Source organism: Gossypium hirsutum, chromosome A04 (genome assembly GCF_007990345.1).
Source record: "Gossypium hirsutum isolate 1008001.06 chromosome A04, Gossypium_hirsutum_v2.1, whole genome shotgun sequence".
NCBI classification, from domain to species: domain Eukaryota; kingdom Viridiplantae; phylum Streptophyta; class Magnoliopsida; order Malvales; family Malvaceae; genus Gossypium; species Gossypium hirsutum.
The window spans coordinates 50,270,275-50,342,363 of record NC_053427.1 but is presented as its reverse complement, the minus strand read 5'-3'; the positions used below and the strand labels follow the sequence as shown (position 1 = coordinate 50,342,363).

The 72,089-nt window shown below is 34.7% G+C and overlaps 1 protein-coding gene and 1 pseudogene across 1 annotated transcript; one reads left to right on the top strand and one right to left on the bottom strand.

Moving 5' to 3' along the window:
* The first annotated feature begins 34,582 nt into the window (after positions 1–34,582).
* On the top strand, positions 34,583–55,231 carry LOC107948293 (purple acid phosphatase 22-like; annotated as a pseudogene).
* Positions 55,232–68,682: 13,451 nt separating this feature from the next.
* Positions 68,683–69,084, bottom strand: LOC107947790 (uncharacterized). The gene has a single exon (XM_016882313.1). It carries the CDS (start codon positions 69,082–69,084, stop codon positions 68,683–68,685), a length of 402 nt encoding a protein of 133 aa, XP_016737802.1.
* Between the last annotated feature and the right edge of the window lie 3,005 nt (positions 69,085–72,089).

Genomic DNA, 72,089 nt, shown 5'->3' with positions numbered 1-72,089 from the left:
ATAAAAAGTAACACGTCTGCCCTCGCAGAAGGGACTGTGCTACCAGATAGTAATGAAAGGCCCATTACAGTTAGTCAGGGAGGAGGGGCTCGAGAAGCCTTCTTCCAAGCTATGAATGAATGGTTTGCTGAGTTCATTCGTACAAATCTGGCCGTTAGACCGCCACCCCCTCATGATCCTCAGACTACCCATGTAGTTTCCCCAGTCACAAAAACAGTCAGAAGAGAGAAGCCACTAGTTGATAAAATTAGAAAACAAGGGGCTGAAGAGTTTTGGGCTACTAAAGATGACGATGCAGAGAAAGCTGAATTTTGGCTCGAGAATACTATCAGGGTCTTTGATGAGTTATCCTGTACACCTGAAGAGTGCATGAAGTGTGTTGTATCATTTTTACGAGACTCAGCCTACCATTGATGGAAGACACTTGTGTCAGTAGTACCGAAAAAGAGGGTTACTTGGGATTTCTTTCAGGAGGAGTTTCGTAAGAAATAAATTAGTTAGAGGTTCATCGACCAGAAAAGAAAAGAATTCCTTGAACTAAAGCAGGGTAAGCTGACAGTGACTGAATATGAACGTGAATTTGTCAGACTCAGTAATTATGCTCGAGAGTGTGTGTCTACTGAAGCTATTATGTGCAAGAGATTTGAAGATGGGCTCAATGATGATATTCGACTGTCAGTCAGTGTTTTAGAAATAAAATAGTTTGTTATTTTAGTTGAAAGAGCTTGTAATGTAGAGGAGTTGCTGAAAGGAAAGGGTAAAGATGAAATTGAGATGCAAGACACAAAGAAAAGACAGATGAGCAAGTCGTTTCAGTCTATATCCAAGACGCATAGAGAGTTCTCTACGAGATCTAATTTTTCAGCAGGGTATTCTAGCCGAAATAGAGGTAGAAGATTTATGGGTTAGAAAGCTCAAACCACTTCAATTGCAAGCGTTGGAAGTATTCAGCCTGATAGACCCGAGTGTCCTCAATATGGTTGACGTCATCGATGCCAATGTCGAGCAACTGAGACTGGTTGTTTCCTATGTGGTGCATCGAATCATTTTATTCGGGAGTGTTCTGAGACGGTTAAAAGAGAGGTAATACCGAGTGTAAGATCAGGCAATGCTTCCGTTAGAGGTAGACCTCAGAGAAGTTCAAGAATAGGGACAGGTAGAGGTGCATCTAGAGATTCAGCAGTGAGACCAGATGTTAGAGCACCTGCAAGGACCTATGCTATCCGTGCTCGTGAAGAGGCATCCTTCCCCGATGTAATTACGGGTACATTTTCTTTTCATGATGTTAATGTTATTACTTTGATTGGTCCGGGTTCGACCCATTCCTATGTTTACATGAAATTGATGGCTAGTATGAACATGTTCATAGAGTCTACGAGATTTGTGATTAAAGTATTGAATCCATTGGGTCAGTATGTATTAGTAGACAAAGTATGTAAAAATTGCCCTTTGATGATTTGAGGTTATTGTTTTCCGGCCGATCTCATGCTATTGCCATTTGATGAGTTTGATATGATTCTTGGTATGGATTGGCTGACTGTGGATGACATGATAGTGAATTGTGGAAAGAAATTCATTGAGTTGAAATACGAAAATGGTGAAATTCTTCGGGTTAATTCAGATGAGTCAGATAGTTCAATTGCCATGATTTCTGTTATGTCTGCTCAGAAATGCTTGAGAAAAGGATATGAAGCTTATCTTGCTTTTGTGTTGAATACGAAAGATCCAAAGTTGAAAATTGAATCAGTGCCTATGGTATTTGAGTTTCCTGATGTGTTTCCGGAAGAACTACCAGGTTTGCCTCCTATCAGAGAAGTTGAGTTTGGTATTGAATTGGTTCTAGGTACAACACCCATTTCTATTACTCCTTATAGAATGGATCCAATGGAATTGAGAGAATTGAAAGTTTAGCTGCAGAAGCTAACAGAGTAAGGCTTTGCAAGACCTAGTTGTTCACCATGGGGCGCACCAGTGCTCTTTGTGAAAAAGAAAGATGGTTCGATGAGATTGTCCATAGGTTATCGATAGCTTAACAAGATGACTACTAAAAACAAGTATCCACTGCCTAAAATTGACGATTTGTTTGATCAATTGAAGGGAGCTACTGTGTTCTCCAAGATAAATTTGAGTTCTGGATATTATCAGTTGCGAGTTAAAGAGTCAGATGTTTCGAAGACTGCTTTTCGGACTAGGTAAGACCATTATGAGTTACTTGTGATGCCATTTGGCTTGACTAATGCTCCTGCCATTTTCATGGACTTAATGAATCGAATTTTCATACCTTACTTCGATAAATTTGTAGTTGTGTTCATTGATGATATCTTGATTTATTCTCATGATATAACTGAACATTCAGAGCATTTGAGAACAGTTTTACAGACTTTGAGAGATAATCAGCTTTATGCCAAGTTTAGCAAAAGTGAGTTCTGGTTACGGGAAGTTGGTTTTCTTGGACATATAGTCTTGGATAAAGGTATTAGAGTTGATCCGAGTAAGATTTTAACCATTTTTGATCGGAAGCCTCCCAGGAATGTATCAGAGGTCAGAAGTTTTCTTAGTCTCGCTAGTTATTATAGACGATTTGTAGAGGGATTTTCCATGATAGCTACTCCATTGACAAGGTTGCTACAGAAAGATGTCAAGTTTGAATGGACTGAAAAGTGTCAGCAGAGTTTCAACAAGTTAAAGGCATTTTTGACTGAAGCTCCTGTCTTAGTATAACCAGAACTGGGTAAAGAGTTTGTGATTTACAATGATGCGTCCTTGAATGGACTAGGCTATGTACTTATGCAGGAAGGAAAGGTAGTTGCATATGCCTCTAGACAGCTAAAGCTACATGAGAAAAATTATCTGGTACATGATTTAGAACTAGCTGCCATTGTATTTACATTGAAAATCTGGAGACATCACTTATATGGTAAAAAGTGTCGAATATTTATAGATCATAAAATTTTGAAATACTTGATGACTCAGAAAGATTTGAACTTGAGGCAAAGAAGATGGCTAGAGTTGATTAAAGATTATGAACTAATGATCGATTATCACCCGGGTAAGGAAAACATAGTTACTTATGCTTTGAGTAGAAAATCTTTATTTGCATTAAGAGCTTTGAACACTAGTTTAACCTTATCGGATGATGGTTCTATCTTAGCCGAATTAAGAGCTAAGCCAATGTTTCTTGAAGAAATTTGTGAAGTTCAGAAAGGTGATAGTGAATTGCAAGCCAAAAGAGCTCAGTGTGAGTCGAGTATAGAGTCAGATTTTCAGATCAGTTCTGACGGTTGTTTAATATTTAGAAACCAGATATGTGTACCAAAGAATGATGAGCTTATTCGAAAGATTGTAGAGGAAGCACATAGCAGTTCCTTGTCTATTCATCCAGGTAGTACAAAGATGTATAATGATTTGAAGAAAATGTATTGATGGGTAGGAATGAAGAGAGATATCTCAGAGTTTGTTTCTAGAAGCTTGATCTGTTAGCAGGTAAAAATCGAACATCAGGTACCTTCAGGTTTATTGCAGCCTGTGTTAGTTCCTGAGTGGAAATGGGACCGAGTTGCCATGGATTTTGTGACAGGATTGCCGTTGACACTGGGAAAGAAAGATGCAGTATGGGTTGTGATTGATAAGCTAATGAATTCGGCTCATTTTATTTCAGTTCGTATGGATTATTCACTTCACAAGTTGGCCGAGTTGTATGTTTCAGAGATAGTCAGACTACATGGAAGACCGTTATCAATTATTTCAGATAGAGACCCGAGATTCACTTTACGGTTTTGGAAGAAGTTACAGGAAGCTTTGGGCACAAAGTTGAGTTTTAGTACAGCTTTTCATCCTCAGACTAATGGTTAATCAGAGAGTTATTCAGATACTTAAGGATATGCTCAGATGTTGTGTCTTAGAATTTCAAGGTAGTTGGGAGAAATATTTTCCGTTGGTAGAATTTACTTATAATAATAGTTACCAGTCGAGTTTGAAAATGGCACCTTATGAAGCTTTGTATAGATGTAAATGTCACACACCTTTGTATTGGACAGAGCTTAAAGAAAATCAGATTTACGGGGTTAATTTAGTTAAAGAAATTGAAGAGAAAGTGAAAGTTATTAGAGATTGCTTGAAAGCAACTTCAGATAGACAAAAGTCTTATGCAGACTTGAAAAGAAAAGAGTTGGCCATTAGCATATCGGTTAGCTTTGCCACTAGAGTTAGAGAAGATTCATGATGTGTTCCATGTGTCCATGTTACGTCGTTACCGTTATGATCCTTCACATGTGATTTCACAGACAGAGGTTGAGATTCAGCAAGATATGACTTATGGTGAAGAACCGGTAAAGATTTTAGCTCGAGAGGTCGAGCAACTAAGGAACAAAATTATTGGACTTGTGAAAGTATTATGGAATAGGCATGGGGTAGACGAGACTACATGGGAGCTTGAAGAGGTTAGCGAAAACAATATCCAAATCTTTTCACAGGTAAGATTTATCGAGGACGAAAATCCCTAAAGGGGGGAGAAATGTAACATCCTAAAATAAGGCCTAAACGGAACAGTGGTTGTGAAACCACGAATCCGAGATAGAAAAGTTTATTCCGATTAATTTTTATAATTTACCAAGTGGTTAGATGCATGTGTTAGAGTATCAATGGAAAATTTCATAGATAGCATGCTTAATTTACCTACTAGGGCTTAATTCCAAAAGTTGATAAATATGAGTTTTAGATGCTAAAGGATTAAATTTTATAATAGTATAATTGAAGTAGAGGTCCTTAAATGATAATTAGACCATTAGGTTTTCATGGACAAAAATGGACATACATAGATAAAAATAACTAAAGTTTTAATGAAGGGTATTTTAGTCATTTGGTAATTAAAAGATTAAAAAAGGGAAAAAGATGGCAAAGTGTGCCCATCTTCTTCATTAGGCCAAAATTTCAAGGGTTCTTCATAGCTTGGGTTTTGTCAAGCTTCCAAGCTTCATAGTAAGTGATTTCAAGCCCCGTTTTTAATGTTCTTTACGTTTTTAAGTCCCGATAACTTGGTTTAGCTTATTCTAGCAATAATTTAACCTAGAGTTCATATTTGGAAAAATGCCCATGGGTGAAATGTTTTTATTTTGATGTTTTATGGTAGAATATGGAGCTTGAAATTATGTTAAACGACTTGAGCTAAGCGATTTTAAGCGAAAACGAGTAAAACGACATAATCGGTAAAATACCTAATGGTCATAAGTACGTGTTAGAGTAGTAATTTGATGTTGCCATAGGTAAATAAATGGTCAACATGTCATAAAACATAAGAATTAGGGATGAAGTTTCATTTCCAAGCCTTGGGGAAAAAGTGTAAATATATAAAAGTTTAGGGGTAAAATTGAAATTTTGTCAAAGTTTGAGTTAAGGATCGTTTTAATAAATGTGAATATTAAATAAGTTAAATTTGCTATTATAGATCAAGAAGAATGAAATTCGGGGTTAGATCGAGGAAAAAAAAAGTTGAGGGCTAAATAAAAATATTTGATCGTATTTTGTATCTAGGTAAGTTTGCGGTAAATAAATGCAATGTTTTATTACTTGTAATTAATGATGTTATTTTTCAGCATCTATATATTTATTTTGTAAATTTATTCCTTGATGATTCAAGCAAGAATTGACGGAGAAATGATACTTAAAAGTCCCGGTTGAACCTTAGGAATGTGTAGGATACAAATGTCATGACATTAGGGTTTAAGGATACTAAGAAAGACCATGCCAAGGCATGACATTGGTAAGTTTTACAAGGCAAGCAAATCATGTAAGACCATGTCAAGACATGGCATTGATAAACTACGATAAGGCAAAGATCCCATGTAAGACCTTGCCAAGGCATGGCAATGGTGAGTTCTTAAGGCAAGGATACCACGTAAGACCATGTCAAGACATGGCAATGGTAAGTTGAAAAAGGAAAGGTACTTGTGTATCCTTAGTATTCCAAGTGGTTCAACGAAAAATTTAAAGAGTGTACCAAAGGGAAAGTAAGATAAGTTTGGTAACACCTCGTGCTCGACTTCGGCGACGGTCTCGGGTAAGGGGTGTTACATTCCTTCCCTATTTCAATGGTGATAAACAATAAAGAAGATGATACAAAGTTTTACTTAATTTTAATTTATCTTAATAATTAAATTACTTATTTAACCTTGCCTATTAACATTAAAATATCTTAATTTTATACCCATAAATGTCCACTAGCTTTATGAATGGTATAATTACCATATAAGTCCTTTCATTTTAAAGTTTCATAGCCATTTGATGCTTTTAACAAGTAGAACTCCACTTTTACACTTTTTACGATTTAGTCCTTTTCACTTATTTAAGCATGCGAACATCGAAATTTATTAACAAAAGTTTAATAAGAGCCCTATGAAATCCCATAAAAATTATAATAATAAAATAATAATAATTTACTCGTCAGATTTGTGATCCCGAAACCACTATTTCGATTTCACTGAAAACAAGTTGTTACATATAGTAACCGTTATAGAGGTGAATAAAGGTTTTATGTTATTCTTATATTGTTATCTAGAGAAGGGTATATCAAGTGAAGTATAAGCTGGGTGATTTACCACCATATGCATAGTACGTCTAGTTGCCTGAGTATTATGTTAATTGGGTTTTGTAATGAGATCTGGTTAGGAGTCAACTAGATTAACTGGTCAATTATCAATTATACATGATTCTCATTTATGTTTTTCTTGGAACCTATAGGCCATTAAGAAAGACAAATTATGGATTCAAGCGACACTTGTTAATTTCCAATAAGAGAAGATTGGTTATATATATATGGGTAAGAAGGGTTTGTAAGGAAGTTTTCTTCTTCTTTCAACATTACTTTCTATTCCTTTTTCTTAAATTTAAATGTTATCTTTTCTCTATGAGCTGGAAGCTGAGATCTTTGACTTAATTAGTTGTTGTTCCATCTCCTAGTAAGTATTATAGCTTTGCATATTAAGTTTTTGAAGGCGTAAAGATGTTGAGGGTTATATGAACAGTAAGTTATGAATATAAGATCTTGCATGGGTGTTATCTATGATTGAGATGTTAGCAAGTTATGTGTAAATGGGTTTTAATGTTGAATCTGTATTCTTTGAGTAGTTGCTATTGCTGGGTCGAGATGGATGTCCGGGTTTGGAGTTTCGAGCTACAATTTAGGTGAGTATCATATGAGTCTCTGTTATGACTCCTACATGTTACTTGTTTAAGCAAATACATATATATAATGATAAAACCTCATATAATGGGCAAGTTTGTAAAGTATAGTAAAGATGTTATATGTGTAAAATGAAGCTATGTATGAAGCATTGTATGAATAAAAAGTGATTGGTAAGTATGCAGGTAAGGTCTGATATAAGGAATTGATGAATCGATCAGTTATACGTGAACAAATCTGGGTAAGTAAATTCTAGATAGAACGTCCCTTGTGATGCCTCTGGTTGGGTAGGCATATTTCTAACCAAACTGGTAGATCACAATACGAAAATATGTATAAAACCATGTGGTTGAGACCCATGGTAATGTATGATATGAAACACTAATGTTGTAGAATCCATCAAGATAAAAACTGGACTGACAGATCATGACATAAGAATGTGTAAGTCTATGTAGCTGAGACCCATGATAAGATATGACTGTATGGATGTTCATGGTGATGCTTTCGGTAATGTATAGATTGAATTGGCAGATTACAACATGAAGTTATATATAAGACCATAAGGGAGAAACTCATGAAACCTTCTGTGAAAGTTTGCCAAGACAATAAACATGTGGTTTTGTATGTTTGACTGTGTAGCATGATTTGTATGATTGTGTGAGGTTAAATGATAGATTGGTGAGTTTGGTTGTTAAATAAGACTATTTTATAAAGTAATTTTAGTTTAGTTTTGAATTTAGGGACTAAATTGATAAAATATTAAACTTAACTAAAGTTTTTTGTAAAATTTAATTACTGGGCTGATAAGGGACTATATTGAATTTAACATTAAGATTTTTGGTTTAATTGTGAAAAATATTTAAGTTTTGGTTTTAGAGAATAAATTGAATAAAAGGTAAAAGTTTAGGGTAATCATGTAAAATATTACTTAAGGGTCATGTGCATGTATTTTCACATTATAAGGTAACTAAAGTTGATAATTCAATTAAATTATATTATAGATCAAGAAACAGATCAAAAGTAGATAATAAAATTATTGAGTAGTCCTTGGTTTTGTGTTTGCTGCTCTTTGATTTAGGTAAGTTCATATAGTGTATAAGCTGATTTAATTATTGCCTTTTTGATTTAATATGTTTATGTATAATCGTGATTGAATTTCTTTATGCAATAATCTTGAATACTGGTTGGATCAAAACGTAAGGAATAATATAATTGGTGTTGGTGATTGGAAAAGGAAAATAATGTAATTGTGTTCATGCTATTATGTTTATGTTTGAATGACTGGAAGTTATGGATATAAAATGAGGCTCGTATGATCGTAGTGAATGACTAGGATATGAATGACATGACATTAGGGTTATTACCATTTCAGGTGCTGGTCTTAAATATTTTACTGATGGCTAAGGTCTTGCATTTGTTGCGGATTCTTCAGAGCTCATGTGAGCATCATCGTGTAATGTTATCAACCCGACCCACATCTCGTGTGAGCAAACCCATTTTCACAGTTCATGTGAGCATTATATTCATAGCTTGTGTGACCATTTCTATCTTGAGTATTCAATGTATTTCGCTATAGTTTATTGGGTAAAAATAGGACATATGGAATAGAAATGATAGTATAATTTTTTATAAGTGAATGGTGATGTATAATTTTTTATAATTGAATGGTGATGTATAATTTTTTATAAGTGAATGGTGATATATGTACCAAGTATGTTCATTTAGATATGATTCATAAGTGTGGAAATGTTACATGTTTATATTGTCAAAGAACTAACCTTGTTGGTTTGTGATTTGCATAGGCCATCAAAGAATACCACGTTTTTTAATTGTATAAATTTTATGTTTAGTGCTTAAGTTATGCTAGACTCAGCTAAGTTATCTTACATTTCATACGAACTTACTAAGCACTGTGCTGCTTATGTTTGCTTTGTTTGATTTCTTGTAGATCATCAAAAGTTTTACAGTCGGTTGGAATTAAGTCTGAGCTCACACTATCTATTCATCGACTTAGTAGACTTTTTTTTTTATGATTTTGGGATAGGTTACAAGTGGCATGTAATGTTAAGTTTATAGGTGCGTGTTATGTTTTGATATGAATTGGCAAATATGTTTTGGTCATATGGTGAACTTTGATTAATGTTGTATTGGTATTTGATGGTGATTATTTGGGAATGTTTAGATATGTGAAATGTGGCATGGATGGCAATGAATGTGTGAGTGTAAATGGTTGAGTTGAGGTGCCAATTGTGGCATATTGGTTGGACACTTAGGTTAGATGGTTCAAGTTGTGTTTTGGCATATTTTTAATGTGTTTGAATAGGTTGAAAGATGGTTCAATGCTTTCTTGCATGTTAAGTGAGCTTAGGGGTAGGTAACTTGTTTAAAAAGGTTCATGTAGGTACACACGGCCGTGTTCCATATATCGGCATATGGCACGACCGTGTGGTCTATTTGATTTAGGTAATATTTGGGATACACAATCACAGTTAGTTATACGGCTTGACGACACAACCGTATGACTTAATATCACACAGTAATAGTCTGTTACATGGTTTAAAAACACGACCATGTCACTTAGCTCTACACGACCTCAACCTGTCACACGGCCGTGTGACCCATATTTACTAATTTTTTTTGTATTTTTTGTATAGGTTACAATTAAGTCCTCGCATGTTTTCGGGTTGGTTTAAAGGCTTTCACAAGCCCGTTTAAGACTTGGATTGAGTATGAATGCTATGAAACTTGATTGTATGAGGTGTTTACATGAAATCTTGTATGTTTAAGTTTATATACGAATGTTATATGTTTTGTTTTCTAGAGTAGCAGCCTGTAGCTTGGGTCCGGTGATCAGGCTAGGTTAGGGGTGTTGCAATGTTTCCAACATAGTCATGGTGCCTAAGTCCGAAAATAGGTGGTAGATGTATGTGGACTTTGATCTGCCACAATTCTTTGTGGCAAATTAGAGTCTTTTCAACAATTAACGAGCTTGTTTTCTAGCCATTTTAGATTATTTTGTTACATTTTCCAATTCTATTAGCTTGTGTTTAATTTTAGTAAAAGCATTTTTACACATATTTTAGTAATGTAATGACCTAATGGGAAAACACGTGCTTAAGAAAGGACTAACAAGTTGATTTAGTGTGCAAAACACCATTTTCAGGTTAAGAATGCAAAGGACAACGACAACATCGCAACATCGGTATGTGGTGTCGTAACATCATAATTCAAAGCCAATAGAGTCACATTCGAAGTTCAGTGTCACGACACCGGTCCTATGGTGTCATGATACCAGAGTGAAAAAATGCAATTTTAAGTTAAGGGTGTTTTCGTTTACACAACACATTTTATTAAGCCCTATCGCTTGTAATTAGCCTAGTTGGGGCAAAACATATTGCTATAAATATTTATATTTAGTCTAAGTTTAGGAGGTTAGTCGAGAGAGCCGTTTTAGATTAGATTTTTAGGATTTTAATTTTAATTTCAGTTTTAGTTTTCTTTTAATTTAGTCCTTTATTTTAAAAAATAAAAATTTTCTTTTTGTTCTGACTTGGATTCGATTTGGATCCAAGCTCTCGTTTATTTAGTTTTTATAAATTTATTTTTGGTTTTCAATTGCAATTGACGTTATCTTTGCAAGTCAAAGGAATTTCAGCTTTCGTGCATAAATTAACATCGAAACAGATCAATTTCTCTATTCCATTTTTCTATTTAAATATTTGCTTTGCATGTTTAATATGAAATTAGGGGAAATTGCATCCAGATCCATGAGTAGCTAATTTCCTTAAGAAGATTAATGATCGGATGAGGGAATAATTAATAGAAGAATTAGGGTTTGTTTTCGAATTAGTTGGCTTAAATTATGCATGCTTAAACCCTAAGATTGACAACCCTAGGAAGTAATCTAGGTAAACGAGGTCGTAAGAATAGTTTACTAAGTAACTCGTAATTTATCCTAGTTTAAATGGTGAGATCGAAAGATAAGTTGTTTTTTTGATTAATTAATTAGTTAGAGGCTGAAAGTTAATAACTAATTAGTTAATAGCTAATTGAATAAAACTCGAATTCTAAAGTTAATTAGGAACACTGATGTGAGTTAATCTTCTGCTTGTTTATTGGAGTTAACTTTGTTTGTTAATTTGCCTTGCTTATTTTTATTGTTATTTAATTTATTTAATTTTAATTTGGTTTTTCGTACTATAATTTTAGATTATTACTATTTAGCTTTTGTTAGTGTAGAAAAGTAAATTTTGTTTAATTCAACCTCTCTTGGGTACGATCCTCAGAATACTTCTTAGAGTGTTTCGTCGTAACACCATGTATGGCTTTTCACAGTGGCTATAGTTTTCATGATTCTTTATGTAACAGCCTAATTTTGGGCCTAGCCGGAACAGTAGTTTCGAGAACAAAAATCCGAGGCTGAAAAATTATTTTTATTATTATTTTGGTGTCATAGTATGATTATATGAGTGCTTGAAAAATTTGGTGAGTGAATTTTAGCGATTGCATAATTGTGAAAAAGGACTAAATCGCATAAAGGACAAAAGTCTTGTTTTACTAGATAGATATACCAAATAGCTAGAGAACCAAAATTAGGGGTATTTAAAGTGCAAATAGGCCTTTTTATAGATGATGGCTGACTAAATTTTGACTAGAAATAAAATAAAATAAAGAAAGAAGGATATCATCTTTTCACCTTCTTTATCATCGAAATTTTCAGCTATTCCAAGGGTTTTGGAAGCTTGAAAACTTTCAGCCACTTATTTCTCTCTCAAGTAAGTGATTTTCTTAACTATTTTTGATAATTTTTGTACTTTTAGAACCCTTGTAGCATAAGCTAACTAATGAGGGGACCATTTTGCAAAATGGTTGTTAGTTTAGGGATTTGCCATGAAATAATTTATGATGTTTGCTGAGTTTTTATGAAAGAAAATGAACCTTGGTTGTTAAATAAACAACTTTTGTGTAAGGACTTCACATGAAATCCCTAATAGGACCATTTTGTAAAGTTTGTAAAATAGATGGTATTTTTGTGAAATAATGGAAATTTTGGGTTGCTATAAGAGTAAAAAGGGTTCAGCTAGACTTAAGACATGAAGAAATTCGATAAAATCGATTTTCAAGCTTAGGGGTAAAATGGTCATTTTGTGAAAGTCTAGGGGCAAAATGGTCATTTTGCCAAAAATGTGAAATTTTTATTGTCTAAATTTATTTATTGATTAAATGAGTGAATTTTTATTATGTTAGATCAAGAAATACGAAAATCGAATTTGGACGAGGAAAGGCCAAGTTTGTGGATTAGGCCGATTAGTTGCTCACCTTTTGTAAGCCAATGTGAATAATGCTAATTCAATATTATCATATATTGTATGATAGTATGATATGAATTGTTGATTTACGTTGTGAATGAGAATTTGTATAATGAAGACTTCCGGTTGAACATTAGGAATATATTTGGATATTCATGCCATGACATTGATTGATATGTGTACTAGTGTAAGACATGTCTGGGCGATGCATCAGCCACATATTGAGAGCCAGTGTAAGATATGTCTGGGACATGCATCAGCCTCAAGATATACGAGCCAGTGTAAGACATGTTTGGGACATGCATCGACATTAAGACGAGAACTAGTGTAAGACATGTTTGGGACATGCATCGACATTAAGACGAGAACTAATGTAAGACATGTTTGGGACATGCATCGGCCTCGAGATATACAAGCTAGAGTAAGACCTATCTGGGGCATGGCATCAACACCGATAGATGAGAGCCAGTGTAAGACCTGTTTGGGACACGGCATCGGCCTCAGTATATGAAAGTCAGTATAAGACCTGTCTGGAACATGGCATCGACTTTGATGTGCTAGCCACTGTAAGACCATGTCTGGGACATGGCGTCGGCTTATCCCATGTTTGGGGCTAATGAATATCCTGTAGTATTCCAAATGGTTCAACGAAGATTTATGATTTAATCAAAATGAGAGAACTTATGACCATGTGGTGAGTGGTACAGGTACCTAAATGAGAATTTCGAAATATGAGCTTCACTTACGTTGTATGTTTAGTAAGGAAGGAAATTGAGTAAGTTATGCTTATGACCATCTGTGTATTTTTCATGAAGTATGAATGTGAATTCAATCAATGTTGTATGCTTGGTGAGAGCTGAATATGAACAATTAATATTTATGAATCCTCACTTTCATGTGCAAATTGAGTTATATTGGGAGTATGATCCCTTATGGTAACTTGTAGTTATTTCATTATTTATATGCGACTTACTAAGCTTTATGCTTATCTCTTTTCCTTTCCATCTCCTTGTAGTACCGCCAAAGTAGCTCGTGGATCATCGCCTTACATCGGAGAAGCTAGTCACACTATCCCTGAAGCATTTGGTATAACTAGTTTTATTAGTTTGATTATGGCATGTATAGGAACTAGTCTTTTTGTAATGGTCACATTGTTTTGGGACAAACAAGGAGCTTGTCATAGTTATTGAGTCATTTTGTATAATGCCATGGATGGTGGCTAATATTGGTTATTGATAAATGCATATGATGATCTTTTTTTGGGAATGAGTAAACTGAATGATTTTGCATGTTGTTGAGTTGTCTGTGAATAAGTAGAGTGGCCTTAATGTGTGAAATATTCGGTTAGGGCCTGATTTAACTATGTGGTTGTGTATGAAATCAGTTTGTCTTGGTGCAGTATAGCTTGGTGCAAGTAAAGATGGCAAAAAGGCTTGGTAGATTGCCTACTTTTGTCCACATGGCTAGACACACGTGTGTGACACACGGTCAACCCCATGGCTTGTTGTTCGGTCATGTGTCCCCTGCACCTCGAAATTTGCAAGTTAGTGTGCATGGTAGTAAACACACGGGCAGAGACACGGCCGTGTGTCTCAGCCGTGTGGAGGACACGGCCTCTAGCCACGGGCGTGCGCCTTGCCTGTGTGCCCTTAATTAGTTGCTGACGTCAGAAATAGAATGTCAAGGTTTTTACACACGGGCTACGACACAAGCGTGTTTTGGCCGTGTGAGGGACACGGGCTATAGACATGGGCGTGTGCTCGATCGTGTGAAAACCCCTTAGGTTCGAATTTAGAATTAATTCTATGCGGGTTTTGGGTACAGGCGTGTCCCTTGTGCTTAGGCCGTGTGAACCACATGGGCCTTTAGCACGGCCATGTCAAAATATCCACACGGGCGTGTCACCTTTCCACACGGACGTGTGCCCCTGTTTCAAGTGACCTATTTCAAAGTTTTCATAGATGTTCAGATTAATCCCAGATTGTTTCCTAACTGTGATTTAGGCCTTGTAGGCCCATATTAAGAATTTCTAGATTAAGAGTAGAAAGTTTTAAATTTGATCTAGTTTTTATAACTCGGAAACGATTGAATGCATGCATTTAAGTCAGGTAATGTCTCATGCCCGGTCCTGGCCTCGAACTTGGGTAAGCGGTGTTACACTCTGAAACTTTTCAATCTTTCCTAACTCAGCTTTTTCCTTTTTTAATTTCAATTAACCCTTTGTAAGATTTGCTTATGATTTTTTAACAATAATCCCCTTTTCTCCTTCACTAGTCTACTATCAACTCTAATCTTTTGTATTTGTATCTTCAGTTTCCCCTTAATAGTTTTCATCCTTGTAAGGTTTTTCAGTCCAATTTCTTTATCCTTTTAAAATTAATTTGTAATAATTTTTCTTAGATTATGAAAACTGTATATGGCTTTAAGTTTGTATTTTTCTTTTGTAGCTGCACTCTTTTTTGTTGAGTTTGTTTGTGGTTATCTAAGTTTGTCTACATCCTCTTAGCATGTTTTGTAACACCTCTAACCCATATCCGTTACTGGAACAGGGTTATAGAGCATTACCAGACTTTACGTATTAATTATGAACATTTCATAATCTTTAATAAATATATCATAACTCGTTCATATAACACTCATATGGTCCTTATATGGGCCCTCGAAGCCCAAAATAGGCGTTAAAATTAAATCGGGACTCGACTGGTGACTTCAAGAATTTTTTGAAAAATGTTAAAAATTTTCTTAGAAATAGGGGACACACGCCCGTGTGGCCAGACCGTGTGGCTCACACGGCTGGGAGACACGCCCGTGTCTTAAGCCATGTGGGCGTTCGATGTGAGACACACAGCCATTTCCCGACCAATGTTCTTACTCGTGTAACTCTCTGACTTGTGCCACACGGCCAACTACACGCCCGTGTGCTAGGCCGTGTGCAAAGTGCAAGGTCACATGGCCAAGCCACATGCGCATGTGCTAGGCTGTGTGCAAAAACCTGGGCATTCTATTTTGAAATTTCAAGGTACAGAGGACACACGGCCAGACCACATGCCAATGTGTCGGGCTGTGTGTCACACACGGCTAAGACACACGCCCGTGTCTCTGTCCGTGTAGATGAAAATAGGTCATTTTAAGGCCATTTTTCTCACCCTTTTAAGATATCAACTTGCATACAACACTCTCATATACCAATATCTCAACCAAACAACCAAAACAAGCCAAAACACATTCTCAATATGACATAACATCACCAACACTTCATTTACTTATACTTAACTATTTAACTCCACACATAAATTTATCAAGTGCTATTACTATCTATTTACCATCAAACATTTAAGATTCATAACCACATTCAATCTATTTCATTGTTAAACCAACTCTATACATGCCATACAAAACCAAAAATTTACATTGCAAAAACTATCGGATTAATCTGGATAGTGTGGCTTGATGTGTTGATCCGATCTCCGATCTCACGTTAATCTATAAGAAACATTAAACAATACGAGTAGCTTAATGAAGCCTAGTAAGTTCATAGGCTTTAAATGTAAATCTTACCGAACAAACTAAATAATTCATTTATTTTAAGCATTTCACAACCCTATCAACCGCAACTTTGATTGATTAATTCACATAATTGAGCTCAATATCAATGACTATTTAATTTCTATCACATTAATCCATGTAATACTTACCAATCCTTGTCAAATTAGAGAACGTCTTCTAGATTTGAGGTCTTCATTTTCTTGATGCCATAGTCCAACTATGGTCTTACACAATTGCCATGGCCTTGCCATGGTCTTACACTTGTAATGTCATAATCCAGGTATGGTCTTATCATAGGATGCCGTAGCCCAACTATGGTCTTACACTCGTAATGTCATAACCCAGTTATGGTCTTATCATCAGGATGCCATAGCCCAGCTATGGTCTTACACGTATACATATACTGTCATGGTCCAACCATGGTCTTACGTTCAAGGTGCCATAACCCAGTTATGGTCTTTTCATTAAAATGCTATAGCTTAGCTATGGTCTTAAATTCAAACATTGCCATGTTCCAACCATGGTCTTATCCGTCAATTCATCTTATGTCATGGAACGATCGTATTCAATCCTGCATTCCACTTAATTTGAACTTTCAATTCAATTTTCATATATTTACAATAATCATAATTAAATAACTAAAATATGAACTAATACATTATATTATTCCTAAATTAACAATTAATCACGAAAGTTCAACCATATGAACTTACCTGGGGTAGTTTGTAGAAGTTGTAGAAATTCAGAAACTATTCTGTTAATTTCCCTTTTTTACGTTTGTCTTCGGGTTCTTGATCTATAATATAAAATTATTCATTCATCAGCATCAAATTCAATTCTAATTCACTTCACAATTTATGCCCTTAAATTTTTAAAATTACACATTTACCCTAACTTTAACTATTTTTACTATTTAGTCCATTATTAATTTTCCACCAATTGAGCTAATTTTTCTCAATTAACAATTTATTCCATTATTCAAAGCTATTTTATAGCCTTTGATTCATAGAAATCTAACAGAAAACCCTAATTCTTTTATTCGTCACAATTTAGTCCTAATAATCAATTTCTATCGAAATTACTTGATAAAATCATCATATAATAAAATTAGAACTCTAAATCCATGTTATTTCATCATAAACTTCCATCAATCATCAATGGTAACTTTCAAAATCACCTATGAAATAAAAAACTAATGAATTAAATAGTTGGACCTAATTGTAAAAGTCTAAAAAACACAAAAAATTCAAGAAAAGAGCAAGAATTGAACTCACATGTAGTAAAAATATAAAAAACCAGCTTTTGGAGGACTTCTTATGGATTTTTTTGGCTGAAGATTGATGAAGAAATGTCTAGATTCAATTTGGTCACTTATTTTTATTTTAACTTAATTTCTCAAATGACCATTTTGCCCCTAAGTCATAAAATTTCAAGATTTTTTCTCTGTACAAACCGTTTCAACCTTCTAAAATGTGTAATTGCATTTTTAGTCCTCCCTTATTTACCACTTAACCTATTTAATCCCTATTTCTTTAATTGGCAAGTTTTGTACCTTTTTCAATTTAGTCCTTTTTAATTAATTAATTGTCAAGACGTTAAAATTTTCTAGTGAAACTTTAACACTAACTCAATGACAGTCCATAAATATTTATAAAAATATTTATGACTTGATTTATTGAAATCAAGGTCTCGATACCTCGTTTTCGAGACTAACTAATCTAATAATTATTTCTAAAGCACAAATCACTATTTCATATCTTTCCTAAATTCATAACTGGCTCATAAACACTAAATATTAAAATTTTTGAACTCACTTGTCGGATTTTAGTGGTCTCAAACCACTGTTTCCGACACCACTAAAAATTGGGCTGTTAGATGTTTACATTCTTAATAATTTATTTTCTTCTAGTGTAAGATCCTATGGTTATTATACCTTTATGTTTAAACACTTGTAACTATAAATCTCTCTAAATCTAACTCTAAATCCTTGCTCCTTTTTTCTAACAAGACTTTGCATATATCTTCTTCGTCGCCTTTTGGTCTTTGTAATGTGTCTTTTGGGTCAAATCTAAGTTGATTAATGATAACATTTGTCTTATTTTGATTTGGTAGTTTAAAGTTTTGATAGTTCATTAATGTTTTGGTCTTTTTTGTCTTTATAGGAGGCTTTAGTTTTTAGGCCCTTCATCTTGCTTTTCTTTGCTCGTCCTTTGGTTTTCTTTTCATGCATATTTTTTTGTAGGTCTTTGACTCTTTAAGTAGTAATTGTGTCTTTTAGTTCTTTGTAATCCTAAAGTGTTGTTAAGACAAAGGAAGAGTATCCTAAATCCTTATTGGAAGGATAAAAAAAATAAAATAATACAAAACTCGTGTCTAGTTTTTTGAAATATCCTTGTAAACCATCTAAGTATATACCACCTCATGAATGTAACTCCTTCTCAAGTATGATTTGAAGGGAGGCTAGCTGGTTGAATAATGATGAAATATATTTATGAAGTGAAGATGAAGAAATAAAAGATGTGTTGCATCATTAAGTTAAAATGAAAGAATGAGAGAGAAGAGGACCCTTAATACACAATTGTATTATTGTGTATATTTTTATATAGAGTTTTCAGTTAGAAAAATTTGGAGGACGGTGAACACTTATTAACATTTGAGAGAAAAAGTTATTGTAACACCCCAAAATTTTTGATACCATAATTGGTATTGTTTTGAGAATGTGTACAAACCTGGAAAATGAGTCAGTTAAGGAATGATCTTTTGAAATTAATTTAATGATTAGATAGGAAATCAATGTGAAATTACAAATGTAAAAATGTGGTAAAAGACCAAATCAGAAATTTTGAGAAGAACAAGGACCAAGGTGTAATTTGAGCAAATAGAGAAAATTTGGATCAATAATGATTAATTTATATGGGAATGAATAAAATATGAATTAGTGCGATCAATAATGTATTAGCATGTACATCTTAAAAAATTCGAGAATGCTCTCTCTAGTGATTCAGAAAAACAGTAAGATACTGTGGCTGGGTTGAGTGTGAGTGGTGACTTTTTTTTAGGGAAGTATGGTGAAGGACAAGATCTCCCTTCTAGAGGAAGAACTCGTACAACTATCAGTGAAGAGTTCGTTGGTGGTCTTGATTTGAAATTTGTCTTTAATATGTTCTGTTTGGACAAAAAAGTCATATAATCTTGACAGTTTCAGGGTGCAAATAAAAAGTATCTGGAAAACGACAAAGAAATTTGAAATCCAAGTGGTGGGGAAAAATCTCTTCTTGATTTCATTCGATAGTGAAGAGGATTTGGATATGATTATGAAGGGTAGACCATGGTTTTTTGGGCGACAACTTATCATTTTTGACAGGCTAACAAAACCTATAAATCGAAATCAAATTAGACTGGTTTTGTCTCCTTTTTGGCTTAAGATTGGTCATTGTCCACCAAAATGTGATAAAAAGGATCTTATGCATGCCATTGGTTCGAATTTCAGAGGAGGTGATAAGATTGGAAATAAAAAAAGACTTTTGTTGGCTGAAGACAGAAATTGATGCACAAAAACCTCTGATGAGAGGCATTTTCATTTAAACGAAACTAAAGGAAAAAGTTTGGTGGCTTTCAAATATGAAAACTTACCGACTTTCTGTTTTGGCTGTGGCAAAATGGGACATGGAGTAAAGGATTGTGAGAAAATCTCAGTTAAAGACAGAGAGAAAGGGGTTGATGAATTTCCCTATTCTAAAACGTTAAGGGAAAAATCAGTACTCGTAGGAAAGGAATGCTTATAGTTTGGTTCCTCTTTGAAACGATTACTAAAATAGTGTAATTATACTGAGAGGAGAAATGATGTGATTCAGTAAATAGGGTGGACTGCCAATGTTGATTTTTCTAATCAGAGGGTGATAGAGGTTTCGTTGGTGGTTGAACTAATGGTTACAAGAGAGAATCCTCCAATTTTAGAAAATTCTTTTTATCACCAAAATTTAGGGGATTTGGTGGCTCCTTTTCTCCATGAAATTATAGAGGATACAATGAGAGGGGAGCTTTTCTAACAGCCTAATTTCGGTGAAATCAGAACACTGGTTTCAGAACCACAAATCTGAGTCGAAAATAAAATTTATTTTAATTTTATTTTATGGTTCGTAATATGATAGAAATGTCATGTGAAAATTTTGATAAGATAATTTTACCTATTATGTGTTTAATTATGGGAAGGACCAAATCGCATAAAATGAAAATGTTGAATTCTAGTAGCTAGAAGGATCAAATAGCTATGGAATTCAAAACTTGAGGTCCTTACATGGTAATTAGACCATTAATAAAAAGTTAGTAAATATTTTTGGATGATTCATCCATGGAAAATTAGAAAAATGTTAAGGACTAAATTGGAAATCAAAATTACTAAAGATGATAAATTAATTAAATAGAAATAAAAATCATTTTTATCATTTTCTTCCCCAAAATATTCCATGGAAACCCTGGGAGAGAGAGAAGAAACTTTCTTGGCCAAATTGGGTAAGTTTTCTTGTCCCATTTTTAGTAATTTTGATATTTTTGAAATCGAGATAGCTTAATCTATCTATTTGGGGGATCAATTTGAGAAGTTATCAAAGTATGGAAATTAGGTCATGGATGAATATTCTAAAAATATGAAATTTGTGGTAGAAAATGAAAGGCTGTTGATAGATAAACAACTTTTACAAAGTGATTTTTTGATGAAAACATGATTTAGGGACTAAAATGTAAATTTGTAAAAATTGAAGAAAAAATCTGAATTTTTTAGAATATATGTGCTGTAAATTTTAAGGTGAAATTTTGGTTAGGCTTGGAATAGGGAGTAAATTGCATAAATTTCATTTTCTGAGCCTAAGGACTAAATGAGAATTTATGGAAAAGTTAGGGGCAAAATGGTAATTTTGTCTAGGATGTAAATTGAGTTCACTTGAATATGAAATGTGATAAATTGATGTAAAATTTACTTGTATAGATCCAGATCGACCAAATGCGGAGCTAGAACGAGGAATAGAGGAAAATGTTGGATTAGTAGATTTTACGTACATGAACATTTGTCGAGGTAAGTTCGTGCAACTAATTTGTGTATGTTTATATCCTTGAATTTAATGTTGTGTTTGTGAATTGTATAAATATCATATATATATATGACATTGAAAACATATCTGACAGAGCCGATCAATGATAATTGCTGGTAAATGATAAATGATAAAAATGTTACTTTTTATGCCTGAAATGAGTGTGAAATGTGTTTATTTGAATTATATGAATGTTATAGATGTATGAAATAATTACATGCCTGCTAATGCCTAAAAAATGTTAAACCCCATTTGAATAAATGAAAATAGATGGATAAGTGTGATTTATCTTATTGAATGAAGTCCTGCATTTGTTGTTGACGGGATTTAGCTCAAACGAGTGATCCTATTGACCTCATTACAGAAAGGATTTAGCCTGGACTGGTAATTCTGATATAAGGCCTCTCGAGCATATGTTATAGATTGGATTTAGCCCAGATGGGTAATCCAGATCAAGCTCTTTAGAGCATATGTCATAAGAAGGATTTAGACTGGATTAGTAATCCTGACTAAGCTCTATTGAGTATATATACATTGGAGACAGGATTTAGCCTGGACTGGTAATCCTATTGTATACATGTGTGGCTCGAGAGTGTACTCTCTAAAATAGTACCTTATAAGTACCATTGGACATGAATTGACGGATCCTGATTTGTACACCTCGAGTGTACTATCTGCGATCCATCGATATTTAAGATAAATTCAACGGGTAACAATTCCAAACATGAGAAGATATGAATAATAAAATGAGTTATTACATGTATCTGTTTGAAATACAAGACAAGGATGATACATGACAAGTGATATATAAAAGTATGAGATGATGATATTTATACATGGAAATTATTTGATGAGAATGTTCATCTTGATTATAGACTTGTACACCTTGAGTGTACTACTACTCGTGTGACCTTGATGTTTCGAATGATATGAGTAAATTTCTGATATGAAATAATCTGAACTCGAGATAAACTATTATGAATTTATACTTGTAATATAAAGAGATGATTTATAAGTGTTGAATGAATATATGTTGTGGAAAACATATGTGCATGGAAACTTGATTATTGTTGAACCCATATATGTTTTGATGTTATTATGGAATATATGACTAACAAGGGCAATGAGGATATGTGTAGGGCTTGAGGTCAAATTTATTGAATATGCCTTATATAATTACCTCAAAATAGAATGAATGGTAAGTTAAGTACCATGTTATACGAACTTACTAAGCATTTTATGCTTATTAGTTTTATTTCCCTGTTTTAGAGTAAATCAGAAGCTTGTTGGATTGGAAACTTGGCAGAGATCACTCACACTATCCATCGGCCCATGTCGGTACAATATGGTAAATCAATTGTGGTTATAATGACATGTATAGGTTATATTGGCCATATTGACATGTAAATGTAAATGGTTATTGTAATCTAGCCATTGGAATGGCTAGTGATGATTTTGTTTTGGTACATGTATTTATGTATTTAAATTTATTTTAAGGATATAACATAAGTATTTATTATTGATTGATTGAGAAAGGTTAAATGAGTATGCTTATAAAAAGTAAGTTTAAAAGCATGAATGCATGTAACAATATATCATGTTAGATGTTATAAATTGCTTGAATGCTTGGATTGGTTGGTATTTGGATGTAAGTTTGGTGCAGGAATTTGGTATGATTTTGGGTGAGAAATGAAGTTAGGAATGACTTTATTTTGTCCACAGGGGTAGACATACGGGTGTGTGTCTAGACCGTGTGTGACACACAGCCTAGTACATGGGGGTGTGGTCAGGCTGTGTGTCTCTTGCATCTTAAATTTGAGAAAACAGAATGCTTAGAATTTTGCACACAGTTAGGGACATGGACGCGTGTCTTAGCTGTGTATGCTACACGGCCTAGAACATGGGCGTGTGTCCTGGCCGTGTGAAACCTACACCTAATTTTGAAAAGAATTAATTAACCACACGGCCTAACACACAGGCGTGTGGCATGGCCGTGTGCACAAGTCAAAGAGTTACACGGGGTCAAACATGGCCCGTAGTATGGGCGTGTCCCTCAGACCACTCGAGCGTGTGTGCCCTGTAACTTGGAAAATTTTTAAAATTTCACGAAAAATTATTAGAGTATTTGATTAAGTCTCGACTCGATTCTAATTCTCGTATTGGGCCTTGAAGGTCCATTTGAGGGGTGTTATGAATAATCTCAGAAAAAAGAGTAGTGATTGAGATGATTTATGTATAAATGTTCTGAAAGTTTTGGTAATGGTCTGTAACCCTGTTTCAGCGATAGATACGGGTTAGGGGTGTTACAGCTTTCTAAAGATATTATTGAGATTGATACGCAAGGGGAACAAAATAGGGTGAAATCATAGATTGGGCCTATTAGTCCATTCGTGGAAACTTGTCATAAAACAAAAATGGTCAATTGGAAACGTGTCACTAGAATAACAAAAGGAAAGTATCAAGAAGGAGCAAATGGCAAGGGAAGTCGAAAAGTGGGAATACAGGACCTTGAAGAGGTGGGAAAGCAAGATCCGAATGGGGTTAATAATAACAAATTGAAAATTATGGAAGAGAATCTTGACAATTTCAGTGTTTTGGAAAGCAAGTTGGATTTAGGGAGCAGATTGTTGCTTCTTTTCAATAGGGATCGTTGGCTGCCAATCGGCAAGTCGACCGGGAACAATAAAAATCTTATGTTGGAATGTTCGTGGATATGGGAGTCTATGGGCAGTATGAAGACTTTGACAAGTGGTGAAGTTTTATTATATTCGAATGTCTTCTTCATGGAGACTAAAATTGATGAAAATAGAAGGTGAGAAGGCGATATGGCTTTAATTAGGGGATTAAAGTGGGGGCCAATGGTTTAAGGGGTGACTATGTTTGGCTTGGAAGGAGGAGGTTAATGTGCATTTGAGGAGTTATTCAAAGAACCACATAGATGTTCTCATTAAAGAGAATGATAATGGTAAACTTTGGCATTTTACAAGTTTCTATGGTGCACCTTACGCGAGTTTTAGGAAAGAAACATGGAATCTCTTGAGAAGGTTATGGAATGAAATTTTTTTTTGATTGGTGTGCTGAGATGTCAATGAAGTTTTATACTCTTTCGAAAAGGTTAGTGGGGTACCAATAGAGGAATTTAGAATGGAGGCTTTTGGAAAGACTCTTGATGATTGTCCTACTCAAAGAATTGGTTCACTTGGGAACGGGGAAATCTACTCGAGACTAATATTAGGGAGCGGTTGGATAGAGGGGTTACTAATGACGATTGGTTGAGTATGTTCCCACATGCGACAATGAAACATTTACTGAATTCTTTCTTAGATCGTTGCCTAATCCTACTAAGCACTATTAGTAAAATAAGAAGAAATAAAACAACTAATTTTAAATTTGAGGTGTGGTAAACAATGGAGGATTCTTTAGAAGAAGAAATTAAGTGACTTTGGGATTTGACTAGAGGATTTATTTTCGAAAAATTAAAAGAATTGAGTTCTGGTTTGATAAAATGGGAAAAAAATGATTAAGGTGAACTGCAATGAATTGAAGTGTGCCCTTTCTAAAAATTTGGAAGATCTAATGGCTGAGGGTCGAGATGATGATAATTTGGTAGCGCTCATAGTTGTTAAGATCCAACTGAACTTTGAGCTTGATAAGGACGAAGCTTTTTGGGAACAAAGGGCGAGAGCTAATTGGCTTCGTTTGGGTGATAAAAACACAATATTTTTCCATAAGTACGCTTCGACTCGAAAAAATAAAAATACTATTGGCAGTGGTGTGTCGTTTAAAGCACCAAAAATAACTTATCCCTAAGAAATAACGAAAATAATAGTATAAGGGAAATAGGGTCAAATCCTCAGGGACTAGATCGCTACAACTTCTTGTTCCTCGAAATCCTGGGCATAAGGAAAACGTCTGACCTGGTAGAAAAAAAATAGAACTAAAAATATGAATGAGTTGAAATTGAATAAATTGAAATTGCAATTGTAAAAAGAAATAGAGTTGAGGGAATGGGTTTTTCGATTTGAGGGATTCCAACTTCTGGTTATCTCGATCCTCTTTTGGTTCAATCTTAGGCATTTAGGTGATCATTCTTATGACCGAATAAGCTAGTTATAGTGGAAGAGGATGCCTATAAACACCAGCTCCACTTAGGTTTTAGCTTTATGATTTAGAGGAACTTAACTCTAGCCAACCGTCACTTTTGTAGGACTGTCTTACACTAGATCATCATTTCTCAACCGCGAATGCCACGCCATTTTGTCTCTTAGGCTCGACAACCTCTGACACAGTAAGTTAACGAGCCGACTGTGCAGCTTTCCCAAAACATACAAAGCGGTCGCCTTTGCACAAGATGAAAAGATTACTTTTGGAAGGACATGGACGGAAGCGTCAATCCTGTAATGCGGAGAAACGATGAATACCTGTTGCGAAGGATTAAGTATGGGTTCTAAGCCTCATGAACTTTTTTTGGAGGAGCCTTGATAACCTTTGGCTAGATGTGTTTAGTGGCTCATACTTTTTGGGAAAAAAAAACATATGTTTAATGGAATGGAATTTTATTGGAAAATAAAAAGGAACAAAAAGGCTAAGAGCCTTAGAGGGAAAGAGTTCTTTACAGAAGTGATGAGTGAATATTCATGTAACTCTATCCCTTATTTATAGTACATAAAAAACATATTTTGTTCCTATTTAAACACTAAAAGATAATAAAAGATATAATTTGAAATTAAATCTAAACAATATCATAATAATCCTAAATCCTAAAAATAAAATTCAAATTTAAATAAAGTCTTATGTTCATAAATCTCTTCTTTGAATTTTTTTCCCAAGTCTTTCACACTTTGTATTTTTGGCACCACTTCTTTCCTATTTCGCATGTTGACTCGTTTTGTCTTTAAATTCATACTTTTTGCCCTCAAATTTCCTTTTGCCGTCAATTTAGTCCCTACAAGATAAAAAACCATAAACAACCCAAATTAGTAGGATTGTACTCAAAATACATATGTAATTAACACATAAAAGCATGTCATTTTAGAGTATTATCAGGAAGTTTGGAACGAGAAGATGGAACAGTAGCAAGCACAAAAGATGAAATTGGGGAGCTTGCTACGAAATATTTGCAAAATTTGATTTCTTCGAATGGAATTGGTGATCTGTCGCATATTTTATTAGGGATTAATACTAGCATATTTCATGAGAAGAATATTTTCCTTTTAGCAAAGTTTACTGAGGAAGATGTTAACACAACATTGACAGAAATGAGACCCACAAAAGCACTAGGTTTTGATGGTTTCTTAGCTCTGTTTTTTTAGAAGTACTGGCATATTGTCAAGAATGATGTTCTCTGCTACTGTTTGGGGGTTCTTAATGAAGGTAATGATCTTGATTATGAAAATGTTACAAAAATTGTTCTTATCCCTAAAATTCCAAATCCTAAAAACCTAAGGAATTTTAGACCCGTTAGTTTGTGTTCTATTTTATATAAAATTGTGGCAAAAGTTTTAGCAAACTGACTTCAGGGCATTATTGGAAACTGTGTCGATTGTGCTCAAAGTTCCTTTATGTCAGGGAGACTAATTTTTTTTAATGTTTTACTCGCTTATGAATTGTTACACACATTTCGCTACAAGGGCACTGAAAAGAAGGGCTACATGGCAATTAAGCTAGATATGAGTAAAGCCTATGACAGGGTTGAATAAGCTTTTCTAAAGGCAGTAATGTTAAAAATGGGTTTTGCTTCTGATTGGGTAAGTATCATATTGAGATGTATTTCATCGACTTCATATTCGGTAAAGGTTAATTTTTGCACAGGAAGAAGATTTCGACCTTCAAAGGGCCTTCGTCAAGGGGACCCTCTTAGTCCTTTTTATTTCTCATTTATCGTAAGGGTATATCAGCTTTGATGAGGTTGGCTATGGATAGAAGGCTTTTGAAAGGGGTAAAGGCTAGTAAATGAGGGCTTAAAATCTCATATCTCTTATTTGAGGATGACAGTATTCTCTTTGGGAAGGCAACAATAAGAGATGCTCTTTTATTGAAAGATATTCTTCAGGAATATCAGAATTGTTCTAGTTAATGTGTGAATTTCAGTAAATCAACAATTTTCTTTAGTTCAAATATTTTTGAGGGGGAGAAGATCTGGGTCTCAAATTTGATGAAGGTGTATTTTTCCAAAAATGTTGAAAAGTATTTGAGGCTAGTGAATATGGTGGGAAGAAAGAAGAAAGCATCTTTTCAAAGCTTAAAGGATAGGATTAATGAGAGAATCGAGAATTGGAGCATGAGGCTTTTGTCAAAAGGGGGAAATGAATTTTTTATTAAATAAGTTTTACAAGCAATCCCCACAAATGCAATACTGTGTTTTTTGTTGCCAAAGTCTTGTTATGGAGAAATTTAAAGCATTATAGTAAAATATTGATGGCAAAAAGGACAGGGAAGGCGAGGGATACATTAGTGAGACTAGAGACATATGTGTAGGTTGAAAGAGGATGGGGGGATGGGTATTGAAACATGAGAAAGTTTAATATTTCTTTGCTGGTCAAACAGGGGTGGAGGATTATAAATCGTCTAAATTCACTTATTGTGTGTGTGCTAAAAGTTAAATACTTTCCAAGATATGATTTTATGGATACTCTTTTAGGGAATAATCTGTCTTATACTTGGAAAAGTATTTGGGCGTCAAAAGGTGTTTTAAATGAGGGCTTATGCTAGCATGTGGGTTTGGGGAATAAAATTTCAATATACAATGATGCATAGATTCCCGGTAATGCAAATTTTAAAATATCTAGAAATAGTCGTAATATGCAGAATTTAATGGTGTCGGAGTTAATAGATTCCAATGAACGTATTCGGAAGTAGGGGTTAATAAATGATACCTTCTTGCAGTCGAACGTTGTTAATATCCTTTGAATTTCGCTTGCTCAAGAAGCCCATGAAGATTTTTTGGTATGGGATGGGGAGCCTTCGAAAGAGTTCTCGGTTTGTGGTGCTTACAAACTATTACAAAAAAATTTGAAGGATCCTATTGCTTATATATTACAGACTAGATTTAGTGTTTTCTACAAACTTTTACGGAACCTAGACATCCTGTAACAGTCTGTTTTTAGTCAAATCAGAAAGTGGTTTTAGAACCACAAATCTGAGGTAAAAATATTTATTTTATTATTAATTTAATATTTACAGCATGATAGTATGATTGTGTGAAAATTTCGTAAGAAATTTTATCGTTTAAGTGTTTAATTTGATAAAAAGGACTAAATAGCGTAAAGTGCAAAAGCGATGGTCTAATAGCTAAAAGTACTAAATGGCTATGAAATTGATTAGTTGAGGGAGTTATATGGTAATTATACCATTGCTTGCTCAAGTGGACTTTTATGGACATTATTTATGTATATTTTAATGAATTAGAAAAGGGTAAATAGGTAATTAGCATATTAAACTAAAATAAATACAAATAAAAGCCATATTTTGATGTTTATCATCTTCGTTCAACTGATTTTAACCTAGATAAAGCCATGGATATGTTTGGTCAAGCTTCCTAGCTCAATTGGTGAGTAAATTTTGGCCCGTTTTTAATGATTCCTATGTTTTTGAGATCGTTGCAACTAGGTCTAGCTAGCCCAGGGACTATTTTCCAAAACTCTTAAAGATTTAGGATGTTTCCATTGATGAATAAACATGTATGTTAATGATTGATGATAGATTATGAATGTTTGATGATAGTTATACAAGTTTTTTAAAGTGATTTTTAGTGAAAATGAAAATTAGGGTTTAAATTGTAAAATGTGTAATTTTTGGAGTAAAAGATGAAATAAATAAAAAATATGGGCTGCTAGGGACCTATTTGTAATTTCTCTATCATGGGTTGTGGTTAAATTACAAGAATTTGTGATTTTATGAAATAAGGACTAAATTGTAAAAGTTGTGAAATACTTGGGGCAAAAGCATAAATGTGCTTTAATGAGTGTTTTGGATTAAATTGAATAGAAAGATTATTAAATAAGCTAAATTTGATTACATATAGATCAAGAAAAGCGAAATTCGGATCTAAATCAGGGGAAAAACAAACTACTCAACTAATCGACCTATTGTATCGTTTTTATGAACTAAGGTAAGTTTGTATGATTAGTAAGCTTAATGTTATACGCGTTTATATACTTAAATATTATAATTATGATATTACGACATTTCAGAACCAATCGACAAAGCATTGAGACAGTGAGGATCTCGGTTGAACCTTAGGAATAGATAGGATACTAGTGACATTTCATTAGGGGTTATTGTGATTATGTGATCCGGGTGCTGGTCCTGTACATCCTACCGGTGGCTGAGTATACCGGCATGTGTTGCGGTTACTTGACAACTTGTGTGAGCAGCACCATGTAGCTACGTCTTGACTGACAGCTTGTGTAAGCAGGCCCATTGATAGCTCGAGAGTGAGCATATATGTGATATGAGATTGAGATAGCATTGGCTATGTATATGGCACTTTGGTGCGAGATTCCTGAGTATACGATATTATTTCAAATGGTTCAACGGGAAAAGATGATGGTACGAGGATGTAAGTGATGTTACGGATCAGTTCAGGTACTCGTGATGAGTTTGACAAGTAAGTGAAAGTTGATGAATTTATACATGATTTATAGAAATATGAGAATGTGCAAATTGTTGAATTTAATGTATTACTTATATTTATTCATGTTCTTTAAGTTCTGAATGAGTTGGCAAGTATACTTATTAATCATATGAGCTTACTAAGCTATAAAGCTTACTCTATTTATTTTTCCGTGTTTTATAGTGATTTCAAAGCTAGCTCAGATTCGGGGATCGTCGGAGACTTCATCACACTATCAAGCTAACATTTTGGTACTTTTGAATCTATGTTTTTAGAATTTATGACATGTATAGGAACTTTGATCATTTTGGTATATAAGTTGATGATGAATTTAGCCATTTGAATTGGCTTGTAAATGTTTAATGTTTTGTTTCATAAATAGTCATGTGAGTTAGATTATCTTGGTGAATTTGGTGATGTATATAAGTGTGCAAATAACCTTTGTTTTGAGTTTGGTAATGGTTCTATAAATGCTTGCTGTGATGGGTTGTTTTTGAATTAGTAATTGGAGTATGAAATAGTCCATGTTTGAGGAATGATATGCTTGGGATTTTAAGTAAAATAAATGCATATTTGGATGTGCCCATATTGATGATTTGAGATTTTGAGTTTTGGTATGAAATTGATTGGCATATGGTGATTTATGTGTGCTTTTATGTTGTTGGTATTAAAATTGTATGATTTATGCTTGATTAAAGTTATGAGAATGCCTATTTTGATTCCTTGTATTGTGCTAAATGGATTGGTTTAGGTATGTGCAAATTAGGTGGCAAAATGGCTTGGTAAATAGCCTATTTTTGTCCACACGGGCAGAGATACGAGCGTGTATCTCAGCCTTGTGTGACACACGGTCAGGTTACATGGCCGTGTGTCCCCTGGTGTTGAAATTGAAATCAAGTCAGCATGCTCCACATGGTCTCACACACGAGCGTGTGACTTGGCTGTGTGGCATAAGTCAGTATACCCTACAGGTTTAGCACGGCCTAGCACACGGCTTGCCACACTGGTGTGTGTGGCCATTTTTAGGGCATACGGGCTAGCCACACAAGCGTGTGTGTTGGTCATGTGACCCAAGTCAGAGAGTTACACGGGGTTGGACATGGGCTGGGACACAGCCATGTGATCCCATTTCGAATGTCCACATGGCCTGTGACACCAGTGTGTGTCCCCTGTTTTTGGAAAAATTTTCTAAGTGCTCTAAAAGTTTCTAAAGTTATTGATTTAGTCACGAACCACCCTGAATGCATGTTTTAAGCCTCGTAGGCTCATATCAGGGATGATATAAATGTTGTTCATTGATAATTGCATGAAATTGAAAATGTATGAGAAAATGTATGTGTAATTGTATAATATGTTCGGTAATGCTCCATAACCCTATTCCGGCGTTGAATACGGGTGATGGGTGTTACACCTCCTAAGGAAAATTAAAATTACTATTTAGAGGATTCCTTAGAACTATCTACCTACGTTTGCTAACTTGAAGTTTAAGAAGTTGGCCACAACTTCCTGCTACCCTCGGTGTGGAAGTGCAGAGGAATCAATGGATTGTTTGTTTCGGCGCCGCCTTATAACAGTTGAAGTTTGGTCAGAATTAAACTGTTTGCACTTTTTGAACATTCAGTGTATGGAGTTTGAACAATGGCTTACATGGGTTTTCGAGACTTGCACCACCCATCAGAGGAAGATGTTTTTCTGTGCACTCTGTGCTATTTGGAAAGACAGAAACAGAAGGGTTCATGACAGAAAAATTATTACTGGCAAGGACACTGCAAATTTTGTTTCTAACTATATGGAAGAACTTAAAGGGTTAGAGGAAAACACCTATACTAAGAGAATAGAGGATGTGAGTTGGAAAGCTCCACCGAGTTTAGTCATCAAAATAAATTTTGATAGTGCTTTTGATGGTCGAAGATTTCGATCAGTGTCAGGAATAGTTGTTAGGGATGAAAGAGGAATAGTGTTGTTCACTCGTATGAGTTTCCATGAGGGAGTAGTGTCTACATTCGTTGTTGAAGCTTTAGCTTGTCAACTTGCGGTGAGTACGGGTTTTGATAAAGGATGGATACGAGTCATTATTGAAGGGGATTCATTAACAATAGTCAAGAAATATAAGTCTTTGAAACTTGATAAATCACATATTGGAGTTTTCACAAGAAATATACAACAAATGAAGAGTAACTATCAAGAAATCAGTTTCAATCATGTTCCAAGATCAGCAAATGAACTCACTCATGCTTTGGCAAAAAAAATGCTTTAAGAGGGGAAAGCAGTTTACCTAGAGGGGAAAGCATTTTCGTCTGTGGATCCCAAGACAACGATGGGGAGTCGATAGAACTGGATTGATTGAGAAGGGAACGTTTGAAGAATGAGGGAAATGAGTTTCTTTCTTTTGGCGTTTGATCTATCTTTTTTGGGCGCTCCTTCTTGGTTTTGTGAAATTGTCAGTTTTGAACATTGATAGATATTTTTGGGTTGGGGGAAAAGACAAAGGAATTGATTGGGTGTCAGGGTCGGTGTCTCACTGATTCTAGAATCCTCTTTGTTTGGTTTTTGTGTAATTTGTTTATCATGTGTGTTTTAATTTTGTTTGGGTTTTGTTTTGGGTTTTGTTTAGTGTTTAGTGTTTTGAACTATTTAAGTTTTTTTAGTTTTTTTGGTTTTTGGATTAATGAGAAGCAAAAGTCCAATCTGTTTATTTCAAAAAAAAAAAAAAAGAAAAAGAAAAAGAAAAAAAGAAAGTAGTATTAGCATGTACAATTTGACCTTCTCGTTAGAAAAATATGTGACTGACCTTCAGGGAAGACTATCGATCTGCACCTAATTCTGTACTAATTTGAGTTTGAACCATCTTCAATAACTTCGAAGCTTCATGAAACTAGCTTTGATACAATGTTACAGGAGCTAAATCTCCATGAATGAACCACAATAAGCAAGAAGTAAAGAGAAAGAAGGTAGAATAATGGGAAAACAAATTTGATAGAACAAAAATCAAGAATAAAAAATAGAGAGAAAGAATCAACTTTGAGATAATTTCATTAAAGATTACAGAAAATACACTTACTTACATCTGCCATATACGTCTGTATATATATGGATGGTAGCCGCTAGTAGCCAAATTAAAACAGACTATTAATCACTATCAGCCAATTACTAAATCTATATGATTAATTATATGTTTTAAATAATCATTAATTTCATTACTTAATTTCTTAAATTCTTTTCATGTTCTACCAATTACTTAATTTGTTAGAAACATTCTCAGCAAACCTTTTCATGTTTTAAGTAATTCTATTTTATATTACAAATCCTTTCAAATTTTATGTATTTCTTTCATGCTTAACAAATTACTTAATTTTAAGTTTTTCTTTCATTTTCAATGAATTATTTAATTTCTTAAAATTGAAAGGTGTATTTTTCCTCATTAATTTAGGTCAATTGCTTTTTGGTCTAATGGTTCATATTCTTCCAACCGCATGGGAAGCTTATTTTAATGAGCTAATGTAATTAATATCTTGTTTCTCATGATTTTTTCTTTAATATATGTCTAATTTAGTTAAGGAGATTTCGAGTGTTTAAACTCAAGTTTCAAATGTTATACATGAATTCTCTTTCAAATTATTATTTTTTAATTTAAATCTTATTATATGTAAATTCTATTCAAATCATTCTATTCTAAATTTAGATATATTATTGTTTTTAATTTATTATGCTTTCTATTAAGTTAATTTTGATAATATATATTATTTATGATTTGTGCTCTTTAAAAAACCAAAACACTTAAAATTGACATTTAATAAATCATTTGATCATTTGCAACCCATACCACATTTTCAAATCGGAGCATGTTTTTTTTTTTAAATTAACAGTAATAAATTTAGTTTTTAATAATTTTTTCTTTTTCTTTTTTTTTATTCTTTAGCCTCGGATCTTAAAAAATTAGTTAAATTGCATTTTTATAATGAAAGAGTTTCCATTAGATTTTAAAATTTTAAAAATGTGAACATGGTAACTCATGTGATGGTAGATATATATTTTGTTGTTGATGTGAATAATTTTTTTAAAATTTTGTATGAATATTTTTGAAGTTTTGAATGATTTTTATGTATATTTTTAAACTTTGATGAAGTATACAAAGATTATCATGCAAATTGTCATCTCAACACATTAAAATTTTAACAGTAATATTTTTTTAAATTAGATTGATAGTTGAACCGTCAGGCCACTGGTTCGTCGATTCGATAACATCATTGTTTTTTAAATTGTAACAGTGGTCGAATTAGTCAAGTCACTAGTTCATCGATCCGATTGGTTCAACCAATTGGATTAAAAATATTAAAATTTAAAAAAATAACAAAAAATAAAAAAAATTATTTAACTGGTTCAACCACTTGGCTCAACTGGTTTTTTTGTCTAATTCAATAGATCCTTATCGATTTTCAAGTCAACTAGTTCAAAACCCCTCTATACCAATATCCCGACTAGTTTCTGGCTCAACTGATTTGTCCGGTCCCATTTAAACAACATTAAATTTTCGTCCAAAAGAATTTGATTAAAATTTGAAAATTAATTGTGAAAATGATGAATAATTAGTAATAATAATGAGAAAAGAAACAAATAAACATTATCCCAAAAGAAAACTTGCATTATTGATAACCAATAGCTCATTGAAAAATTTCTTATAAAACTAAAAAATGGAGGAATAAGTGGTCCCCATTGAAGGCAGATTGTTTTATGGAGGGTATTTTGCAAAGCATATTCCTATATATCCTGCAATTACTTGTAAACCTGATTAAGCTTTAATTGAAGTTCCAAGATTCTTTAAGCTCTGAAAACTGAAAGGTTGTCAGAAGCCAACCAGCTGTTAGTCTTTAATCTATGTAATGTCATAAGCAGATTTAATTTCAACCATGTTCTATAGATTTATATATTCGCATATATGGGCTAAGTTTGAGGAGACAAAATGTCATATTCTAACGAGGAAAACCTAGTCCTGTTGCTTAGATGATTGGGAGGGTTTTGTCAACAATCAGTACCTTAATTACTTTATTGTAAAGCGAGCATAAATAGATTAGAACTTTAGTTATTTATGTATTTATGGGATGCTGAGTTTTTTTTTCTTTTCCATTTTTTTTAAAATCTCGTCATTGCTGCAAGCATATCCAAAAGGATTCCAAGTGACTTCCTTGACGCCATTGCAACCTAATTTTTTACATATTTTCAAGATTCAACCTAGAGCTCCAAGGACCCCTTCTTCTTATTATAAACCTCCATCCCTCTTCATGTCTTTCCCAACTTCATCCAATCATAAACTGCTAAAAATGGAGAACCCAATATGGCAAAACCCTCATTTCTTCCCTCTCCTTTTAACATGCACCTTCTTCTTATTCCCTTTACAACCCTCACTTTCGACCGGTTTGCAAGACGATTACATCCGACAGCCACCCGGAAAAGTCGTTGTCGCTCCCCACCTCCGATCCAAATCCGACCCTCAGCAGGTCAACATTTGGAACCACTGTTTTCTTATCCACTTTGCCTTCGAAAAACAAACTGTTTTTTTTACTTAATTTTTTGTTGTGAACTATTGTAGGTACATGCTTCTCTTGCAGGCAAAGAATACATGAGAATCAGTTGGGTTACAGATGAGAAAGATGTGGCGTCGAAGGTCGAATATGGGAAGGTCTCAGGGAAATATGAGGCAATGGCTGTAGGAAACCATACCTCATATGTGACACCCCTAATTTGACCCTAGTCGGGAAGTGGTTTTGGGATCGCTAAACCGAGTTGCAGAAATAATTGAATATAATATTTTATGTCTAAAATATGTGATCATGCATGTGTGAAATTTGAATGCTTTGATTTTTGTCAATTTGAATGTGTTTCTAAATAAAAAGGACTTATGTGAGAAGCTTTGAATATATGTGTGGCTTATTTTAAGTGATTAGCTATTGAATGATGTAAATAAGTGGGTTTGCATGCCAATTTGCCACTTTTAATGCTAGTGGCCGGCCAAGCTCATAAGTATGGGCATTATATGCATGGTTTAATATTATTATATTATATTTATTAGTGGTGAGAAATATGTAATAACAAAATGTATTAAATGAATTAAAGATGAATAAAAGAGTATGGGTAATAAAAATAATGTGTTAGTGGGAGGAGAAACCAAAGTTGGTTTATTCCTCCATTGCCGTAGCTAAGAAAGGGTGGAGAAGAAACTTCCTTTTGTTGTTAAAATTTTCGGCTAAGGAGATTGCTAGATCAAGGTATGTACAATGCTACTCTTGGAAATTCATGCATAAATTGAATGGTTAGTTTGAATTCTACCTATTTCATGGCTCAAATTTTTGTTATTTTGGAAGATTGAAATTCGGCCAAGGAGCTTGAAATTCTTAGTAGTTGTTTTGATGTCATTAGCATGGAAATTTATGTTGGATGTGTTGAATTTGCTAGTTGTTTTGGCTTGGAAGTTAAGGTTTAGTGTTTGATTATGTGATTGCCGAATGTGTGGATAGTTGAAGGAAAATTTGTTAAAATGCTTAGTAAATGGATATTTGGTTAATATTGTGTATATTAATTACTTAAAATATAAACCTTAAATGAGTACTAAAGGTTGTATATAAATTCGGCCTTGGGAGAAATGTTAGTATAAAAATGCTTGAAAGTTAAATAGGTGATTGCTTTAATGACCAAATGTGCCAAAGAATAATGCATGATCTAGTTGACCAATATGTGTTAAGGGAACATGAATAAATATATTTCGATGAGCTATACATTCGGTTATAGTATGAAATGCAATGTTAATACATAGTTGCTAGTATGTATATGTGTGCTGGCCGAATTTGAACTTGAATAATGATTTGAGCACGATGTATTGTATTGAGATTATGCTTAAGTGAAATTGTGATGAAATTGATTGGTGATATACATGGTTAAATAATATGTAATGCATTAGTTAGTAAAATGTATGCCATTTATTTGTGGTATTAAGTATATAATCGGCCTCAACATAGACATGCATATTCGGCCATAGGAAGAAGATTGGTGTTGCATGTATTCGGTTAGAGGCAAGCATATTGATGCTTTTGTCTTGGCTTAGAAAATTCGGCCAAGGGGGAATATTAGCTAAAATGTTGAGTTTGATTCATGATTCCATATATATATGTGACTCTAATGCCTAAAGTATATATGGGCTAAGTACCTTGAGGTTTTCTTTTGATGTTCGAATGAATTGTATTAAATTGCTTGATGTGATTAAAAATGCATATGACCATTGTGTAGTTGAGCTAGAAGGTGGCCATATGACCAATCAAACTCCTTGTCATATTCAGCCATAAGCTAGCATAATGAGACTTTAATAAGTTAAATTTGTTTGAATTAGCTCAAGAGCTTAGAGGACCACAGTTGGATAAGGGAAAGGAAAAAGTGATCGAATAGCCGCCGAAATTGTTCGACCACATCCGAGGTAAGTTTTAAGTGATTAAACGTTGAGTAAATTCAATTATAATAGGACATGATGAGTTGATTTAATAAGATATGATGTGGCCATGATATGTTCTAAGCTCAAATGGTAAGTTCTTAAGTGTTTGAGCTTGGGAATTCAAGGGTAATTTGAAATAGTCTGCTTAGGACAACAGCAGTAACGTGACTTTAGAAAATCACCATAAATTTATGGATTTGAATTAGAGGCTGAATGAGACATGAAATTAAATGTTAATGAGTCTAGTTTCTTATAAAAGAAACCGTGTAAGCAAAGGAATTTCCGATAATGAGATACTTAAAGTTTTGTGAGACAGCGCAGAATGACACTATAATCCTCTGTTCTGTTTTTAGAAAATCATTATAAATTGTACAAAAATGGTTATAAGATAAAATTTATATGCTTAGAATCCTTAATGAGCCTAGTTTCAAATGAAATCAAATACAACACATTTTGAATTCTGTAAAATGAGAAATTTGATTCGTAGTGAAGAGTGGTCAGATTAGTCAAACAGTGAAACAGGGAAAACTTTAAGAAAAATCTGGTATTGATTGGCCAAACCTAAAATTCTGGAAATTTTATGGATGGAAGATATACGAGTCTATATTCAGGAAAAATTAATGGAAAGTGATTTGGAGTTTTGTAGCTCCAGTTATAAATAATTTAGTGACTATTGCTCAGGAAAAACAGCTTGTGCTGAATTTGAGATTGTGTTGTAAACCTTGATAAACTTGTTTTAGTTGCTCATAAGCTATTGATTAAACCCATACGTGAATTCTAAATTGTGATATTGGAAAATGATAGATGTAGATTCAGCCAAGACAGTGTGTATACGTGAAAGTATATGTGGTATGTGAAGTATATTTGGATAATTGTGATGTGAATACATGAAAATCTATATTTTGATTTAGGATTCTATGTGATGGATGTGAACATGCATATATGAGATAAGGCCTAATGGCCGATGTGATGAATGTGAAAGTGTATATATGTGATAAGGCCTAATAGCCGATGTGATGAATGTGAAAGTGTATATATGTGAAGGGCCGAGTGGCCAACGTGATGGATGTGAAAGTGTATAAATGTGATAAGTCCCGAAGGGCATTTGTGTCAGTACTATATCCGGGTTAAAACCCCGCAAGCTTTATGCGAGAATATTATCACTGATTAATATTCGTAAGCTTCGTGCTCGTACTATATCCGAGCTCTAAAGACCCGATGACTACGTGTGGGGATTTTGTCCGGGTAAGACTTCGTAATAAGAATTGCTTATAAATATATTCAATGCGAAAGGTTAAACAGGTATGTACTCCAAGTTTATATGTGAGCTTGATTTGCACTAAATCATAAGGTAGTTATGTGATGCATACGAGAGCAATCTATGAGACTATTCCTATGATTATGTGACATCGGATCAGTGTGAGAGGTTATGTGAAATCATACGATATATCTATGTCACATGAGCTCACTTTTATGTGAAAGTTTATCTGCCTATTGTATATGATGAGATGTGCACATTCGGTAAAGGGATGGTATGCCCGAAGGAAGAGTGAAATAAAAATACGAACAACTATGTTATAATTTGATTGTTATCTGTTGACACTGCTTAAAACTTACTAAGCATTGTAATGCTTACTCCGTTTACTCTGTTTCCTCTGTTTTATAGATCTCATTGCGAAGCTACAGGCTCGGGGATCTTCAGCAACTCGTCACACTATCACTATCCACTGTTTGGTACTGCTACGTTTTGGATTATCTTATGGCATGTATAGAATAGACTAGTGGCGGAAGAATATTTTTGGTTAATGTATATAAGCCATGCGAAAATGGCATCTTTTGAATGTTTACTTAGTGAAGTTTAAATTTTATCTCTGGCTGTGCTTAGTACTTATTTAAATGAATGATCTTTATTTCAAGAAAAAGTTTAAAATTTTACTGTTCTGACATGAGTTACAAGTCCGGTAATGCCCCTTACCTATTCTGGCGACGGTTACGGGATAGGGGTGTTACATTTTATTGGTATCAGAGCTACGGTTTAGTCGATTCTAGGACTAACGTAGCACGCGTGAGTCTATTTATACATGCCATAAAGTGATAAAATGATAGTGTGATGATTTTTGGCTATTAAAATGTGTTTGCTGTATTGTAATGAATCTTGATCCCGATCGAGCTGTAGCAAGCTTCTGACTATGAGAGTTTGCGATATAACTTCATTTAGATATGCCTAAATTATTAAGTTGATCAGGTACGTATCATGTACTCGTATTTGAATTTCGATTTGGATTGAATTATAAGGGTATAAGTGATGCAATTTTGAAGGAGTGTTATGACTATAAATGTGATTTTTGTATGTGGCTATGGAACTGGAAGTTGAATGGTCGATAAGCATGTTGTGTTTGTATTCAAGTAATGTAAATGATATACTAATGTGTATTGCTATATGTGTATATGTACATGAGAATTGAGAGTGATGTATCCGGGCTAAGTCTCAAAGAGCATTCGTGCTAGTGATGTATCCGGGCTAAGTCTCGAAGAGCATTCGTGCTAGTGATATGTCCGGGCTAAGTTCCGAAGAGCATTCGTGCTAGTGATGTATCCGGGCTAAGTTCCGAAGAGTATTCGTGCTAGTGATGTATCCGGACTAAGTTCCGAAGAGCATTCGTGCTAGTGATGTATCCGGGTTAAGTCTCGAAGAGCATTCGTGCTAGTGATGTATCCAGACTAAGTTCCGAAGAGCATTCGTGCTAGTGATATATCCGTGCTAAACCCCGAAGAGCATTTGTGCTGGTGTTATATCCGGGCTAGCTCCCGAAGAGCAATCATGCTGGTGGCGTGTATTCGGGCCTTCGTGCCTAGTAGGCTTCGTACTGGTAATTTGAGCAAAGTTTAAGTGTTCATTACTATACGAATTCAAATTTAAATGAGATGATATGTTTAAAAGTGTACATACATGATGTTTATAGACTTGGTTAAGTCATTTCAATGTGTAATAACGAATGAATAAGAGCACTATGTGTGTGAATGATTAGAGGCACTGTGTGTGTGCGAATTCCTTTAATCGAGCACTATGAGTGCGAGATCGGTCAGTGGGCACTAAGTGTGTGAAGTGGAATTCATGTAAGACCTCGTCTGGGACGAAGGCATTGATTTGAGATAGTGTGTAAGACCATATCTGGGACATGGCATCAGCTCGATATGTGAGAATATGTAAGACCATATCTAGGATATGGCATTGTAAGAGCTATATGTGCTTAATGAGTATCCGTAATGATTTCGAATGATTCAACAGGTATATTTAAGATGATAAATTAAGTAAGATCAGAATAAGTGATACAGGTATGTAAGGAAGGTATGAGAAAATCAGATGAAAGTAAAAAGATGGTGGATATGTTGTTAAGAAATGAATTCATGTTGTAAATGTGTTATGAATTTAGTCTATGGAATGCTTGGTATATGAAGTCATATGTGCTATTGCTAAATGACCCCTATTTTTTTTGTTAATCATATTCAAGAAATTATTTCGATTAAGTTTGACATTTGAAAGTCTGTAAGAGTTTGTGATGAATGCTGATAATTTTGGATATATGGGTTATGTGCTAAAATAAATCCCATGCTGGTATACAATATGAGGCTTGATGCCAAATCGATTGTATACGGGTATCGTTAACGGTGATTGAATGTGCTAAATGAACTCAATGTTCAGGTATGTGGAAGTTGATTTTCTGTTGGAAATAGGTTAAGTTGAATAGTGAGATATGATGGAGTGATAAAGGATATTTATTGGGATGTTTGAGTATATGTGTATTTTCGGTCAGGTTACAGCTTATACATGAATGAAAATGTGGGTTACAAATATGTGGGTTGATGATGTGAATTATACATATTAATATGTGCTTAATATGTGTTTGAGATGCAATTGTGAATTAAATTAAGTGATTATTACTTATGAAATCAAGAAAATGAGATATATGTGCATACTTGTAGAAATGTTTATGTATTTGTTTTAAGATAAGAAAATGATTTTATAGATCGATGCGAAATCAATAATGAATTACAATTGCCATCGATGAGCTAATGTTTATATGAATATAATTCAATAAGAGGACGTTATCCTAAACTATGCATCGGTAGAAATTTTCGGGGACGAAAATCCCTAAAGGGGGAAGAGTTGTGACACCCCTAATTTGACCCTAGTCGGGAAATGGTTTCGGGACCGCTAAACCGAGTTGCAGAAATAATTGAATATAATATTTTATGTCTAAAATATGTGATCATGCATGTGTGAAATTTGAATGCTTTGATTTTTGTCAATTTGAATGTGTTTCTAAATAAAAAGGACTTATGTGAGAAGCTTTGAATATATGTGTGGCTTATTTTAAGTGATTAGTTATTGAATGATGCAAATAAGTGGGTTTGCATGCCAATTTGCCACTTTTAATGCTAGTGGCCGGCCAAGCTCATAAGTATGGGCATTATATGCATGGTTTAATATTATTATATTATATTTATTAGTGGTGAGAAATATGTAATAACAAAATGTATTAAATGAATTAAAGATGAATAAAAGAGTATGGGTAATAAAAATAATGTGTTAGTGGGAGGAGAAACCAAAGTTGGTTTATTCCTCCATTGCCGTAGCTAAGAAAGGGTGGAGAAGAAACTTCCTTTTGTTGTTAAAATTTTCGGCTAAGGAGATTGCTAGATCAAGGTATGTACAATGCTACTCTTGGAAATTCATGCATAAATTGAATGGTTAGTTTGAATTCTACCTATTTCATGGCTCAAATTTTTGTTATTTTGGAAGATTGAAATTCGCCCAAGGAGCTTGAAATTCTTAGTAGTTGTTTTGATGTCATTAGCATGGAAATTTATGTTGGATGTGTTGAATTTGCTAGTTGTTTTGGCTTGGAAGTTAAGGTTTAGTGTTTGATTATGTGATTCCCGAATGTGTGGATAGTTGAAGGAAAATTTGTTAAAATGCTTAGTAAATGGATATTTGGTTAATATTGTGTATATTAATTACTTAAAATATAAACCTTAAATGAGTACTAAAGGTTGTATATAAATTCGACCTTGGGAGAAATGTTAGTATAAAAATGCTTGAAAGTTAAATAGGTGATTGCTTTAATGACCAAATGTGCCAAAGAATAATGCATGATCTAGTTGACCAATATGTGTTAAGGGAACATGAATAAATATATTTCGATGAGCTATACATTCGGTTATAGTATGAAATGCAATGTTAATACATAGTTGCTAGTATGTATATGTGTGCTGGCCGAATTTGAACTTGAATAATGATTTGAGCACGATGTATTGTATTGAGATTATGCTTAAGTGAAATTGTGATGAAATTGATTGGTGATATACATGGTTAAATAATATGTAATGCATTAGTTAGTAAAATGTATGCCATTTATGTGTGGTATTAAGTATATAATCGGCCTCAACATAGACATGCATATTCGGCCATAGGAAGAAGATTGGTGTTGCATGTATTCGGTTCAACCAATCGGATTAAAAATATTAAAATTCAAAAAAATAACAAAAAATAAAAAAATTATTTAACTGGTTCAACCACTTGGCTCAACTGGTTTTTTGTCTAATTCAATAGATCCTTATCGATTTTCAAGTCAACTAGTTCAAAACCCCTCTATACCAATATCCCGACTAGTTTCTGGCTCAACTGATTTGTCCGGTCCCATTTAAACAACATTAAATTTTCGTCCAAAAGAATTTGATTAAAATTTGAAAATTAATTGTGAAAATGATGAATAATTAGTAATAATATTGAGAAAAGAAACAAATAAACATTATCCCAAAAGAAAACTTGCATTATTGATAACCAATAGCTCATTGAAAAATTTCTTATAAAACTAAAAAATGGAGGAATAAGTGGTCCCCATTGAAGGCAGATTGTTTTATGGAGGGTATTTTGCAAAGCATATTCCTATATATCCTGCAATTACTTGTAAACCTGATTAAGCTTTAATTGAAGTTCCAAGATTCTTTAAGCTCTGAAAACTGAAAGGTTGTTAGAAGCCAACCAGCTGTTAGTCTTTAATCTATGTAATGTCATAAGCAGATTTAATTTCAACCATGTTCTATAGATTTATATATTCGCATATATGGGCTAAGTTTGAGGAGACAAAATGTCATATTCTAACGAGGAAAACCTAGTCCTGTTGCTTAGATGATTGGGAGGGTTTTGTCAACAATCAGTACCTTAATTACTTTATTGTAAAGCGAGCATAAATAGATTAGAACTTTAGTTATTTATGTATTTATGGGATGCTGAGATTTTTTTTCTTTTCCATTTTTTTTAAAATCTCGTCATTGCTGCAAGCATATCCAAAAGGATTTCAAGTGACTTCCTTGACGCCATTGCAACCTAATTTTTTACATATTTTCAAGATTCAACCTAGAGCTCCAAGGACCCCTTCTTCTTATTATAAACCTCCATCCCTCTTCATGTCTTTCCCAACTTCATCCAATCATAAACTGCTAAAAATGGAGAACCCAATATGGCAAAACCCTCATTTCTTCCCTCTCCTTTTAACATGCACCTTCTTCTTATTCCCTTTACAACCCTCACTTTCGACCGGTTTGCAAGACGATTACATCCGACAGCCACCCAGAAAAGTCGTTGTCGCTCCCCACCTCCGATCCAAATCCGACCCTCAGTAGGTCAACATTTGGAACCACTGTTTTCTTATCCACTTTGCCTTCGAAAAACAAACTATTTTTTTTTACTTAATTTTTTGTTGTGAACTATTGTAGGTACATGCTTCTCTTGCAGGCAAAGAATACATGAGAATCAGTTGGGTTACAGATGAGAAAGATGTGGCGTCGAAGGTCGAATATGGGAAGGTCTCAGGGAAATATGAGGCAATGGCTGTAGGAAACCATACCTCATATGTGACACCCCTAATTTGACCCTAGTCGGGAAGTGGTTTCGGGATCGCTAAACCGAGTTGCAGAAATAATTGAATATAATATTTTATGTCTAAAATATGTGATCATGCATGTGTGAAATTTGAATGCTTTGATTTTTGTCAATTTGAATGTGTTTCTAAATAAAAAGGACTTATGTGAGAAGCTTTGAATATATGTGTGGCTTATTTTAAGTGATTAGTTATTGAATGATGTAAATAAGTGGGTTTGCATGCCAATTTGCCACTTTTAATGCTAGTGACAGGCCAAGCTCATAAGTATGGGCATTATATGCATGGTTTAATATTATTATATTATATTTATTAGTGGTGAGAAATATGTAATAAAAAAATGTATTAAATGAATTAAAGATGAATAAAAGAGTATGGGTAATAAAAATAATGTGTTAGTGGGAGGAGAAACCAAAGTTGGTTTATTCCTCCATTGCCGTAGCTAAGAAAGGGTGGAGAAGAAACTTCCTTTTGTTGTTAAAATTTTCGGCTAAGGAGATTGCTAGATCAAGGTATGTACAATGCTACTCTTGGAAATTCATGCATAAATTGAATGGTTAGTTTGAATTCTACCTATTTCATGGCTCAAATTTTTGTTATTTTGGAAGATTGAAATTCGCCCAAGGAGCTTGAAATTCTTAGTAGTTGTTTTGATGTCATTAGCATGGAAATTTATGTTGGATGTGTTGAATTTGCTAGTTGTTTTGGCTTGGAAGTTAAGGTTTAGTGTTTGATTATGTGATTGCCGAATGTGTGGATAGTTGAAGGAAAATTTGTTAAAATGCTTAGTAAATGGATATTTGGTTAATATTGTGTATATTAATTACTTAAAATATAAACCTTAAATGAGTACTAAAGGTTGTATATAAATTCGGCCTTGGGAGAAATGTTAGTATAAAAATGCTTGAAAGTTAAATAGGTGATTGCTTTAATGACCAAATGTGCCAAAGAATAATGCATGATCTAGTTGACCAATATGTGTTAAGGGAACATGAATAAATATATTTCGATGAGCTATACATTCGGTTATAGTATGAAATGCAATGTTAATACATAGTTTCTAGTATGTATATGTGTGCTGGCCGAATTTGAACTTGAATAATGATTTGAGCACGATGTATTGTATTGAGATTATGCTTAAGTGAAATTGTGATGAAATTGATTGGTGATATACATGGTTAAATAATATGTAATGCATTAGTTAGTAAAATGTATGCCATTTATGTGTGGTATTAAGTATATAATCGGCCTCAACATAGACATGCATATTCGGCCATAGGAAGAAGATTGGTGTTGCATGTATTCGGTTAGAGGCAAGCATATTGATGCTTTTGTCTTGGCTTAGAAAATTCGGCCAAGGGGGAATATTAGCTAAAATGTTGAGTTTGATTCATGATTCCATATATATATGTGACTCTAATGCCTAAAGTATATATGGGCTAAGTACCTTGAGGTTTTCTTTTGATGTTCGAATGAATTGTATTAAATTGCTTGATGTGATTAAAAATGCATATGACCATTGTGTAGTTGAGCTAGAAGGTGGCCATATGACCAATCAAACTCCTTGTCATATTCAGCCATAAGCTAGCATAATGAGACTTTAATAAGTTAAATTTGTTTGAATTAGCTCAAGAGCTTAGAGGACCACAGTTGGATAAGGGAAAGGAAAAAGTGATCGAATAGCCGCCGAAATTGTTCGACCACATCCGAGGTAAGTTTTAAGTGATTAAACGTTGAGTAAATTCAATTATAATAGGACATGATGAGTTGATTTAATAAGATATGATGTGGCCATGATATGTTCTAAGCTCAAATGGTAAGTTCTTAAGTGTTTGAGCTTGGGAATTCAAGGGTAATTTGAAATAGTCTGCTTAGGACAGCAGCAGTAACGTGACTTTAGAAAATCACCATAAATTTATGGATTTGAATTAGAGGCTGAATGAGACATGAAATTAAATCTTAATGAGTCTAGTTTCTTATAAAAGAAACCGTGTAAGCAAAGGAATTTCCGATAATGAGATACTTAAAGTTTTGTGAGACAGCGCAGAATGACACTATAATCCTCTGTTCTGTTTTTAGAAAATCATTATAAATTGTACAAAAATGGTTATAAGATAAAATTTATATGCTTAGAATCCTTAATGATCCTAGTTTCAAATGAAATCAAATACAACACATTTTGAATTCTGTAAAATGAGAAATTTGATTCTTAGTGAAGAGTGGTCAGATTAGTCAAACAGTGAAACAGGGAAAACTTTAAGAAAAATCTGGTATTGATTGGCCAAACCTAAAATTCTGGAAATTTTATGGATGGAAGATATACGAGTCTATATTCAGGAAAAATTAACGGAAAGTGATTTGGAGTTTTGTAGCTCCAGTTATAAATAATTTAGTGACTATTGCTCAGGAAAAACAGCTTGTGCTGAATTTGAGATTGTGTTGTAAACCTTGATAAACTTGTTTTAGTTGCTCATAAGCTATTGATTAAACCCATACGTGAATTCTAAATTGTGATATTGGAAAATGATAGATGTAGATTCAGCCAAGACAGTGTGTATACGTGAAAGTATATGTGGTATGTGAAGTATATTTGGATAATTGTGATGTGAATACATGAAAATCTATATTTTGATTTAGGATTCTATGTGATGGATGTGAACATGCATATATGAGATAAGGCCTAATGGCCGATGTGATGAATGTGAAAGTGTATATATGTGATAAGGCCTAATGGCCGATGTAATGAATGTGAAAGTGTATATATATGTGATAAGGCCTAATGGCCGATGTGATGAATGTGAAAGTGTATATATATGTGATAAGGCCTAATGGTCGATGTGATGAATGTGAAAGTGTATATATGTGATAAGGCCTAATGGCCGATGTGATGAATGTGAAAGTGTATATATGTGATAAGGCCTAATGGCCGATGTGATGAATGTGAAAGTGTATATATATGTGATAAGGCCTAATGGCCGATGTGATGAATGTGAAAGTGTATATATATGTGATAAGGCCTAATGGCCGATGTGATGAATGTTGGCCGATGTGATGAATGTGAAAGTGTATATATATTTGATAAGGCCTAATGGTCGATGTGATGAATGTGAAAGTGTATATATATGTGATAAGGCCTAATGGCCGATGTGATGAATGTGAAAGTGTATATATGTGATAAGGCCTAATGGCCGATGTGATGAATGTGAAAGTGTATATATGTGATAAGGCCTAATGGCCGATGTGATGAATGTGAAAGTGTATATATGTGCTAAGGCCTAATAGCCGATGTGATGAATGTGAAAGTGTATATATGTGACTGGGCCGAGGGGCCAACGTGATGGATGTGAAAGTGTATAAATGTGATAAGTCCCGAAGGGCATTTGTGTCAGTACTATATCCGGGTTAAAACCCCGCAGGCTTTATGCGAGAATATTATCACTGATTAATGTCCGTAAGCTTCATGCTCGTACTATATCCGAGCTCTAAAGACCCGATGACTACGTGTGGGGATTTTGTCTGGGTAAGACTTCGTAATAAGAATTGCTTATAAATATATTCAATGCGAAAGGTTAAACAGGTATGTACTCCAAGTTTATATGTGAGCTTGATTTGCACTAAATCATAAGGTAGTTATGTGATGCATACGAGAGCAATCTATGAGACTATTCCTATGATTATGTGACATCGGATCAGTGTGAGAGGTTATGTGAAATCATACGATATATCTATGTCACATGAGCTCACTTTTATGTGAAAGTTTATCTGCCTATTGTATATGATGAGATGTGCACATTCGGTAAAGGGATGGTATGCCCGAAGGAAGAGTGAAATAAAAATACGAACAACTATGTTATAATTTGATTGTTATCTGTTGACACTGCTTAAAACTTACTAAGCATTGTAATGCTTACTCCGTTTACTCTGTTTCCTCTGTTTTATAGATCTCATTGCGAAGCTACAGGCTCGGGGATCGTCAGCAACTCGTCACACTATCACTATCCACTGTTTGGTACTGCTACGTTTTGGATTATCTTATGGCATGTATAGAATAGACTAGTGGCGGAAGAATATTTTTGGTTAATGTATATAAGCCATGCGAAAATGGCATCTTTTGAATGTTTACTTAGTGAAGTTTAAATTTTATCTCTGGCTGTGCTTAGTACTTATTTAAATGAATGATCTTTATTTCAAGAAAAAAGTTTAAAATTTTACTGTTCTGACATGAGTTACAAGTCCGGTAATGCCCCTTACCTATTCTGGCGACGGTTACGGGATAGGGGTGTTACATCATATCATTACTTCTTTTACAGTTCCAGTAAGATACATCATGTTAAAATTGGACCCTTGGAGCCAACAACCACTTATTACTATAGGTGTGGTGGTCATAGCCCTGAATTTTCATTCAGGACACCTCCACAAAAATTTCCCATTGAATTTGTTGTGGTTGGTAAGTTCCTATATGCTTAACAATCTCGCCATTACTTGTTAAAAAGAATGAATCCTCAAATTCTTGACTAATTTAAGCAAAAGCAAAGGCCCGGCCCCAACACGGTTTAACCAAAAGTGCACACTTTGTACATGAGTTACTTGGCTAGTAAGGCTTAGCCTAGCAAGTTTAGGGTTTAGCTTACATTGCTTGGGAACCCATCTTATATATTTGTTGTAATGATGTTAAAATCAGATCGGTGATTGAATAACCAATATGATCTGATTGTTGGCACATAATTAAATTAATCTTGCACAAAATAAATTATGAAAAGTTACGAATGTGAAGAGGCTTGAATATGAAGAGTTAATAATGTAAAGAGACTTGAAGATGAAAAGTTACACACATGCATGGATAGTCATAACTCTTATAGTATTTAAATTATGTAAATGAATAGTCACAACTCCTAGCATTTAGTGATATAGATGAATAGTCACTTACAACTCCTATATAAAGAGTTGTATGTGATGAAGAATATTATTGAGTGAGTGAAATAAAAATTAATCAAAAGGGTGTTTTCTTTCTTCCATAAAAATTATTTCTCTTTTCATTATATTCTTTATTATATTCTTTGTTTTATTTCTCTAAATTTTGATCAATTTTCTACAAATTGGTATCAGAGCCTTGTTCGATCGAAATGAACAATTCTATTCCTCTTTCTTCTGTTCCCCAATTAACCAAAGAAAATTATGGCAAATGGAGTATCCAAATGAAGGCTCTTCTTGGATCTCTAGAAGTTTGGGAGATTGTTGAAAAAGGTTATAATAAAGTTGAGGCTGAAGAGGAGGAAGGATTAACACAAGTTCAAAAAGAGTCTAAGAAAATCAAGGAAGAAAAATCAGCAAGCCTTATTTTGGATATATCAAGGAGTTCAATCATATAAAGCGGCTTGGGAAAAAATAGCTTGTGCCACCACGGCAAAACAAGCATGGGAATTTTTACAAAATTCATTCAAAGGAGATGAAAAGGTGAAAAGAGTTCGATTGCAAACTCTTCGATGAGAGTTTGAAAGATTGCAAAAAACAGAGTCAGAATCAGTTTCTGATTACTGTTCACGGGTTTTATCCATAGTCAATCAATTAAAAAGAAATGGTGAAACTATGGATGATATTCGTGGTGTTGAGAAAATCCTCCGTTCTTTAGATTCCAGATTTGACTACATTGTGGTTGCCATTGAAGAATCAAAGGACTTGAGTACCATGACTATTGATGAACTCACAGGTTCGTTGCAAGCCCATGAAGAAAGATTAAACAAGAAGAAAAAGGAAGTAGATCTAGATCAAGCACTCCAGTCAATGTTGTCTCTAAATGAGAATAAGGGAGATTTTAAAAATCAAAGAGGGAGAGATCGTGGTCGTGGAAGAGGAAGAAATTTTAGAGGAAGAGGCTCAAATGCTCGTGAAAGAGGTGAAGATGTAAGCATGGAGAATGGATGGAAAGAAGCCAACCAAAGTCAAAATTTTAGAGGATCACAAAGAGGACGTGGACGTGGAAATCAAAGAGGAAGAGGTCGTGGCTATTTTGAAAGTTATAATTGTCGCAAACTTGGTCATTTGGCAAGTGAATGCTGGTACAAAAAAGAAGAGAAAAATGAAGCTAATATAGTACAAAATAATCAAGAGCAAAAGCAAGAAACTTTGTTGCTCGTATCTCATGGTGGAGAGATTGATGATGTCTGGTACATAGACAGTGGTGCTAGCAAGCATATGACAGGTAACAAAAATTTATTTTCGAAGTTCTTTGAATCTGATTGTGGAGAAGTAAAAGTAGGAGATGGCAAAGCTTACAAAGTTAGCGGTGTTGGTGAGTTGGAGTTCAAAACAAAGCAAGGAAGGGTAGAGAAAATGTCTGAAGTTTATTTTGTTCCTGGTCTTAAAAATAATCTGCTTAGCATTGGGCATCTCTTGAAGAAGGGGTATGATATTCATTTCCGAGACATGTCTTGCTATTTATCAAAGAAAAATCAGGTTGTTGCTAGAGTTGGAGTGGCATCAAATAATCTTTTCTCTCTTACCCTTCAAAATCAGAATATGTCTTGTTTTATTGGTGCTCATAAAGGAATTTCAAAGTTATGGCATGATAGATATGGACATTTAAACTATGGAAATTTGGAGATGCTTTCAAGGAAGATGATGGTTAGAGGTTTACCAAAAATCGATCGGCTTGATGATGTTTGTGAAGCATGTCAACTTGGAAAGCAACACAAAATTGCTTTTCCTTCTCAATCCTCGTGGAAAGCAAGAAGACCATTGCAACTTATTCACTCAGATCTTTGTGGTCCAATGACAGTTTCATCTTTGGGAGGTAATCGTTACTTTATCTCTTTCATTGATGATTACTCAAGAAAGATATGGGTGTATTGTGTCCAAGAAAAATCAGAGGCTTTTCAGAGATTCCAAGATTTCAAGGCAGAAGTGGAGAACTTTACTGGGCTAAAAATTAACACCTTGCATACAGATCGTGGAGGTGAATATTTTTCAAAAGAATTTGAGAAATATTGTCGAGATAGTGGCATCCGGCATGAAATGACAGTTCGCCATACACCTCAGCAAAATGGTGTGTGTGAAAGAAAGAACAGAACAATTATGGAAATGGCTAGATGTCTTCTTAAGAAGAAGAGATTATCAAGAAGATTTTGGGCTGAAGCTGTTTCTTGTGCAGTTTATCTTATAAATAGATCACCGACAAGAAGCTTGGAGAATTGCACACCACATGAGGCGTGGTACGGTACAAAGCCTAGTGTTAGTCATCTTAGAGTATTTGGGAGTGTTGCCTACTCTCATATTCCAGATGCAATGAGAAGCAAGTTGGATGACAAGTCAGAGAAATGTATTTTCATTGGCTATAGTGAAAGAAGTAAGGCATACAAGTTGTACAATCCGGTGAAAAAGAAGATTGTGATCAGCCGAGATGTTCGGTTTGATGAAAATTCCATGTTTGAAGATATGGAAGTTGAAAAGGAAAATTTGCCAATTTTTCCTTTTGAACTTGAAGAAGAAGAAGAGGCAGTAATTGAGAATGCTGAAGATGATGCTCAAGTAGGAAATCCTCCTGCTTCCCCAAGTTATTCATCAAATTCTTCTTCATCCAGCCCGCTCCGAAAAACGAGAAGCATCCAAGAGTTATATGATGTAACGGATGAAGTTGTGCAAAATGATGTTGTATTCTTTGCCTTATTTGCAGGAGAAGATCCAATTTCTTTTGATGATGCATATCAAGAAGAAATATGGAGGAAAGCCATGAAAGAAGAGATTTGCTCAATTGAAAACAATGATACATGGGAACTCACAGATTTACCGCCGCACAAGAATTCAATTGGAGTCAAATGGGTGTACAAGACAAAGATGAATCCGAATGGCTCTATCAACAAGTACAAGGCAAGACTGGTTGCAAAAGGATACAAGCAAAAGGAAGGAGAAGATTTTACAGAGGTATTTGCTCCAGTTTCAAGACTTGAGACAGTTCGGTTACTTATTTCTCTTGCTGCCCAAAACAATTGGAAAATGTTCCAAATGGATGTAAAATCTGCGTTTTTGAATGGTGTTCTCAAAGAAGAAGTCTATGTTGATCAACCACCAGGGTTTGTCAAAAAAGGAGAAGAAGAAAAAGTTTACAAGTTGAAGAAAGCTTTGTACGGGTTGAAGCAATCACCCCGAGCTTGGTACAGCCGAATCGATTCTTATTTTCAAAAGTGTGGATTCCAGAAATCTCCATATGAGCATACTCTCTACATCAAAGGCAATTATCAAGGAAGATTCATAGTTGTTAGTCTCTACGTTGATGATCTTATTTTCACAGGAAATGATGTGAAGATGTTGAAAGAATTTCAGCACTCAATGATGGCAGAATTTAAGATGACAGATTTGGGAGAACTTCATCATTTTCTTGGTATTGAAGTTCATCAATCCAAGAAAGGAATTTTTATTTCACAAGAGAGCTACGCAAAGGAAGTTCTAAAAAAGTTCATGATGGAAAATGCGAATCCAGTCTCTACTCCATGCATTACAGGTCTGAAGTTATCTAAAGAGGGTGAAGGAAAGCTTGTCAATTCCACCATATTCAGAAGTTTGGTTGGGAAGTTGATGTATCTGACTTCGACAAGGCCTGACATCGTGTATGCTGTTAGTTTGGTGAGTAGATTCATGGAGAAACCTTACTCCAATCACTGGGAGGCTGCCAAGAGAATATTGAGATATGTGAAGGGAACCATTGATTATGGAATTTTCTATAAAGCTAATATATTAGTTGATCTCATTGGTTATACGGATAGTGATTTAGCAGGAAGCATTGATGATAGCAGAAGCACTTCTGGTTATGTTTTTCACCTTGGTAGTGGTGCAGTTTCATGGAGTTCAAAGAAACAATCAGTTGTGGCGCTTTCGACTACAGAAGCTGAATATATCGCTGCGTCTTATGCAGGATGTCAATTGATTTGGTTACGTAGAATTTTGGAGAGTCTTAAGCAGAAGCAGAGCAAGTCAACGATTTTGTTTTGTGACAATAGTTCTACTATTTCGGTCACAAAAGATCCAGTTCTTCATAAAAGGACAAAACACATTCGCATTCGGTATCACTTCTTGAGGGAACTAGTGAATAATGGTGATATTCAAGTTGAATATTGCAAGACAGAAGATCAGATGGCTGATATCTTCACAAAGCCGCTTAGTGGACAAGTCTTCAAGAAAAATGTTGAAAGGCTGGGAGTTCGAAGCAAGTTTAATTTAAGGGAGACATTGTTGGCACATAATTAAATTAATCTTGCACAAAATAAATTATGAAAAGTTACGAATGTGAAGAAGCTTGAATATGAAGAGTTAATAATGCAAAGAGACTTGAAGATGAAAAGTTACACACATGCATGGATAGTCATAACTCTTATAGTATTTAAGTTATGTAAATGAATAGTCACAACTCCTAGCATTTAGTGATATAGATGAATAGTCACTTACAACTCCTATATAAAGAGTTGTATGTGATGAAGAATATTATTGAGTGAGTGAAATAAAAATTAATCAAAAGGATGTTTTCTTTCTTCCATAAAAATTATTTCTCTTTTCATTATATTCTTTATTATATTCTTTGTTTTATTTCTCCAAATTTTGATCAATTTTCTACACTGATTGCTTAGCTAATTTATATGTATGCCTTATCTTAAACATATGTCAGCCTTTTTTGTTTTTTTCTTCCTTAAAAGTAAGAATTCTTATATATGAAGACAAATTATATGCTTTGAATTATCCATGTCCTTATATAGGATTGTTGTGTTTGCGCCATGATTCACTAAAACCTATTTAGTTTGTTTTACTTTTATGTTTTCCACAAAGGTTTAATAATATTAATTTAATATACCCATCAAACTTCTAACCATAGAAGAACAGATGATTCCTTGCATGTTTCTTTTATCACAAAAACAAAACTTATTATATGATGAAAATTAACATTTAATTAATTAAACTTGTTTTACAGGTGATCTTGGACAAACAGAATGGACTGCCTCAACTCTATCGCATGTCGACAGCAAGGACTATGATGTGTTCTTATTACCAGGCGACCCATCTTATGCGGACACACAACAACCACTATGGGACTCATTTGGCCGTCTGGTGGAGCCCTACGCTAGCCGCCGCCCATGGATGGTGACGGAAGGGAACCATGAGATTGAAACTTTCCCAATAATTTATCCTCATGGTTTCAAAGCCTATAATGCCCGTTGGCTAATGCCATACCAAGAAAGTGGGTCGACCTCAAATCTCTATTATTCCTTCGATGTTCCCGGTTCCCATATCATAATGTTAGGCTCTTACACGGATTTTGACGAGGATTCAGTTCAATACAAGTGGCTTGAATCTGATTTGCGTAAGGTTGATAGGAAGAAGACGCCATGGGTTATTGTGCTATTGCATGCGCCATGGTATAACACTAATTTGGCTCATAAAGGAGAAGGGGAAAGCATGAGAAAAGCTATGGAAGATTTGTTGTATAGGGCACGAGTTGATGTGGTTTTTGCAGGCCATGTTCATGCATATGAACGATTTGTAAGTCACTCATTAATTAAAAATGTTGGGTTTTTCTTTTTATTTTATATTGACAGCTAAATACATTTGATTTGTGTTATATTTGTTGCAGACTAGGATTTATAACAACAAAGCTGATCAATGTGGGCCTTTATATATATAACCATTGGTGATGGAGGAAACCGAGAAGGACTTGCATTAATGTAAGTAAAATCTAGGCCCAATGCATATTGAAGAACTAGCACTTGGCCCATAATTACCAACCTTAATTCCAGCAACACAAAGCCTTTATAATGGGCACCATACGTGAAGGTCCTGATGTGATAATTCAATGATGTGCAGGTTTGAGAATCCAACACCAGAAGTTTCGGTTTATAGGGAACCAAGCTTTGGACATGGTCGGCTAAGGGTGGTAGACGAAAGTCGAGCACATTGGTCGTGGCATCGCAACAATGATTCTGATTCATTCGTGGCCGATGAGGTTTGGCTACAAAGTTTAACCACAACTAAATCATGTTGGCACAATACCGCAAATACAGATGGCTCAAAGTCAAAGGTTAACAAAGACGAACTATAAAAATACATATTAAAATGTCTTTTAGTTTCTCAAAATACTACAATTTAGTTATTTTTTGTTTCTTTTGTAAGGTAATAAAATGTATTCAATTATCATGTTTTGCACTTCAGTAGTGGGCTGTTTTGTGATGGCTAAAATAACGAGTAAAAGTGACTTATAATTTTCCTCCATTCGTTTTTAAAGATAAATTTATTATACCCAATTAAAATTTTGAAAACTTATATAATTATATATATATGTTTTATAGCAAAGTTTAGAGAAAAAGATAACTTAGGTGGCAACCTTCATTATTTGAGAAATAGCATCTCGAAAGATTGACACCTTATTAATTTCAATTTATGAAAATAATATTTAAAACAATGATTTTATCTAAATATACATCATGTCTTGACCTTAAGTGGAGCAATGGAATCTCTAATAAATGTTATCAAATTTTCTTTTAGGTTCAAATATATAGACATATTCGTATAGGATCTTGAGAAGAAATAAAGAGAAAATTTGACAACTTGAAATCTGATGTTAATTTGAAATCGGATCTTGAATCAAGGTGAGAGTGCTAAAGAAGAGGTGGTGAGAGCACTAGTGAAGATGTAATGGCATAAAAATGTTTATGTTAATTTTTGTTTCTGTTTGCTTTTAATGAATGTTGGTGTTGCGCACTGTTTTAGTTGATAGACTTCTAAGTGAAACGATTCAGATTGTTCATGTTTTAGAATAGCTAGAAATGCTGCGTTTTGGGCAGTATTGTTAGCTAAGTGAAACAATGCAGTTTAAGGGAAGATTATAGCTGTCATTAACAACTTGTGACAACCAACCCTTGGTCGTTATGCACTCATATTTCTAGTGGGAAGGGTGAACTGGGTCACTTATGAAAAGAATTATAGAATTTCTTCTCTTCTTCCTCTCAATTTTTTTGCTTCTCGGTCCTCTCATCTCTGTCAAATCTTTCACTCACAAAATAACACGTATCAAAGGCATTAGAGCCTTATGATCTCCTTGGTCAGGGAAAGGGTAACCACACGAATGCAAAAGGAAATGAGCCAGTTGTAGCAGGACCCTAGGTTGGACAAATGTTTCAAGGAGCTCAAGGATGAAATCAAGGGAGAGATTAAAACAGAGTTGTAAGCTCTTTTTGCATAGTATCTAGGTCAGCCGCATTCAGTGACAAGTAGTGGGTCCTTACAGTGAAGTTATTACAAGCTATTTTTGAACTGTCTGTCTTGGGATGCTTATGCTTGAGGGTTGTGGGAATGATTTGGCTCCACATCTTTCCTAGATCCAATGTCAGAGTTGGTCTATTTGAAACACCAAAGGACTGTGCATCAGTACCACGACCAATTTGTAAGCCTACTAAATCAACTTCACCTACCTGAAAGTTATGTATTGAACATATTTACTAGTAATCTGAAGGTTGAAATAGGCCAATATTTGCATCTCTTTAAACCTAAGACTCCAGCTGAAGGGTTGTTATTGGCTAGACAAGTAGAGGGAATTTTAACCTACAATCATAAGAGGTTTGCTCCAATAGGAATAGAAGGATCTCCTAGACTGCCATTTTTATTTCTTGCTACTCGAGCCCCTATACTTCCAATTCCATTTCATCTTCTAATGGGCCCTTTACTACTGCTAATGTTCAGAATGAAACTGCTATGGCTTTCACACAATTAAACATAGAGGACAAAACGAAGAAATGGCTATGCTTTTGGTGTGCAACTAAGTACACACCTGGACATAAATGTATGAAGGCACAGTTGTATCAACTTCTATTGGATCCTCAGGATGATGTAGATAGGGAAGCCACAAGTCTATAATCTGAGAAATTTTTGGATTGTCAAGAACAGTTGGACAATAATAAGCCTGAAGGAGAGTAGTCCCTAGTTCTAGTACTTTCTTTGCATGCATTATAAGGTTCCTAAGGAAACAACACCATGAAGGTTGATGCTATTATTGGTACTACTACTGTCATCATCTTAGTTGATTCAGGCAGTACCAATAATTTTGTGGATACCAAACTGGTCAAGAAACTTGGTCTTCCAGTAACCAGGTTGAGGTTGAGGGTTACTATTGCTAATGGAGGTATTTTACACACTCAAGGACACTGCAGGGTAGTACATTGGACATTTCGAGACAGTCACGTTAGCACCAACTTCATCTCTTACCTCTAAAAGCGTGTGATCTCTTCCTAAGGGTTTAATGACTCTTATCCTTCTGAGATATTATTTAGACTTCTCCACTCTCACTATGCAATTCACTCACCAAGGCCAACAATGTACATTATAAGGGATTTCACTAAGAGCTTTCCAAATTATGTTTCATACTTAATCAAGCAAGTTGTTTTCCTTTCTTAGTAATGGGTCTTGTACTTTGCTTTTAACTACTGGTGCTCAAACTTCTTTGTTCACTACTTCCAATACGTCGAATACAAACTTGCACAAAATATTGGCTGATTTTGGTGATGTCTTCCAAGTACCTCAGGGACTACCTCCTCCTAGGATGCATGACCACCACGTTCTTTTCAAGAGTGAAACTATTGTGGTCAAGGTCAATCCCTACAGGTATCTCGCACTTTAAAAGAATGAAATGGAGAGAATGATTCAAGAGATGCTTTAGGCTGGAATAATTAGAAACAATTGTAGCTCATTTGCTTCACCAATTTTTATGGTGAAAAAGAAGGATGAGAGCTGGAATTTATGTGTAGAATACAAGAACTAAAACCAACTTACTATAAAGATAAATTTCATATTCTTGTGATTGAAGAATTGCTCGATGAGCTCGGTTAGGTAACTTTTTTCTCTAAGCTGGAGCCTAGATCTGGATATCACCATATATGAATGGAGGACATGCATAAAACTGCATTTAAGGCACACGAGGTCCATTACAAGTTTATGGTCATGCCATTTGGCCCTACAAATGCACCCTCGAGTTTTCAATCTCTGATAAATGTGGTCTTCAAAACACTTCTGAGGAAATCGGTGCTTGTTCTTTTTTATGATATCTATTAGAATTAAGTGACCCAAATTCTTATTTAAATAAAATACGATGAAAAATAAAATAAAAGTAAAATCCATATAGAACTAGACTTCTTTTATTTTATTTTAGAATAAGGTTTTTAAACCTTATTAAACTCCATCTATTTTATATTGATTAGGATAAGGTGTTTCAATCCTACTAGAATATGGCTTTGCAAGCCTATAAATAGACATAGTCTATTCCTCTTGTATTTGATTCAAATTTTTCAACATAGTGAATTTTCTTCTCCTCTGCCCATGGTTTTTTCCCGAAAGGGTTTTCACGTAAAATTTGTGTGTTCTTTATTTTATTTTATTTTTCTCAAATTGGTATCAGAGCTTCAGGGTTATTCATCTCGATCACGGTAATGGCGACTTTGAAGTATGAAATTCTGCTATTAGATTGCAACACCAGATTTGCGTTGTGGCGAATTAAGATGCAAGCAGTTCTTGCACAGATGGATCTAGAGGATGCCCTGCTAGGGATAGATAAGATGCCTTCGACATTAACAGATGAAGAGAAGAAGCGTAAGGATCGGAAGGCATTAACACAATTACATCTGCATTTGTCCAACGAAATTTTGCAGGATGTGATGAAAGAGAAAACTGCCGCTGCATTATGGAAGAGGCTAGAACAAATATGTATGTCAAAAACTCTAACAAGCAAGTTGCATATGAAGCAGCATCTTTATGCTCATCGTTTGGAGGAAGGTGCGTCTGTACACGAACACTTAACAGTGTTTAAAGAAATTCTCTCAAACTTGGAGGCCATTGAGGTTCAGTATGATAATGAAGATCTAGGGTTGATTCTACTTTGTTCGTTGCCCCCGTCTTATTCAACCTTTAGAGACACGATTTTATATAGCCGCGAGTCTCTCACAGTTGATGAGGTTTATAATTCTTTAACCTCGTATGATAAGATGAAGCATCTTGTGGTTAAACCCGACTCTCAGGGAGAGGGTCTCATTGTTCGTGGGAGACAAGATCGGAATGCTGATGATGATCGTGGTAGGACACAGGAACGGAATCCTCGTGGTAAATCTAAGGGCAGATCGAAGTCTTCAAACAGAGGTAAAACTTGTAACTTCTGCAAGAAGAAAGGACACATTAAATCTGAGTGCTATAAGCTACAAAATAAGATTAAAAGGGAGGCTGCGAATCAAAAGGGAAAACAACCAGAAAATTTCGGTGAAGCTGATGTTGTAGAAGACTACAGCGATAGTGAACTTCTAGTCACTTCTGTCAATGATTCTAAAGTAAGCGAAGAGTAGATACTTGATTCAGGCTGCACCTTCCACATGAGTCCCAATCGGGATTGGTTTACGACTTACGAAACAGTATCTGAAGGTGTTGTTTTGATGGGAAATAATGCTTCGTGTAAAATCGCAGGTGTTGGAACAATTAAAGTTAAGATATTTGATGGAGTTGTCAGAACACTTAGTGACGTGCGGCATGTTCCAGAATTGAAAAGAAATTTAATTTCGTTGAGTACTCTTGATTTAAAAGGGTACTGATACATAGCTGAAAGTGGGGTTTTAAAGATTTCCAAAGGGTCCCTTGTTGTGATGAAAGGGCAGAGAAAGATTGCCAAGTTATATGTTTTACAGGGTTCTACTGTTACTGGTGATGCAGCTGTCGCTTCCATTTCCTTGTCAGATGATGATATTACTAAACTTTGGCATATACGCCTAGGGCATATGAGCCTAGGGCATATGAGTGAGAATGGTATGGCAGAATTAAGCAAAAGAGGACTTCTTAATGGGCAAGGAATTTGCAAATTGAATTTCTGTGAGCACTGTGTTTTTGGGAAGCAAAAGAGAGTTCGATTCACTAGAGGAATCCATAACACAAAGGGAACGTTGGAGTATATTCATTCTGATCTGTGGGGGCCATCCAGAGTGCCTTCGAGAGGTGGAGCTAATTATATGCTAACCTTTATTGATGATTTTTCTAGAAAAGTTTGACCGTTTTTCCTAAAGCAGAAAAGCGATGTGTTTTCCGCATTTAAGTCTTGGAAAATTATGATTGAAAAATAGAAGGGAAAATAGATAAAATACCTCCGCACAGACAATGGCTTAGAGTTTTGTTCTGATGAGTTTAATAGATTGTGCAAGTCAGAAGGGATCATGAGACACTTGACAGTTCGTCATACTCCACAGCAAAATGACGTTGCAGAACGAATGAACAGAACGATCATGGAGAAGGTTCGATGTATGTTGTCAAATGCCAACTTACCGAAGGCATTTTGGGCAGAAGCGGCCTCTACTGCATGTTTTTTGATCAACTGATCTCCATCCGTTGCCATTGAGAAAAAGACTCCAGAAGAGGTATGGTCTGGTAATCCTGCTAATTATTCTGATTTAAAGATTTTTGGGTGTCCTCCGCATGCTCATGTTGATAATGGAAAATTAGAACCGAGATCTATTAAATGCATTTTTCTTGGTTATAAAGCTGGTGTAAAAGGGTATAAGTTATGGTGTCTTGAAAATAGAAAAGTTGTAATTAGCAGAGATGTTGTTTTTGATGAAAATGCTATGCGACCTAACTTATCTCTTAAAGAATCTTCCAATAAAGAAAATCAAAAGCAGGTGGAGCATCAGATTAATACAGAGTCAACTCCTCAAGTCAGAACAAAAATTGAGAATAGAGTTGCTTCTTCACCACAATACTCTATCGCCAAAAATAGAACTAGAAGAGAAATTAAACCTCTAAAGAAGTATGCCGAGGTTGATCTAGTTGTTTATGTTTTAAATGTGGCTGAAGATATAGATGCGAATCAAGAGCCATCTAATTATTCTGAGGCAGTTAGCTGTGAAGACTCAGAAAAGTGGATGTTTGCTATGCAAGAAGAGATGGAATCACTCCACAAAAACAGAACATGGGACCTTGTGAAACTTCCTAAAGGTAAAAAGGCTGTTCGTTGTAAATGGGTGTTTAAAAAGAAAGAAGGGACTCTAGGAGTTGAAGAACCCAGATATAAAGCAAGGCTTGTTGCAAAGGGTTACAGTCAAATTCCAGGAGTGGACTTCACAGATGTGTTCTCTCTAGTTGTTAAGCATAGTTCGATTCGAGCTTTGCTTGGTATTGTGGCCATGCATGATTTGGAGCTTGAGCAGTTAGATGTAAAAACTGCATTTCTGCATGGAGAACTTGAGGAAGATATTTACATGCGACAACTAGAGGGTTTTATAGTCTCAGAAAAAGAAGACTATGTTTGCTTGCTGAGAAAGTCCCTTTACGATTTGAAACAGTCACCAAGACAGTGGTACAAGAGGTTTGATTCCTTTATGACTTCTCATGATTTCAAAAGAAGTAGTTTAGACAGTTGTGTTTACTTTAAGAAAACAGTGATGGTTCTTTTGTGTATCTACTTCTTTATGTTGATGACATGTTGATAGCAGCAAAAGATAAATGAGAGATAAGAAAGGTTAAAGCCCAACTAAGTGAAGAATTTGAGATGAAAGATTTAGGACCAGCAAAGAAGATACTTGGTATGGAGATTCTCAAAGATAGAAAAGCAAGTAAATTGTACCTAAGTCAGAAGAGGTACATTGAGAAAGTTCTTTGCAGGTTCAATATGCAGAGTGCTAAGCCTGTTAGTACTCCTTTAGCAGCCCATTTCAGACTTTCATCGGCCTTGTCTCCTCAATTAGATGATGAGATTGAGTACATGTCACATGTTCCATACTCTAGTGCAGTGGGATCTCTCATGTATGCTATGGTTTGTTCACGTCCAGATTTATCATATGCAGTAAGTGCAGTTAGCAGATATATGGAAAATCCCGGTAAAGAACATTGAAAAGCAGTTCAGTAGATTTTAAGATACTTTTGAGGAACTACTGATGTTTGCTTACAGTTTGGAAGAACTAAAGATGGAGTTATAGGGTATCTTGATGCTGATTTTGCTGGAGACCTTGATAGAAGAAGATCTCTCACAGGTTACGTCTTTACAATCGGAGGTTGTGCAATTAGTTGGAAAGCCACTTTGCAAACTATAGTCGCTTTGTCTACTACTGAAGTTGAGTACATGGCGATTACTGAGGCTTGTAAAGAAGCTATTTGGTTGAAGGGACTATTTAGTGAACTCAATGAAGACCTTCAAATCAGCACAGTATTTTGTGACAGTCAGAGTGCCATCTTTCTTACAAAAGATCAAATGTTTCATGAAAGAACAAAACACATTGATATTCGATATCATTTTGTTCGTGATATTATTGCTCGTAGTGATATTGTTGTGAGAAAAATTAGTACTCATGAAAATCCTGCAGATATGATGACTAAGTCACTTCCTATAACCAAGTTTGAGCATTGCTTAGACTTGGTTGGTGTTCATTGTTGAAGTTAAACCCTTAAGGGTTTTATGGAAGAGGTGGAGAACTTGTTTATTGAAAGTTTGCGATGAAGAGCTTGTTCATTGAGAATTTGTGTCAAGGTGGAGATTGTTAGAATTAAGTGACCCAAATTCTTATTTAAATAAAATACGATGGAAAATAAAATAAAAGTAAAATCCATATAGAACTAGACTTCTTTTATTTTATTTTAGAATAAGGTTTTTAAACCTTATTAAACTCCATCTATTTTATATTGATTAGGATAAGGTGTTTCAATCCTACTAGAATATGGCTTTGCAAGCCTATAAATAGATATAGTCTATTCCTCTTGTATTTGATTCAAATTTTTTGACATAGTGAATTTTCTTCTCCTCTACCCGTGGTTTTTTTTCGAAAGGGCTTCCACGTAAAATTTGTGTGTTCTTTATTTTATTTTATTTTTATTTTATTTTATTTTTCTCAATATCCTTATGTATTCAATGGACTGGTTAACTCATTTGGCCTATTTAAGGGAGGTTATTCAGTTATTTTGAGAGCATCAATTGTTTGCCAAAAAGAGCAAATGTACTTTTGCTACTACTGAGATAGTATAGCTTGGGCACATCATTTGTATAGGCTCAGTATCTATGGATGCTACCAAATTGGATAGTGTGTTGAACTGGCCAACACCAACCCTAGTGAAGGAATTATGATTTTTTTTTTGGGTCTATTTAGCTATTACAGGCAGTTCATTCGATATTATGGGGCAATGGCTAAGCCACTGACTACACTACTAAATAAAGAAGTAAAATAAGAGTGGACCAAAACTATCAACGATGCCTTTTTATAGCTCAAACATGCCATATGCACAACACCTGTTCTTACATTGCCTGATTTCAACTCATAATTTTGCCTTGACACTGATGCAGTGGTCATGGCATTGGAGTTGTGCTACAACAACATAGGAAGCTAATTGCTTTCTTTAGCAAGGCTTTAAGAGTAAAGTATCGACAGTATCCATTTATGATAAGTAGATGATTGTTGTCCAGTTAGCAATTAAAAAATAGTGCTTCTACTTGGTTGGTAGACAATTTCAGATTAGAACCGATCATCAAAGTCTAAGGTTTTTGTCTAACAAGTAAGCTATTGCTCCCTAAAACTTGTTGCGTGTAAAATAACTAATGTAATTGTACAAGTGTACACGTCATTCAAGTAATAAAGTGATAAGTAAGTATTATCTCCACAGGGATCAAAAATTGGTAAGAAATTGAGTATGTTATTATAATACTGTTATTTATACCAAAATATTAGGAAATAATCTCAGAGTGAATAAGAAACTAGAATAATGGATTACTGAAATTAAATGATAAAGAACAAAAATTTGATATGGCAAATAAAATGATGTGGTAATTCACAGAGAATATCAAGAGTATTTCTGTTTTTGAATGAATAGGGTTGAAATTATTCAGGAGAAATGTTCATATAAAGATAATACCATGGAAAAATATTGTCTAATCTACTGCCAAGAGATTCACTACCGTGACTTGCCTCTTTCGATAGCTAGATCTTAAGCTAAAAATTTAAGTTCATGTACGTCTACAGAACTTGGGATTGATAACTGCAATGAACGTCTTCTCTGTACAACTTTCAACATCTATGTCTAGAGTCCTACAAATATTCTGTCGAGTATTCACTTGCATCAAATGATTCAAGATCTAGTATTCTTAACCTTTTTAGAATTAGAAACACCTAAGAACATAACATACATTCAACTATGTCTAAAGCTTGCATTCATGTATTTAAAACAAGCATGAATAGAATGTAACAGTGATATAGACAATTTCAAATCTTATGCATTAAAGATGATAAAACATTCACCCAAGCAACTCCAACCTAGAAAAGATTTAGTTCATGGGTGGAAAAGTAAACATTAAAATAGAATCATTCATTAACATTTCTTAATTAATTTCAAATCATAGAAAATTCAATCTAGAAAAATAAAGGCAGAACTGCAGAAAGTTAATTCCACACTCCAGCTTCTCTTTTATCTTTCGATTGTACGTGAAACCAGGATAGATTCTCTTCCCCTTCCTCACGCCTATATTATGCTTTCTTCTAAGTTGCTACCCTTTCTTTTTCTAGAATTCTCCAATAGAGTTCTTCTTTTTCAGAAAGAGAGAGAGAGAGAATTGATGTCACTAGTCTCTTTCTCACGCTGATTCTCCTCTCTATTTTTTCTTCTTCTCTCTCCTTTTATTGGGTAGATCTATCCCGCCTCAGCACACAATTTAATTTTTCTTTTTTGGTTGGTTTTTCTAGTACACATCTAGCTGGCTGAGAGTGATGTAGATAGAGTGCTAAGTCATCTTCCTAGAATTGCTATGGCAATTTTGTTGGCAATCAATCTTACCAATTGCCATGACAATGTTTCATTTCCCTTATTTTCTTTCTGCATCCTCTTCATTTTCTTCTTCTACATGCACATGTGTTTACATAGAACCACACATTTCCTCTCCCACTGATAAAAGTAACAAATAATAGCCAATGTAGCACAATCCAAGCTTTTTTATGCAATGTTCTAAAATTATCTTAAAAATGCAGAAGTATTTACTTAATTTCAAGCAATTAATTCCATTTAGAAGATTAAAATATAACTCTTTTCCAGAGTTATTGACCCTCAAACCTTTAATTATTGTTTGTCTTCAAAAAAATAATGTATGAATACATGGAATTGCCAAGACAATCAGTCACCGATTATACTGCCAAATCATAATCAGCATACTGTGTACCTTTATTCTCAGCAATCTTCTATTGAAACAAAGAAAAATTGCTTATAGTTCTTGTAATCATGTTTAGCAAATGAATTGTAGAAAATGGTTCCTAAAACTAAATCTTTCTAAATATTTCAACAATTAAAACTATAGCAGATTTCTTCTGAATATACCTAGGTTATCTCTCTCCTAAACTCAGTTTTTATTTTATTTTATTTATTTTAGACATTTGTTCAATTACCAACACAATTTTTTTTCTAGGGAATTCATATTGTCATATGATTTTATACTTGACAACCTCAATGAAGCATACAGTAGACTGCCATGTATTATATCATGTCACAATTTGAATATAAATCACTCATGAAACAAAAGCTTTTAACTAAAAAGATGGATGAAGCAAACAACTACCTTTTAACTAAAAATATGTACATTTTTTTAAAAAAAAACACGCATATCTGAACTCATTTTTCTGGTCAACAATCTAATGTAGCAAACAAAATATTACTGACCAACTCAACACGTTCAAACATTGGAGTATTATATTATTTTACCATGACAAAAATTATACCTTATTGCTATACTGAATTTAAGTCAAGAAGTCCTAAATTTATTCAAAGAATGCTACTATAGCCTAATTACATTTATATTTCAATTATTCTACTTTTAGAAATTCATTTTAACAACTGTCCTATGCTAAACATGCCTAAACAAGTATCACCATATTTTCTAAGTTTACAAGAAGAGTTATGATTCTCATTGAACATCATTGATAACCATATATTCACATAATCAGCCAGTTGAATGACAATTTAATGTTATGGAAAAAGGACTGTATGAACAATTAACAATGCAGTCTATATGCACAACAGACCCCTAAACCTAAGGGATGCATTGTCCCTAATGCATGAACATGATAAAATAAAAATGAATAAAAACTACATGAAAGCATGAAATAGATAAAAATAAAAATGAATGATCATGAAAATATAAAAATCCAAGCTTGTATGGAAAGGAAATTACATCACTTGGGTTGTGTGGATTTCTTTGCAGCTCTTATGTAACGTTGCGGCCTATCCTAGTTATCACTATCAGCTTGAACAGTTTTACTAGCAGCCTTCTTGAATCTTTTTCACTTAAGTTGGTTGATGGGCATTTCTTCCTTATCATCATCAGTATCTGAGTTTGTGAGTTCATCAATCAGTTGATGAACTGCACATTCCTGAGCAGTCGTAGAGGCCTTGGTTTGTAATGTAGGTGCAGTAGTCTGAGTGGTATCCATTCCCTCATCATCAGATTCAATGTGGACAGATTTTTTCCTGGCTTCATCTCCCTCTGGTTCTTGGTTGTGCGTGGGAATAGTAGTAGGTTCTTCATCTTTTGCATCAGGATTCAGTAACATTTCCTTAGGAAAAACAAGAAATGGTGGCATTGGACATGAGAAGTTCTTTTGCAAGGATTTACAAATAGCAACATCACGTTGGCGGACATATCCCCAAAAGATGGCCATCTTCTCTTGAGGTTTGCCAAAGTTAGTGACAAGCATTTTCTGATGCTTTTACAACACACACAGTTGTTGTTTCAAACCCTCTATAACTTCAATCATTCACCACTCAAACTCAGTACGAGAAGTTGATGGGGCAGAAGTAGTCTTAGGGGGAGAAGATGGAGGTGTGCTAGTTTGCATTGGCATTTCCTCACCAGAAATTTTCTGTACAATGAGCTTAGTAATAGCTCCTTTGTTCGGAAGGTGGTCTTCATTTGATGACAAGAGAACCTTGACTCTTTAGTATAGTGCAGTAATCAGTGAGGGGAGATTTAAAATGGCAGCATTTTTTGGGCACAATTATGAATTTCACGAAAGATAATTTTTCCAACATTAATCTTTTGGGCGATTATAGAGTGGAGAAGAAATAACTAGTCCTTAGAGATTGTATCATTATGTGTAGAAGGAATTAGACGAGTTTTAAAAAATGGTACTAAATATTGCATTGAGGCTTCAATGAGACTCTGTCGATGGTGTAACAATCATTTCTTGAGATTGACCATTGTTTACCTTCCACACAAACATCAGTGAAAACTTGGGCTAAGCGCTCTGGGGACATTGTCTTCACAAAGTCAACATGCTCATAAGGACCTTCAGACAATCCATATTGGGCATTGATGGAATCCGCATCAAATAAAATTGATGCATCATGTACATATATAAATGCATTGTTAGGAGAAGTAATGTGGGCATAAAACTCTTTCACTACCTTTGGAAAGACATTATCAGGACAGAGATAGAAGATGCCCCACCTATACTTTTTGGCAACTGCTGATATGGCCTTTGTATGCCCCATGAAAGGAGAATCCTGAAAAGTAATCCTTTTTCCATGTAGAATAGTCATTTGGCAATATTTTTATGGCATTTTTATTCAACAAATTTACTGAAGAAGGTATGTGGAGAGGTAAAGGTCGAAGTAGAAGTAGTTTGGGAAGCCATTGAAAAGAAAATAGAAAGCTGGAAAATGGAAAAGGCTAGATTTTATTGCGATTATGAATGAAATAGAGAGTAGAAGCATAAAATGAAGCGGGATGAAAATGTGGGAAGAAATTGAATTGGCTAGGTTAAAACGTGTGAGAGAAGTAATTGTGACGTGTGTGATAAGACAGACCTTAATCATAGTTGACAAGGCAAAACAATTGACATTTAGCAAGAAAAAAAATGGAATTAGCGCAAATTTGTGAGAAATAAAAAGATTTGGGCCAATGGCTTTAATTTGTATGTATTCTAGCCTAAGGGAAAACCTGTAACAAGAGAAAATAAATAGTTAAATAAATTTATTACGTAACAAATAATAAAAGGTAAAAATAAAATAAACAAAGAAGATTTATGCAAAAGAACAATGATTAAGTATTTCGAAGAGAAATAAAATTTTTGTCATGCATTATAGGAGCTCTAAAGTAATGTTTCAAGTGTTGATCATTGACTTTGAAAGTGGATCTTGTTTTTCCATCTTTAACGTTGACAGCTCCATAAGGGTGTATATGCTCGACGTCGAATGGTCCAGACCATCTTGACTTTAATTTGCTAGGAAATAGTTTAAGTCTGAAATTGAAAAGCAAGATTTGTTGTCCAAGTATAAATTGTCGTGGCAAAATTTTCTTGTCATGCCAGCGCCGTGTCTTTTCTTTGTACAGTCTCGCATTCTCATAAGCTTGAGCTTGAAATTCATCCATCTCATTAAGCTCCAGTAAGCGATGATTGGTAGCATCACCCCAGTCCATGTTTATTTTATTGATTTCCCAAAACGCTTTATGTTCTAGCTCTACTGGAAAATGACATGGTTTACCATAGGCAAGCTTGAAAGTTGACATTCCTAATGGTGTCCTAAAAGCTGTGCGATAAGCCCACAAGGCTTCATCAACCTTGCTGACCAACCCTTGCAGTTAGGATTGACAACTTTCTCCAGAATTTGCTTGATTTCTCTATTGGAAATTTTAGCTTGTCCATTTGCAAGTGGGTGGTATGCCGAGGCAATTTTATGTTTAACCTCATATCTGTTCAGAGCATTGGCAACTATTCTGTAATCAAAATGTAAACCTTCATCTCTAATTAAGGCACGAAGGGCACCAAACCTAGTAAAAATATTTGTATGCAGGAATCTCAAAACTGATTTGACATCATTTGTAGGTAAATCCACAACTTCAACCCATTTATAGACATAATCCACATTGACAAGAATGTCGATTTTTCCCCAGGATGGTGGAAATGGACCCATGAAATTAATTCCCTATACATCAAATAATTCCACCTTTAAAATATTTTGCAGTGACATTTCATTTCTCTTGATAATTTACTAGTTTTTTTGACAATGATCACATCTTTGATAGAACTCATGAGCATCTTTTGTGACAGCCCAAAATTGACCCTAGTCGGGAAGTGGTTTCGGACCGCTAAACCGAGTCACCGAAAGGTTTGAATGTGATGTTTATTGTCTAGAATATGTAATCATGAATGTGTGAAAATTTCAAGCTTCGATTTAGTCGATTGCATGTGAATTTAGTCAATAGGACTTATATGAGAAAATTTTAAAATGTGATAGGTCAATGCATGAGGACCTATTAGTGCATGTGGAAGAAAAAGGGGACTTGCATGTCAAATTCCCTCTCCCTAATATGTAGTGGCCGGCCATGCTATGGGTGGAAACATGTCACCAACATGTTGTGTTAGTGATGTATGGTAAGGAAAATAAAATAATAAGCATGATAATTAAATAATGAAAGGAAGGGTGATGAAAAAAAAAAGAAAAAAAAAATAATAATGGTCTCATGCATACACCCCATTGCCGTGAGCTAAAGGAAGGAAAAGAAAGGTTTTGTTCATCCTTTTTCAACCTCTTTTGACCGAAAATCCTAAGGAAGAGGATTAGGAGGAAGTTTGGCCATGCATGTAACTAGATTGAGGTATGTTTAATGTTATTCTTTGAGATTCATGTATATTTTAAGTTGTAAGTTCAAAATCTACCTAGCCATGGTTCAAACTTTGTTAAATGATGGAGATGACATTCGGCCATGAATGTTACGTTCTTGGTTGGTATTTTGATGTCTTTTGTAACACCCCGAACCCGAGACCGACACCGGAGTCGGACACGAGATGTTAACAAACTTTGAAAAATTTTTCCAGACACTGCCCAGTCTGAGTACTAGTCGCTTCAAAAATCATATCTTGAGTTTCACAACTCGAAAATCAGTTTTGTGATTTTTCCCTGAAACTAGACTCATGTCCCCACCTATGTATTTTTTTCTAGAATTTTTGGTCGGGCCAATTAGTACAGTTTATTAGTCAAAGTCTCCCATGTTACAGGGGTCGACTACACTGACCTTTTCCCATTACGACTTGGATATCTCTCTGCACAGAGCTTCAATACTGATGCCGTTTGTTTCTATGGAAACTAGACTCAGAGAGGAATCCATACATATATGGTATGACCCCTAATTATCTCTGGTCAATTTATAGTGAATTTCCAAAGTCGGAACAGGGAATCCAGAAACTGTTCTGGCCCTGTTCCACAAGAACCCGAATATCTCTTACTGTACTGTTCCTATGATTGTTTCGTTACTTCCATATGAAAGTAGATTCATCAAGGTTCGATTACATAATTTATTCACTATTTAATTCCACTCCTACGAATTCTTGTGATTTTTCCAATCCACACCACTGCTGCTATCAGCTTCTGTGTTCAAAGTAAACCTTACCTAATTTGGGGTTTCATGGACCAACTAGGGCCTTGTCATACATAAGCCCACATATGATCATACTTAGCCATTCTAGTGGCTGGTCATTTGCTCAACACTTCCATTCCAACTATAGTTACATCATGAAACCATCTATACATTCATAAATACGCATGGTCTAATGCCATACTCCACTTCTACAAGCCATTTTCGCATGGCTGTACACTTATACATTTCATAAAGTACTCGAAAGACAACGATGGGTAGTCCTATACATGCCATATCAAAATTCAACCAAAATAGTACCCAAAAGAGCCTTTGATAGTGTGGGCGACTTCGACTTCAAGATCCCGAGTCCGATAGCTGGAGAACCAAAAATCTATAAAACAGAGGAGCAATGTAACGAGTAAGCAATTTATGCTTAGTAAGTTTGAGCAAGGAATTCCAGCATGCACAAATAATAGCACACATTTAGCTAAACGGAATATTTCATAATACGCAATTTACCGATATCAAACTTGCTTCACAACATTAACAACCCTTATGTACATACACAATAAACTAACTTGGCCGAAGGCCGGTAGCTCGTTTATCAACTGAGCGAACATTTATTTGTAAGGGCTCGATTAATATTTAACACATACGTAACATATCCCCATATTGGGATGTTTTTCGAGTATTCGCTGGAATTTTACAGCAAGCTCATTCATTACCAAATCACGTACCTTCGGGATTTAACCGGATATAGCTCCTCGTTCAAATGCCTTCGGGACATAGCCCGGTTTTAGTAACTCACACAATGCCTTCGGGACTTAACCCGGATTTAACAACTCGCACGAATGCCTTCGGGACTTAACCCGGATTTAACAACTCGCACGAATGCCTTCGGGACTTAACCCGGATTTAACAACTCGCACGAATTCCTTCGGGACTTAACCCGGATTTAACAACTCGCACGAATGCCTTCGGGACTTAACCCGGATTTAACAACTCGCACGAATGCCTTCGGGACTTAACCCGGATTTAACAACTCGCACGAATGCCTTCGGACTTAACCCGGATTTAGTATCTCGCACAAAGGCCTTCGGATCTTAGTCCGGATATATTCACTTAGCACAAAGCCTTCGGGACTTAGCCCGGACAGCATTCAATTAATCATGCACATCTAACAATAATTCATGGCACATTCATATTTCATTTTCGTTTACGAAACTCAAACACAAGGCACATTTTGTCCTTGTACATTCGGCTCAATAGCCACACATAGAGCATGATTTAATCACATCGAAATTTAAGCTCTCTTACTCAAGAACTTACCTCGGGTGTTGTCGAACGATCCCGCTAACTATTCGACCACTTTTTCCTTCCCTTTATCGGATTTATTTCCCCTTTGCTCTTGAGCTTAATCAAACAAATAAATTGATTTCATCATTTAGGCATCAAAAGATGAACACAAGGCACTTAGCCCATATTCATACATTAGACATTAAAGTCTCATACATGCAAAAATCATGCATCAACACAACATATTAGCTAATTTCTTTCCCCT

Bases quoted from the DNA above. Each gene is read 5' to 3' on its own strand.
- LOC107947790 (XM_016882313.1), bottom strand. From the start codon at position 69,084: ATGGGTCCATTTCCACCATCCTGGGGAAAAATCGACATTCTTGTCAAT.